Source organism: Medicago sativa, chromosome 4 (assembly GCF_051527215.1).
Source record: "Medicago sativa cultivar Bolivia chromosome 4, Bolivia_mono, whole genome shotgun sequence".
Taxonomy (NCBI): Eukaryota; Viridiplantae; Streptophyta; class Magnoliopsida; order Fabales; family Fabaceae; genus Medicago; species Medicago sativa.
The window spans coordinates 48,243,287-48,315,165 of NC_140752.1; the positions used below are offsets into that span (position 1 = coordinate 48,243,287).

Sequence of the window (71,879 nt, forward strand, 5' to 3'; positions counted from 1 at the left end):
AGGTGTTTCAACGTGCAACTCATTTACTTGAAGAATGGAGAGCAGCCCACGACATTAGGTCTCGCAGCAGCAACCAAACCACCATACCACAGGTGCGGCCTATAAGACAAGAAGAAGATCATTGGAAGAAGCTGGCACCTGGCAGGTATAAATGCAACATTGATGCATCCTTTTCCACTTCTCTTAACAGGGTTGCATCGGGTATGTGCCTTAGGGATGATGATGGTGCATTTGTTCTTGCAAGAACGGAATGGTTTGCTCCTCTTTGTGATATAGATGTGGGGGAGGCTGTTGGATTGCATACCGTTTGGATTGGATCTCTAATCAACAGTTTGATAATGTCTATTTTGTCCTTGATTGTAAAAGAGTTGTTGATTGTGTCAATTCTAGCTTAGATGATAGCAGCGAATTTGGGTGTATTATTACTGCTTGTAAACAGCTGCTAGAGGATAGATTTCAGAACTCACATGTTGAGTTCAATAGGAGACAAGCAAATAGGGTAGCTCATGAGTTAGCTCAGGCCGCCCTGTCTAGTCGTAGCCCCCATTTTATTGATGATGTACCTACATGTATTTGGCATATTTTAGCTAATGAAATGCAATGAATTTATTCCTTAAAAAAATTGTTTTTTTGACGAAATTAAGGATAATGTGTAAATAAAAAAGCTTGTAAAGCTAATGCTGATAATTTTGCAAGGTTATTACATTCTTTTAATTGTTTACAAACTTTTTTTAATTTTTCTTAAATAATCCTTTAATATTAAATGGGGAATAACCTTGACTTATAGAGTTCGTAGTACTTATCACTTATGCATTCAAGAATTGCTTGATACTTCTCATTTCAAGGTTCAAGGATCTTTGAATCTAACTTGGAAGCTTAAGGTTCCCCAAAGGTAAAATTTTTTATGTGGAGAGTTTGTAGGGGTACATATCGGTGAAAGTCTTGGATTGATATCATATTTAGAATGGATTCATATCACTTGCATTTGAGATATATTGATTTTGAGCTTGATGCCAAAAAAGCCGTGGATAGTTTCTTATCTGGTCATCATGATGCTACAGAGTATGTAATGATAATTTATAATTGTAAAACTATCTTCTACTAATATTATGTAAACTCTACTGTTGAGTTTGTGGACATACAAGCAAATGAGGCAGTTCATTGCTAGATTAGCTAAAGCGACTACATCCTTAACTAGTTTTCAGGTCTTGCTAGATATACCGGATTATATTGAACACATTTTAAGTAATAAATTGTTATAAGCTATTTTCCTTTGAATACATTTAGGAATATGGGTAGCATATATATACATAAGAAATATCACCAAAGAAAACAACACACACATAAAAAGGTATAAAAGAGAGATTGAAAAGGCTGTTACCAGCCATGCATCCACCTAGAAGTGAAGCTATAAACCGACAAAATTCATGTCAAAGAAAGAAACCACGTTCCCCACACGTACTATGCTCCTTTCCCTAATCCTTAGGAGGCACCATCATTCACGTTTATGCAATACAATAGAAGAATATACTATTTGAACGGTTATGCAATACAATAGAAGATCCTTCAAAAAAAAAAATAGATAGAAGAATATACTATTTGAGCTTAAATACTAATGTATGGATAATGTTTACTTTTTTACACCTAGTTTTAATTATATTTCAACTTATTATTTTCCTTCTAACACTCCTTCAATCATTAAGTGAAATCAACATGGATCCTACCATTTTATATGTGATCCACATCAATTGATAAATATGGTTTATAATAATATTTTAGATGCATCAATTATTCAAGGAACTTAAAAAATAATATTTCTTTATAATACTAAGATGATAAGTAGTTATTTCTAAAGTAAAAAAATGGGAGTATTTTTTTTTGTGGTGGTCTGGATTCGAACCTCAGACCTTGCATATTTTATGCATTGTCCCTACCAACTGAGCTAAGCTCAGAACGAAAAAAAAGGGAGCATACTTAAACATTTGAAAGCATGGAATATAGGGATACTAGTTGAAAAAAAAAGTTTAACATTTGAATTAGAGTTGATTTAAAAGATGACATGTAAACCCATCATCAATTGACATGTTACAATAACTGCGTGTTTTCTTCACTTATAAAAGCACCTCTCATTTTGTGAAATCCTAAGAGTTATCATCATTACTACTAAGAAAAGGAAAGAGTTTGATTAAAGATACAAACCAAAACCAAGGCCTCATTTTCTTCCTTTCAAAACAATCACACAAAAAGCTTTAACCTTAATTGAAATTCTATAGTCTTACTTTCCATTCATCTTCATTCATGGAATCCTCAAATTGGGTTCTCAAACATGTATTCATTTTACTCTTTTTCTTCCTTATTAGCCCTTCAATGTCTACAACTTTCCCTTCCTCAACTTTGGACCTTACGGTTAAACACACTAAATCCTTACACCAAAATTTTACTGCATTATCAGATTTTAGGTTGATAAATAGAAGAATTTTGAATGATTGTTCTCATTTAAGTCCTTATCTTAAACTGAATATCAGCTCAAATTCTAAATTGTTGGATGAGGAGTTTGTCACGGTTACCGTCACCGGCGTTTCGAAACCGAGAGATGGAGATTGGGTGGCTATGATCTCACCTTCAAATTCCAAGTAAGAATATTACATTGGTGATGAAAATGAATGTTAATTAATTATTTTAATTTATTCTTTTAATTGAATACATGCAGTGTTAAAGCTTGTCTTCTCAATGAGTTCTATTATCTACAAACTGGTGATACTGCAAAACTTCCTCTGCTTTGCCATTACCCTGTCAAGGTATGTCATGCACACAATACATACTTTGAAATTTTTTTATTTTTTTATTTATTCTTTCTTTTTCTCTTTGAGATTAATGATATGGGTTCTTTATTTCTAAAAAGTACATTAATTTATTAAGTAAGACATGTTTGCATAATATCCACAGCTTATGATGTCTTTCAAATTATTATTTTTTTTGGTGAAAATTCTCTTTCAAATTCTTGAACAAAATAAGTAAATAAACGGGGGGAAAATTAATAAAAAGGGAGCAACGAGGATTCATGATATTGATGGTTTCTAACAATAGCATGGCTCATAAGTATATTACTTCTAGCTTGTTTGGCAAATTATTAATTGGTTTGCAATCCATTTTCAACCACCTTATCTTCGAGGTTAATTCCCACCACAACCTTTGGATATTTATTGATATTTTTATATTATAATTCCAAGAAAATAAATGGAAAGTTATTTCCATCATTTTGTATTGTCAAGGGTTTATGCTAGTTTATATTCTCACAACTTAGCAAGCTATAGTTGAGATCAATATTGGAAAACCCCAAAATATTAATTAAATTTCCTTAATTAGAAACTCTTTTACTATTTAGAAAAAAACTATTGATTTTTTTTTTTAATATTTTATTGGTGATTAGGTTGATATCACACATCAAGTTATCAACCAAGTTGTCACCTTCAATATACATAAATATTATGAAAACAATAGTTGTGTTGGCATTAATGAGAACCTTAACATTCTTATATTTAGTAAAAAATTAAACTCGAGGAGGCTTCATTTAGAGGTTGATCATATTATCAACATTTATTAATAATTGCTCTTGTCAATATTAAAAACCTATTTAATTAAATGCTGAAATTATCTATGCAAAAGTCAACTACCCATAATTCATTCATACTACTAAATTAGCATTTAATTGGTCGTTGGTGCCACATAGCCTTTCCTCCAAGTATATCTTCATACACGCTTGCTCTTTGTTCATGCGCACCTTGTGATTGAGAGTATTGCTTTTTTTTTTTTTGAGCAAGAGAGTATTGCTTATCATCAAAGGATTTAAACGTGGACCATTCAAAAATAGTATGAGTCTAAATTCACCGTATTGAAACCAAGTTTTCATCGTCATATAACAGGGACTAATCACCGTCCAGAAAACCAAACATGTGGGGGGCACATATGATGCCTTCTTAGTTCTCCCAATCAAATTGTTTTTATACACATGAGCTAGAAATTAAACTTCTGACAGTATGTTTAAGAGGCTCTAATTCCTTATTCATCTAAACATGGCCGTTTTTACGAATCCAGAGGCTCGGTTCTGTAAGTGAAAAGAGACTCGTCAAAATAAAAATGCATTTTTTTTTTAAAAGAACAATGTTCAATTTAAATTTTTTAAACGATAAATACAAGGTGTCGTATATATGTTATACATTTAAAGGTGAAAATCACTACCGTATACATGAGGAACCTCAAACCACCATCCAAAAAAACATCCACCTAACACCAAAATCAAAAGGCCCCAATTCTAATAGGCCTAAAACAAGACAACAGAAATGAAAAGTGGAAACCTGGGGAGTAGTGGGGTAGTACTTAGTGGTACTATTGGGCTATAATTTTTTTTTTTTTAGACCGATACCTTGGGGAGGTCCAGTTTCATTGAGTGGTTTGCACACCCCAAGGTCCGGCCCTCCATCTGAACCAATCCATTGTCAGTTATATTTAACATTTTTAAATGTCTATGTTATTAGATTAGAAGCACCGTATCATTAGCTACATAACTTGCACGCACACCTTTTGAAGTTTAAACTCTATCAACCGATTAAGATTCACACGGACGGTATATGCATGGATTATTTATTAATTTAGTTGGTTCAATTTTAAATTAACGATCAATATATTATTTAAAAATAATTTGATGAAAATATACTATCAGTTGGCCAATCTCAAATCCATAGAGCAGTTTAAGTCGACGAAGATGTGTAACTACATGATGTCTTTATCAATGCAGTGGGGGACTCTGGATCCCTCAATATCCACACATCTGGTTCAAATAATTGCCTCTTATTGCATAAACAAAAGATACTTACATATGGTTTAGAATCAACATTATTAACATATGCATTCATCCCAACACGTCAAAATCATACATAAATGCATATTACGTGTTCTCTTTTAATTCCTCATGTGACGACATTACGATCTCAATAGCACAACCATTTAAGCCTTAATTTTTTTTATCATATTTTTCGAATATAGATCTATTAAATATTTAATACTATTTTTCTGCAAAGGAAAATATTATATTTTTTTCAGTATCTAATTTTATATCTTTGATAATACTTAAACATTTATTTTACATCATCGTATATTTATTTTCAAGTGTAAACACAAAGAATGAGATAGTACCTGTCATAGGAGGGACATGGACATTAAAGCCAAAAAAATATGCTCTCTTGACGTAATTGTCAAAGTTTACGTTCACGCAATAATTTATCCAAATTGAGATCAAAACAATGTTTCGTGGCATTCCTATAAGATGTTTTGGTTAAGGTAGAATAAAGGTATATTCCTATTTGCCTGTGGAATATAAATTTATTAAATGTTTAATTTATGTATAAAAAGATTTTATACTATTAAATTTAACAAAAGATTTTACACCATCAATCAATTGCAACCGTGAGATAATTTAAAATGTTTGAGTATACCATAACTATTTCTAAAATCACATTTACAATTGGTTGTTATGTGTTGAGACTTGAGAGTATAAAACATTTTATGCCGACACTACATAAAAAATAAACTTATTTTTGAATAGAAAATGGGCTCTAATATTTCATCTTCGTGAAAATGAAAAAATGCTCTCAATTCTCTGTCATGATATTCTCAATACATCTTTTTATTTGATTTTAAAAGATATTAGTATAGATTAAACTCTCTCCCATTGCATAAGGGGTGCCACAAAGAGATAAAAAAAGAGTACCCAATACAAGCGTCCCTAAAAATCCATAGTAGAATGAAACAAAATATTACCAAGTAGTATAATCAAGACAAACCAAAGGGTTGGACCACTACACATGAGAGTTATCTCCCTTATTTATGAATTTAATAACATTATATTTCTTAATAAGTCCTTAAATTGAATACGAAGCTAAAAGGTAAGTAAACTGGGACATGATCATGAAGAAAATTGCGACTTCTGATTTTTTTATCTTTAAGTGAAAGTGTTTATCACAAAATAACTAATTATGTGTCATGAAATTAAGATTATATTAAAAGAATTGACATATATTAAGAATAGTAATAATTTGAAAAATAAAATTATATTAGTGGTCTAGGAGATTAATTATTTGGCTAGTCGGTTTGATAATTGGTTAAGTTCTAAATACGCTATATAAATACTGCAATTTGGGCTTTGCCCTCTTTTTGTACCAAAAAAAAAAAAAATACTGCAATTTGTCTAGAAGTCATAGCTCAACTGCTAAATGCCGAAATTACAAGGCAGGACGTCATGACCCGAGTTTGAACCCGGGACCTCACAGTTGTATGTGAGTTTATTTTCAGTGGATTACCACTTCATCTAAGACCAAAAAAAATAAAAAATACTGCAATTTATCCTTTAATATAAATTCTGCAATTGCAGTCTTTAATATATTACTTGAAATAATAATAATGTTTGTGTGTGTATTCTGATTAATAACTAAAATGCAGGCACAATACTTGAAAAACGATCCAGATTACATGAGCTGCAAAAAGAAAGAATGCAAGAAAGAACAGAATGGGAAATGCAGTGTGACAACTTGTAGTGGTTCAATAAAATTTCATGTTATCAACATTAGAAGTGACATAGAGTTTGTGTTCTTCAGTGGTGGCTTTCTCAGCCCCTGCCTTGTTGGAAGGTCCAGTCCTCTGAGTTTTGCTAATCCTAAGAAGCCACTTCATGGACATATCTCAAGTATAGATTCAACTGCAACATCGGTAAGTACCATTACTAGTGTTATGCTTCAAATCATCTTTGTTCATTTATTTCGAAATGCATGGTTTTAAATAAAGGTTCTCGGTTGCAAACTTGGGCCGCAATATAATGGTTTTGATCTGTCCGGTGAGGATGGATGAGAGGCAATGGTGGTGGAAAGTGCTCTGGTACGGTGGTGATGAGTCTTCGCAATGGAACCACGTTAGCACTCCAACGCTTAAGTCAGTAATGGAACTGAGAAAGAGTGTGTAGAAAGTGTTGTGAAAAATGAATCATACCTTGAGGGTGAAGCAATGTCACCCTTATATAGGCGCGCGTTGAGAATAACTGTCCCCGGGTTTTGCGGAGTGTGATTAGGGAGCGGTTAGATGACACGTGTAGGATGATCCTCTTCGCGGGGGCGTGCTTGGCTGCAGTGCGGCGCATTAAAGTTGATGTGTTCCTTCAGGCGTGGGGCTTTAAGGCGGTGCAAGTTTAAGCCACGTTATCGTGGGATTGGTCTTCTGACCAGTCCAGAACAGTTTTTGATTTTGCCAAAACTGTGACGCACTTGCAAATGAGGTTGCATCGCCCACATTTGACCGCAATTCTCTGCAGTTTAAAGAATTGCAACACAACTTCAACTGTTACCGTGACCTCTATTTAGAACCATACTCTTATATTAGGCCGACCAACGGAAAAAATATTAGTTAATCTTTTATTATGTCCAAAATCCAACCGAACATGAAAGAGTTTAATTTTGATACATTTTTAATTTAAAAAGTTTCCACTTTCTCGAAATCACAAATCAATAACATGTGTGACTTTATAAGTAGTAATGATTCTATTCAAATATTTTTAACGATATGACGATTATGATTGACTGAAAGTGTAAAAAATCTTTACACTAACAACGTATATGAATTAAGAATGCCAGAGATACCGACAAAATGGCCACTCATACACCAGAATCTAATAATTATAAAATGATTGGTGTTGCAGATGAGATTGACGTGGGTTAGTGGGGACAAGGAACCTCAGCAAATCCAATATGCAAATGGAAAAACAGTAACTTCTGCAGTCACTACTTTTTCACAAGAAGATATGTGCAGTGAGTGATAACTTTACTTGTCCATGCTCATTTAAGTATTTGTTTCATAGAGAAATTCTTAGGTGGTCCAGGACCAAGAAATTTTCTTTGGTCACAACCAAAGAAAGAAGAGAGAGAAGAGAGAAGAGAGAGAAAATGGAAAGTATTTGTTTATTTGTGAAGAGAGAGAAGGCAAAAACTCTATGTGTGACCAAACCAAATTTCTGGGTTCTGGTTCACACAAGAGTTTCTCTGTTTCATATATGATTCTATATATAGCTTTAAAATAGCTTTATCTAAGATTAATTTTTTCCATCTTGAATTGATAGGTTCAGTAGTGCCTAGTCCTGCCAAGGATTTTGGATGGCATGATCCAGGATTCATCCATTCAGCACTTATGACTGGACTTAAGCCATCAAGTGCCTACTCCTACAGATATGGAAGGTATGAAGTTTCCATGTTAGATGTGTTCATAACTTAAATTAGTATGAAAAATGTTGTGGTTGCGATTGCAGTTATACCGAAAACTTTGATATTGTGGTAAAATGTGATCACAATTGCCAGTTATAGACCGCAATTTAGAACCGTTGGCAGACTATTTAATGGAATACTAGTTGTACACTTGATTTGCAAATATTTATATTTGTGAACAAATTATGACAAGAAGTTATGATTTTGCTCATAAAGTAATTTGATTTTGTTCCGATGATGGTCTAGTAACTCGGCTGATTGGAGTGAACAAACCAAATTTTCAACTCCACCAGCTGGAGGATCAGATGAGCTGAAATTCATTTCCTTTGGTGACATGGGAAAAACCCCTCTTGATGCTTCAGAAGAACACTACATTCAGGTAAATTTCTATTTCAAATTAAATAAGCTTTGGAATTTTAATGCATACACGCATTAAGAAATGACTAGTGGTGAACTATGAAGCATTGGCATAGACACCGAACACACAAATTTAAGTAAATGAAAATAATGGAATGTAATCACATGTGTCAGTGTTGTGTCTGACATCGACACATGTCATATATAATTGAACACATCTTCAATTTGAAGTGTCGGTGCTACATCTTCGATTTGACCATCTTGATTGAATTTGAACAGCCTGGAGCACTATCGGTTATCAAAGCTATAGCTAATGAAGTGAACTCCAACAATGTAAACTCGGTGTTTCACATTGGAGACATAAGTTATGCAACTGGTTTTCTAGCAGAATGGGATTTCTTCTTGAACCTTATTAGTCCAGTAGCTTCAAGAGTTTCATACATGACAGCAATTGGGAATCATGAGAGGTATTGCAATGACTTTATACAAATTATGTATTAAGAAAATGAATGCGAGTGTGCAATGACTTATGAGTTATGACATATCATTACTGAACTTGTTCTTATTTATATTCAGAGATTATGTCGATTCTGGTTCAGTTTATGTTACTCCTGACTCTGGTGGTGAATGCGGTGTACCATATGAAACATACTTTCCAATGCCAACTGCAGCAAAGGATAAGCCTTGGTACTCTATTGAACAAGGAAGTGTTCATTTCACAGTAATATCAACTGAACATGGCTGGTCTGAAAATTCTGAGCAGGTAAAATAATAAAGAAATTCATTATTTTTAATTTCAAATATTCTAGTTTAATCAAATAGCTGAGACATTTATATGTGATTTTTGTTTTGCAGTATAACTGGATGAAAAAGGACATGGCATCTGTTAATAGACAACATACTCCTTGGCTGATTTTCATGGGGTAAGTGATCGTTGTGTAATTTTTCCGAACCATTGTTTTAAAAACTGAACTAGACAACAAACTCGTGAGACCTACGGATCATGGTTCAACCACCTTTAGCCGCTTGAACCGAAACCAAACAGCTACCAAACCGCCAAAATAACTGAATTGTAGTAAAGGCAGATTCAAGATTCAAACAGTTAAACCATCTGGTTTGGTTCAGTATTTAAAATATTGTTATCAACTTCATAACATCTATTAAACATAAAATTCTAATATACAGACATAGACCAATGTACACTTCCAACAACGGATTGTCATCTAAAGATCAGAAATTTATTAAAGCTGTGGAGCCATTGCTGTTACAGAATAAGGCAAGAACATCAAACTTTCTTGGAATTTGGTTATTTATAGTTCCTTGTATAAGAAGCTAACTTATGTACATTGTGAACATGAAACAGGTTGACTTGGTTCTTTTTGGCCATGTGCATAATTATGAGAGAACTTGTTCTGTCTATCAGAATAAGTGCAAAGCCATTCCTATAAAAGATCAAAAGGGAGTAGACACATATGATAACAGAAATTATACTGCACCTGTACATGCTGTCATTGGCATGGCTGGTTTCGCCTTAGACAAATTCTCAAACAATGTAACTAATTTTCCTTTCGTCACACTCTTTTATAATGATTGTTCTAAATTGAGGTTATAGCGCAGTGGCAGTTATGCTGCTAACTTTGATATTTCAGCAAAATACTGCCGACCTATGAAGCATAGATACGGACACGGACACTAGACACGACACTGACACTGATACGTTGACACCGCTAATAATTTGAAAAAAATCACATAATTCAGTGTAATTATATGTGTCGGTGTCGGACACGACACATGTCCGACACCGGGACACGCCTAATCCGAGGTCCGTGCTTCATCGCTGCCGACAAAGACGTAATTATGATTACAAAGCCGTTGCAGAGACATCTCAAACCTTTATATTGCGGCCACTATTGCAAATGCATACCGCAATTTAGATTTATGTCTATACTTAATCCTTCACTCTTTTTATACTTTCTATTCTTTCAAGAAAGTTACTTAACATGCAATTATGCTTATGATTTTTTTACTAGGCAATTAAACTGTATGTGTTGCATTGGCAGGCTGAGAGCTGGAGCTTGAAAAGGATTTCTGAGTTTGGTTATTTAAGAGCACATGCTACTAGAAATGATTTAAACTTAGAGGTTAGTATCAAAATACTTATATTCCAACCTCATAAAATTATCATTCCTTGCTTTGTAATTTATCATATTATATTTAAGTTTGTGATTTTGTGCACTAAGAATTACTTCAACCTTCATTGCAGTTTGTGACATCAGATACAAGAGAAGTTAAGGACAGTTTTCGCATAACAAAGTGAAAGCTTACTCAAAGAATAAGAGAGAAACAAATGTAGAATTGTAGGTCTGATAAAGACAAAGAAAGACAAATAAATACACACATATAGATATATTAAAAGGCAAAGGAGATCTATAAACACAGATAAAAATCATTTCGATTGATTCTTTGTACTCTATATACATGATTGTTAATTTTGTAACAAAGAATTACCTATAATCAATAAAATCTTGTTATTGTAATGTAGCCGGCCTTAATTTCTTGTCATAATCAGGATAAAAATATATACTAATGTTTCATATTATACCCCTACCTAGGGTGGGAATAGTCCGGGCCGTCCAACAAGGACCTATGGTCTAGCTTATTTAAAGCCTAGCTCGGTCCAACTCGTTTAATAAAAATGTTATGCTCAAACTTTTTATAAAGCCTATATTTAATTAAATAGGTCAGACTAATGCTTACAAAAAAGCATATTAAGCCCGTTAAACCGGCCTATTAAACTTTATGTATAATATATCTTCCATTATTGATATTATTGAAGTTTTTTTTCTTCTTCATAAACTCAAGCTTTCATATGATTTGTTTATTTAGTAGTAGATATATTGGTGTGAATATACTTTCATAAGATTTCATTATTTAGTAGTAGACATATTTCAGTGATTTAAGCTTTCGTAAGTTTTGGTCTTTTTTTTTTTGGTAGTGGCTGGGGTTTCAACCCCGAACCTTTGCATATTTTATGCATTGTCCCAACCAACTGAGTTAAGCTCACGAAGACAAGTTTTGGTCTATTTAGTAGTAGATTTATTGGTGTTGCTAGGACTTAATATAAACAAACTTTTAAATAGACTTTCAGACTTTATCAGACATTTAAAAGGGGAATATCTTACCACATACCCGTGCTCTTATACCTTTACCCCAACAATTCATATAAAAAACCAATTTTACCCTTTTTATCATTTCACTCTTTTTTGGTAGTGATGTATTTTTTTTTGGTAGTGATTTCACTTTACACCGGGTAGCACTTTGGTGCCATTAATGGCACCGTGCCATTAAATCTGGGCCATTAATGGCACCAAGGTAGATGTGTTGTGTGGCCCAAATGCAATGACAATGTGTTTGTGTGGCCCAGATTTAATGGCACGGTGCCATTAATGGCACCAAAGTGCTACCCCTTTACACCCTACAATTTGTTTTCTGTACCAAAAAGTTTCCAAGTATTGAATAACCCTCTTGAAAACTTGAGTGTTCCGGTAGTCAAATACAACAAGATTTCATAACAAAAACATATCGGAAAGCTTTAGTTAAGTTGTCCGAAAATTTTGCCGGTGTTGATAACTTGCAGATTTTGTGTATTCTGCAACGCCCATCCGGGTTTCCACATCCCAATTATTTCCTGTCAGTGCAGATTCACAACTTTGATAATTAAACAAAATGGTATTACTTGCACATAAAAACAATAATTTGATGAAACCAAACGCAAATTTTTATTGAAATAAAAGAATTTGAAAAGAGCGTTGTAACAAAAAGAGGAATTATAGATCAATTTAAGGAGATATTTATTTTGTTAACTATGATTCTTTCCCCGTTTTATAATGTAAAAACAGGCATAGATACAAAATTTAAGGAGAAGAAAAATTGAAATGGGGAAAGAGAAGGAAGAGAGAGATGAAATCAGGTGTTGTGTTGCAATGAAGTTGGAACAGGAAGAGAAGAGTCGTAAATCACCAATCCTTTACGGGGGATTAAGTGAAATAAAGGCTGACAAAAATCACAAATTCAGCATGTTTACAATTCCATGAAACCCAACTGAGGTGTTTCCCAATTTACAAATTTGACTATTTGGAAATTATTCAATTCTAAAAAACTTCTGGGCACCGGAAACATTTTGTGGAGTGAAATCCAATGAAAAAAAAAAAGTAAAATTGAGATTTTTTATGATTTGTACGCGTGTCTTAACAAATTCATAGGCCCGGTTTTAATTTTATAAGGAATGCAAAAAAAAATTAAATTCCGGGCCCCAAAAAAAATAAATAAGCCATTTTAAAAAAAAATTATAAATCACACTTTGGTGGGTCTTGAACACATGACCTCACACTCAACAAAAAGTGACCACACCACTAAAGCAAGCTGTACAAACTGAAATAATATGCTTTTAATATATATATAACCATTATTTTCGTGTCTTACATATTAAAAAAAATATTTTGGGCCCCAAAAAATTGGAGGCCCGGTGTCGTCGCCCAGCCTCGACGGGCTATGGGCCGGCCTTGGTGAAGGTATAAGTGTAGGGCTATATGGTAAAACTTTCAGATTTCTGCTCTTCCCCCAGCACATTTCGCTCCCACCCAGCTGAAAATACTATTATGTCCCTGCGTTAGTTAAGTCACGTTGCGTGACTTAGCAAACGCACTTTGTAATTTTTGCGTGACTTAAGTAGCGCGGCGTGAGTTAACTCACACAGCGTTACTTAAGTCATTTAACAGCAACACAGTAACTCAAACCTTCATTTTTCCAACTTCTCAAAATACGAATTTTTCCCCTCCAAGTGCGATTTTCACCATTCTTGTGCCATTCAAAGCCAATTTCTCCCACAATATTAAGTAAGTGATGATTATCCTACTTGATTGCATTTTTTTGGTTGAAATTTTTGAATTTTTGAAGAAATTTAGCATTTTTAGGTTTATATAAATTTTGCTTGCATGTTAGTTTTTATGATTGTTAGTGATGAATTAACTTAGGAATTGTTGTTTAGAGTAACATGTGGTAGTTTAGGTGTTAGAAATTGTTAGATTACTTAGTAGTTTGAAAATTGCACTCTATGTGTTTAGTAAAATGTCTCAATGATAATTTTTTGGTTTTTTTGGATTGTGAATGATCAAATTAGTTAGAATATGGTTTGTTAATGTTGATTATAATATGTTTGACTGCAATATGGTAGTATACGGATTGAAATGACACTGTCGAAATATTAGTGTTGTTGTTGAATTGTTAGAAATGACACAATGTCCGTGTGAAAATGTGTCATTGATTTTTTGCTTTTTTAAATGTTGTGCAGATATGTCTCGAAGGAAAACATCTCAGAGGCCGCCTGAGGTGACGAATGACAGACTTAGGTTAGGGAGAGTGCAGAATTCTACTAGTAGTGCACGGAGGGAGAAGCAGGCACTACACCCTCCTATGGCTGATCGAGGGAGAGGTGGGGGCACGAGACTTGCTAGAGTTGATGCTGCGGAGGGATCATCGTCCCAGACAGGTCTATCCCAGATGGTGGACCCGACGCAGTATCAGCAGGATTATCAGGTGTATCAGCAGGCGCAGGATCAGGCGTATCATTTTGAGCAGCCTTAGCCTCACCATTATCAGTTTGATGCGTATCAGCAGCATCACTATGATGATCATCATGAGCAGCCTGCTATTGAGCAAAAGCATCCTGATATTGAGGAGCCTCATCAACATGATGGTGGGGGTCATGCTTAGGAGGTGCTGAGGGTAGAGTATGAGGCCGGACCGGACGGCTATGGATGGGGGCCTTATGACCTCATGTTTTTACCCGCTTTAGTGGACATGTGGCATGCAGAATATGGGTCGATGCCGATGTAAGTATATTTTAATGTTTATTTTACTTCTTTTACTATTTATACAACTTATTCTAATTAATATTTTACTTATTTAATGTTAGAATGAAAATTTATGTTAGAATGTATTTAATGTTTATTTTACTTATTATTTATATAACAGTGTTGTTTGTTGTTTTTTGTTTTTGTATTTCAGTTTCGAAAAAAACATAGGGTGAAAGGTATCTCGCACGGGAAGAGTTTGAGCCTTAAAAAGTTGACATTGCCTCAGCCGGGTGCACAAAATGATTGGTTTTGGTCAGAAGTGAATATTTTCGGTCTTACTCCCCTCCTGACTAGTGGGTACGAGAACATCTCTCACGGGTTCGTTTGTGCGATGTTAGAGAGATGGCATGAGGAGACCAGCGGCTTCCATCTACCTGTTGGGGAGATGACCATCACACTAGATGATGTGGCGTGTCTCTTAGGCATCGCCATCACTGGGAGGCTCCTTCCTGATAAAGAGTTAACCCGTGAGGAGGGGATAGAAATGATGTCGGCGGACCTACTTTTTACAGCAGAGGCTGCCGCTAAGGAGGTGTAAAGACAGGGTGCTGCTCACATCAGTTTCGGCATACTGAAGCAGCGCTACGAGGAGCTCTTGAATAGGTGTAATCAGCTGCTTGAGCCTAACACACAAGAGGAGCAAAATGAGCAAACTGAAGTTAGGATGGCCTGCATTAAGGCGTTTTTTTTGCTCTTGCTTGGCTGGACCATTTTTGCCAGCAAGAACAACAGAAGCATTAATATGTTGTGGCTGCTTGCGCTGCAAGATATGGACGAATTGGACAGCTGGTCATAGGGTGGGATGGGACTTTCTTTCCTATATGACCAGCTATCTCTTACATCCGACTCATCTGTGGCCTCCTGTGGTGGTTACATGACCTTACTTGTGGTAATATTTTTTTTTCTTCTTTTTTATTTATTGGATCATAAATGTTTAGTTGTTTGTATAATACTTGTGCTGAAATAAATATTGGGTGGGATGAGACTTGCTTTCTTATATGACCAGCTATATCTTACATCCGACTCATCTGTGGCCTCCTGTGGTGGTTACATGACCTTGCTTGTGGTAACATTTGTTTTTCTTCTTTTTTACTTATTAGATCGCAAATGTTTAGTTGTTTGTATAATACTTGTGTTGAAATAAATATTTGTTTCTTTGTGTTTGCAGGGATGGACTTTGGCACACTTCATGAACATCATTCCAAGGATTGATGATGATGACTACGACCCTACTATTTCCCCGCTTGTGAGTCAATGGAGACCTCCCAGGGGCTTTTCTAATCCTGGACACTACAGAGATGCCATTGATTCGATGGACCATTCTCATGTCATCTGGAGTCCGTACGAGAGAAGACGACACATCACGCCCTTTCAGGACATATGCTGGTACTCCGGATGGATCATGGCCGGCAGAGACAGGATGGTCCGTCACTTGCCAGAGCGGGTTCTTAGGCAGTATGAGTTTGTCCAGACACGGCCCAGGCCTTCAACAGACATTGAGCTTCTTGCGGCAGACGACGTGGCCCAGGCCTTCACGGTGTTTGCTATACATGTTCTCAGCCATCAGTAGAGGGTCATCCGATTCCGGATAACGAGTTGTGGGCTCATTCTAGGGGGTACATGAGATGGTTCCTTAGATTATCACATCCTATACTGACCCCCCCCCCCTGGGGTCATTCCTGACTACGCAGCTGATGCCCATCCTCGCCCTGGCCCTCCTTACGAGGAGGTTCTTGTTGAGCAGCAGTGGGCCAGACATCCTCCCGACCCATACCAGATCATCAACAACATCAGAGCCAGAGTGGACGGTGCAATAGGGCATCCTGATGTGTTTTGTAATCCAGAGGAGGTTATTCGCTTGATGCAGAGCATACAGACTGAGTGGAGCATGCTGCAGCAGACGCCAACTCCGCGGAGGAGGAGTAGGAATCCGCGGGATGGAGCATTATGACTTTTGTAGTTTTTTTATGACATTTTGTTGGATTTGGTTGTAATCCTGTTACATTTGCGCTTTTTGGCGTTTTTATGACATTTTTCGTTGTTTTATTTCGTTCATTTTCGTAACTTAATTATGATGCAATTGAATGAATGAATGAATGAATGCTTGAATAAATGATGAAAAATGCATGCAATTGAATGAATGAATGAATGTATGAAAGAAGGACTGAAAAAATTAGGGAAAATAGAGGTTTCTGCCTCTAATGGTTTTCTGCACAGACTGGGCGTGAGTTAACTCACGCATGTGTTAACACTTTGCGTGAGTTAACTCACGCAGCGTTTTAGTCATGCGCATCTTAAGTGTCACAGCGTTAGGTAACTAACGCATAGTTTTACACTTGCGTTAGTTAACTAACGCAGGGCATTTTAGGCATGGTTGCAAGGCACGAGTGTTTTGCGCAGGGGGAAGAGCCAAATTCTAACTTTCGAAGGGTCAGGTCAGACCTTAAAAATGAGCTTGTGATAACTAATAGACCATGCCCATGCCTATAGTTTTTTAAGTAGGCTAGGTTTTGGCCTATAATTTTTCACCCCTACTACCTGTTAATTTGGTCTTTAACTTTTTTAGTTTCAGCAAACACATATTAGTATGCCATTTTATTTATAATTAAAAAAATTAAAATATAGTACTAAGGTCAAATTTAGCGGTAGTTGCTTAGCGTAAAGATATGCAACTTTACTTTTTTTCTTTCTTTTCTATACCATAGATATATAGTTTTTTTTTAAGGACATAGATATATAGATGGGTTGCTTAAAATTAAGAAGCACTCTTTGGCATCCCATTTGTTTCTCCATTGCGAAGTGTTCGGGTCGTTATGGCATCATATCAGGTCTTGGATTGGTGTGTCTGGTGTAGACCCTCTCAATATAAATGAGCATTTCTTTCAATTTACTCATTATACAGGTCATTCAAAGGCATGCCTATCGTTTCTCCAATTACTTTGGCTTCTTTGTGTGTGGCTGCTCTGGGGTAAAGTTAAATTCCATTCTTTTTGGTGGCTAAAAGCTAAAAATGTTACGTTTGTGTATGGCTCTCAGAGATGGTGGTCGGACCCTTTACTGTGTTTGGGTCTCGACTGACTTTTATTCTTGTATATACTTTGTATGACAGTTTGTTGATTGGGGTATTTTCTTTGGTACATCTTGTACTGAGGAGCTTTCACCGCCATTGTTAATATATTTCATTTTGATTTCTTAAAAAAATAATTTTTCCTGTTATTAAAGAAAATTATGTACAATTCTCATCTAAAATGAACAAAAAGAATTGTATGAATGGCAGATGGTTATAGAACTTTATTTTTAGGTAAATTACATTAATCACACTCCTATAAGGTTTTCTTAAACACCCTATAAAAAGCTTATTATATAGTTTTCCCATTTTAAATAAAATAGCTAAAAATAAAGGAAACAATTCAAAACACTTTATTTTTACATGAATATCAAAACAAATCAAGGATTCCGACTGCAATTAGAAAAGCATGCATGCGGCAGCGATAACAAGCGTCAGCGATTCCAAACTTTGCGATTCCTTCTGATGTGCAGTGCAATTCCAAACTTTGCTATCTGCGATTTTTTTTATGTGCAGGTTCCTTATGATATCGCAAGTTCCATGTGCAGTGCGATTTGCGATTCCAAACTTTGGGACTGTGATTCCCTCTGATGTCATCTAAAACAATATTTTTCACGAGCTTTGCTTAAAACGCTATCTGCGATTCTGAAAATATTATCAACTTCAAAAGCCTGTTTGCAATTCTACGTTTCTGAGTTCCATCATGAGTTGCGATTCTACTATTCAAATCTAAATCCTTTTCAAAACGTTATTCTGCGATTCTGATTTATAGAGCGATTCTGATTTATTGAGCAATTCTGCGATTCCAATTTTTGCAATACAGTAAAAGTGATTCTTCAAAATGCTTGCTGAAGGTTTTCTCTCCAACTTTGTGAGAGCTTTTGTGTTTCTCTTCGTGTAAGAGTTTGTGTTGTTGGTTTTCTTTCAAGTGTGGGTACGATGAAAGAGGTAAATTTGGAAGACTTATCACTGAGTGATGACGAGTGACACACATTTCCAAAGCGCGTTCGAAATTCAAATCGAATGGATATGACTTGTTAGTTTATTGCAGTTATAGGTTTGAATTCAAATCTAGGTAGTTATTTTTATTTGTATAAATAGTAGTTTTTCTCAAGGAAAAGTGGTCACAATTCAATCATACAAAAAACTTACACTCAAATTATCCGTATGGAAGCGAGAAACGAGTCACAAGTTGCAATGTATGAATCTGTGTACCAATTTACATTCAATCAATGCAATTTAATCTTATTTTCTTAAATGTCTTTACATTTTACTTGTTTCTTTTGAGCAATTCATCTTACTTTTACTTAATAAATTTCGATTGAGTTCAACTAGGTTGAATTCGATTGTTTTATTTATTTCTGTTAATTTAGTTCTTCAAAGAACAATAACAATTTTCTTGGGAACAATAAAAGCACAATATGTCCTTAAGATTTACTGGTTGATCTTGCAAGTAACTATTTTTTAAACCAGCGGTTGTTTACCAAAAATCAGTGTAAATACCTGTTCGACTAAAGGAGAAAAAAATACGGATGTCTGAGGTGTGGCGACCGGTGAAGGGGGTTGCGGCGAAAGAAATGCAACCAGGGCTATTCTTGTTCCAATTCTTTCACAAACTGGATATGGAGGAGGTTCTGAAGAGTGGTCCGTGGACATATGACAATCACTTGTTGGTTTTGGATAAGCTGCAAATAGGGGTGCCATTGAAGGATATACAGTTGAACTATATAAATATATGGGTTCAGGTTTACAATTCGCCAACTGGTATGATGAAGGACAAAGTAGGAATGGGGTTAGGGAACTATATTGGAGAGTTTATGGAATATGATGGAAATAACAATTCTAGCTTCTGGCGTGAGTATATGAGATTGAAGGTGAGATTTGATATCAGACAACCATTAAAGATAAGGGAAGAAGACAAAGGTGAATGGGGGAGACTGGTGTGTGGTGAATTTCAAGTATGAGAAGTTAGGAACCTTCTATTTTGTGACCGGGGTGTTAGGACATAGCGAGAACAAGTGTGAGGTTAGGTTCTCTCATCTAGATGTTGCGATTCCAAAACGGTGGTCAAATGTGATTAGGGCAGATCCATGGAAGTCGGGTGGGAGGGCGTCATCACAGTGGCTGCGTAAGGATGGAAGTTCTAAGGCTGATGTTGATAAGGAGGGAAGGAAAAGGGCCGAAATAGATGGCAGTCTGAGCCTAGTAGGCAACAGGCATCTCCGACTACTGTGGCGAGGGTGACCATGAGTCAGGTACTGGTGGGCCAGCAGATTGGTTCTACGATTGTGTCAGGTGGGGCCAACAATGGTATGAAGGAGTTAAGGCATGCAAATGCTCCTTTACTGACTTTTACCGAAGATTTGAGATCGGGCACATCTTACTCAACCATTTCCTCGACTAATGATAACCACAACCAGGTGCACAATACAAGTGAGAATGAATATAATGAAGATATGGATTTCCAGTTTCAGAGAAAACGTATGCGAGAGGAAAAACAACTTGTCGAGGATTCCACAAATCAGACTAACAAGCATTTTTTATCGGCACGTCCTGGCGGCCAGGACTGCCGAAACCAATGATTATCTTGAGTTGGAACTGTCGGGGATTGGGCAGCCCGAGTGCAATTCGTAATCTTCGAAACCTGGCTCGGGGACACAAACTAGACATTCTTTTCCTATCTGAAACATTGACTAATAATCGAAGCATGGAAAATATCCACTTCATGTTGGGATATGATTCATGCTTAGCAGTTGATGTAGAAGGCAAGAGCGATGGACTGGCAGTGTTTTGGAAGAATGTTTCTAATTGTCGTGTGTTAAATTACTCTCGCAATTTCATTAATCTGATCGTGGTGGATAGAGAAGCTGGTGATTGGAGATTAACTTGTTATTTTGGCTTTCATGAACGTGCCCGTCGTCGTGATGCTTGGGATTTACTTTGGGAGTTGTGGGATATTTCATCTCTTCCGTGGTGTATCATTGGGGGCTTTAATGATTTATCGTCTCAACAAGACAATGCTGGTATTCATCCTCATCCAAATTGGTTGTGTATGGGCTTCCGTGAAGCAGTTGATGATTCTACCTTATCTGATATTAAATTGCATGGGCATCCATTTATGTGGATCAAGAGTCCGGGTACCAATCGAGTGCTAGAAGAAAGATTGGATATGACTATGGGAAAATTCGAATGGCTGCAACGTTTTCCAGAAGTCAAACTTACAAACTTGCTTACTTCTCACTCAGATCACTCTCCAATATTGCTTGAAACTATACCTACGGTTCATCAGAGGTATAATTATTCTTTTAAATTTGAAAATAGTTGGCTCTTAAAGGACAATATTGATGAGGTGGTGGTGAATGATTGGGGTGGTAATATGGGGTTGGAGCTCGGTGATAGAGTTGTGAATTGCTCTACGAAGTTGCAATGTTGGGGTAGAAGGAAGAGAGTTTGGTTTAAGGAAGAAATTAATCAATGTACCCTTCTTTTAGAGGAACTACGTGCCCAGCCGAATGGTATGATGCTTGCGCATTATGTAGCAACCCGAGCGAAGCATGCTCGACTTCTTGTACAAGAGAAGTCCTTTTGGAAGTAGAGAGCGAAAATGCACTGGTTGAAGGAATGGGACATGAATACAAAGTTCTTTCATACATCCGCGGTAGCCTGCAACATAATGAAGAAGGTTAGTAAGCTCCGCACGGATGAAGGGGCTCTTGCAACAACTCAATATGAAGAAAATTCTCAAGGACTGCTAATTTGAATAAGACTATGAAGATAAACCAGATCTTCCGACAAAGTTGCTGAACAAATTTTATTTTACTTTCTTCGTGTCATATATGTCTGTCTTTATGAAGGGGAGACATAAATGTGTTATGCACTCTTTTTCCCTTAACCATGATTTTATCCCATTGGATTTTAATGAGGTAGATTATCACACACAAAACGGATATGGTACTCTTTTTCCTTCACTAGATTTTTTCCCACTGGATTTTTCTCTAGTAAGGTTTTAATGAGGCATATTTTCGATGGACATCCAAGGGGAAGTGTTATAAATATTAATAGTGGATGTCCATATAACAAATGAGTTAATAAGCCATACTACTAGATTTTTAGGCTTAGTCCATAAGATATACTATTTTCCTATAAATACAGCTCATTTATAACATTATCAAGTACACACCAAATTTTTCTTTTTTCTTTTTTTATAAAGAAATGTCACATAAAATAAAGGATGAGATTATAGTTACTATAGTAAGTGTCCTCTTTTCTAATTTGTTTTCGTCAAATTATTTGTCGCTTTTATAATATCAATACAATATTTATTACTTTTTTTCACCAACATACCAATCATAAATAATTATTACACTAGCCATAACCATATTTAATAAATGTGTTTTACTAAATGATACTCCCTCTGTCCCATATTATAAGCAAAAAAGATAATAAAAATCACACTTATTAAGAAAACCAAAACATAGTAGTTTGTAACATAGTTTTTTGTGTTATCTTTGAAATAAGTTTTATAGGAAGATGTAAAAACAATTTTCATTGGTAGTTGATTATAGAGAAAATGAAAAAGAGAGCAAATTGAATGCAATTTGCATTTAATTTTCCTATGGAAAAGATAATTTTTTGAAAAAACATAATTAAATATGATAAAAGTTTGTCTTTTTTGCTTATAATTTGAGACAAAGAAAATGAGTTTTTTTGCTTATAATTTAGGACAGAGGGAGTACATCCTCCGGTCTTTACTACAAACAAAAATTAACATTTTAGATTCATTCATTTAATAATGTATGTAGTTATAATAAAGACTACATACATAATTAAATGAAGGGTTAATTAGTAAGGCTAGTTCTTTAGAGGTGGAAGAGGTGGGGAAACCGAGCCCTAGTGATGGGGGAGGGGCTGTTTCTGTTTGTGGCAATATTGTTTCAGAGGAGGTTCGCGAGTATGTACCGGTTCTTGCGGATGTCGATTGGGCACATAAATGTATTGTGGCTAAAATCTTTAATGGTTTGTGCTTCTCTGGTATTCAACAATCTTTTTCAGATGCTGGATTTTTGGACTTTAATTTAATTCCTATGGGTGGGGATAATGTTTTATTATATCCTTGTGTGGATGGTGATGCTATGGAACTTTTTAATTCGGCGGCAGATTTTATGGGCAAGTTTCTATATGATTGTCGGCCGTGGTCTAAGGATGCTAGTATTGATTATGTGAGGGGTGCTTGGATTAGGTGTTATGGGGTGCCGTTACATGCTTGGAATGATATTTTTTTCTTGGAATTGGCTTCTATTCGTGGTAGGCTTCTCAAGATTGATGATGCTACAGTGAATAAAGAGAGATTGGATTATGCTCGTATATTAATTGCTACTTCTGATTTGAAAGAAATTAATCATGTTGTTCGTTTCACAATTGATGGGAGGGTGTACCCTATTCGTTTTATTGAAGATTTGGAATTTGATTTTGCTGTTGATGCTTGTCTTAATGCTTCGGAAGATGATTGTAATTCAGATAATTTAAGTCCTGTATGTATGCATGAAGAAGAACCTGTAGTAGATGCTCTTGTTAATCAAATGCAAGATGACTGGACAAATCATGCTTCTGAAGCTAATGGTAAGGTTGCGGCTGATTTGGTTATTGAGAAGGAAGGGACCGAAGTGGACAATGTGAAGAACAGTGCTCGTGTTATAAAAAAACACAAGGTGGTTCCATCTTTGATTGGTATGAAAAAAATTGCAAGATTGTCAGAAGTCGATAGAAATGCTTTGATTCGATCTTTGAAAAAATCCAAGAGAAGGTTGGTCAAAGGTAAATCTTCTAAATCATCTTCAAAAACTTCTTCTTGTAAGAACAATGGTTTTTCTTTGTCGGTGGGTTCAGGTCCTTCAGCAAATTCAAAAGATTGGAAGAATTGGGCGGCTCTTCATGGAAACGCTAAAGAAGTGGAAGAGGACATCGTTGATGTGGGTGAATCTATTGGTATTCAGTGTAAGAATAGTTTCCAGGTTCTCTCTAGAGGAGGTCTGAGAGGTAGGGCAGCTGGAGGTGGGGAGGAGAGGGAGAAGGAGGTGAGGAAGGTGAGGGTGGCTTAGGGGTTGAGGGAGGTGTGGAGTGGTTGGGGAGTGAGGGTGGTTGTTATGAAGATCATTTCTTTTAATATTAGGGGTCTTGGGGCGGCTGAGAAGAAGAAGGAGGTTAGGAGGTTGGTTTCTGAAAGGAAGCCGTCTGTTTTGTGTATACAAGAGTCTAAGTTGGAAGTAGTAGATGATTTTTTGTGTCGTTCGTTGTGGGGATCAGATCCGATGGCTTTCTCCTTTAAACCTTCTGTTGGTGCGTCGGGTGGTATTATTACTGTTTGGGATCCGAGTGTGGTGGATGTTTGGATGTCCATAAATATTGATAATTGTTTGATTATTAAAGGGAACATTGTAAAGAATAATGAAGTGTTTTGTTTGGCAAACGTTTATGCACCTTGTGAGAGTAGGGGGCGACAGGTTCTTTGGAATGCGTTGTCTAATTTGTTTATGTTGCACAATGAATCTGCTTGGTGTGTTCTTGGTGACTTCAATGCTGTTCGATCTAGTGATGAAAGAAGAGGTCGGGTAGATAATTCTTCTGGTGATTTTGTTTCTTTTAACCAGTTCATTGATGGTAATTATCTTGTGGATTTACCTTTATGTGGTCGTAATTTTACCTGGTATCGTGGAGATGGCGTCTCGATGAGCCGTCTTGACCGTTTTCTTCTTTCAGAGTCATGGCTGGATTTGTTTCCCAATTGTATTCAACTCGCACTTCCAAGAGGATTATCTGATCATTGTCCTATTGTGTTAACCATTGATGAGGATAATTGGGGTCCTAAACCTTTTCGTATGCTTAAATGTTGGGCGGACATACCAGGTTATGGTGATTTTGTTAAAGAAAAATGGCAATCGTTTCAGGTTCAAGGTTGGAGTGGTTTTATTTTGAAAGAAAAGTTGAAGATGATTAAAGTTCATTTGCGGAGTTGGCATTCAAATCACACTCTTAATATTGATAGTAAAATTAAGGATGCAAAGGACCGCTTGGCTGTCTTGGATGAGTTAGGAGAAATTAATTCTTTGAACGAGCAGGAGGTGGCCGAAATGCATTTGATTTCAGCAGACATCTTGGCATTTTCAAAAATTCAGGCTAGTATGCAGTGGCAAAAGTCTAGAGTAAACTGATTGAAGGAAGGTGACGCGAACTCTAAATTTTTTCATGGTATCATGTCGGCCAGGAGTAGGTCAAACTCTATTGTTTCTCTGTCAGTTGATGGTGCCATTATTGAAGGGGTTGATCCTGTGCGTGATACGGTTTTTCAACATTTTTCTAACCATTTCAAAAGCAATTTACAGGCTCGGCCAAGCATAGAGGGGCTGATGTTCAAAGTGTTATCGGCAACAGACGGGGCTGAATTAATTAAACCTTTTCTTATGGAGGAAATTAAAGCAGCTGTGTGGGAGTGTGATAGTTTCAAATGCCCTGGCCCTGATGGGATTAATTTGGGCTTTTTCAAAGATTTTTGGGATGTGTTGAAGGTTGACTTGCTGAATTTTTTTTCGGAATTTTATCATAACGGTAAGTTAACAAAAGGCCTTAATTCCACTTTTATAGCTTTGATCCCAAAGGTTGATAATCCACAACGGGTGGCTGATTTTCGTCCAATATCTTTAGTGAGTAGCGTTTATAAAATTCTTTCTAAAGTTTTGGCAAATCGGTTGAGAGTAGTGGTTGGAAAAGTTGTATCATCTTCTCAATCGGCGTTCATTCAGGGAAGACAGATTCTGGATGGTATTTTGATAGCCAATGAAATTGTTGATGACGCGAAGAGGTATAAGAAAGAGCTACTTATGTTTAAGGTGGATTTTGAGAAAGCGTATGATTCAGTAGATTGGGGTTACCTAGATGAGGTCATGGCCAAGATGAATTTTCCGAGTTTGTGGCGGTCGTGGATTATGGAGTGTGTCTCAACGGCAACGGCTTCAGTGTTAGTTAATGGCTGCCCTACAGATGAATTTATTTTTGAGAGGGGACTTCGTCAGGGGGACCCTCTGTCTCCGTTCCTTTTCTTACTGGCTGCGGAAGGTCTTAATGTTATGATGTCAGCGGTGGTGTCAAATGGGTTGTTCACTCCTTACAGTGTTGGTGCGCATATGCCAGTTCTTCTGTCACATCTTCAGTTTGCTGATGATACTTTGTTGGTCGGCGTTAAGTCTTGGGCTAATGTTTGAGCCATGAAGGCGGTTCTTTTGTTGTTTGAAGCTGTATCAGGTTTGAAAGTTAATTTTCATAAAAGTATGTTATTTGGTGTGAATGTCAATGATACATGGCTCCATGAGGCAGCGGTGGTAATGAGGTGTAAACATGGTCGGATCCCCTTTTTGTATTTAGGATTGCCCATTGGGGGTGATCCTCGGAAGCTTCAGTTTTGGTATCCTTTGGTCGAGAGGATTAGAAGTCGGTTATCTGGTTGGAAGTGTAAAAATCTTTCTTTGGGTGGTCGGTTGATTTTGCTTAAGTCCGTTCTGTCGTCCATTCCGGTCTACTTCCTTTCTTTCTTCAAAGCTCCCTCAGGTATCCTTTCTATCCTTGACTCTATTTTTATTAATTTTTTTTGGGGTGGGAGTGAGGAATGTAGGAAAATTTCTTGGATTAAATGGGATTCTATTTGTTTGAATAAGGAGAATGGAGGGTTGGGTGTGAAAAGGTTGAAGGAGTTCAATATTTCTTTGTTGGGGAAGTGGGTGTGGAGGGTGTTGGAGGAGAAGGATAGTTTGTGGAACTTAGTGCTTCGAGCGAAGTATGGTGAGATTGGTGGTAGGGTGCGGTTTGGTGTTGATGTGGGTTCTATTTGGTGGCGCCAAATAAACCAAATCCGAGCCGGTGTTGGGTTGTTAGATGAGAGATGGATGGTTGACAACATTGTTAGGAAGGTCGGTGATGGCTGTACTACTTTGTTTTGGGAGGATAGTTGGTTACTTGATGTTCCGTTGGCGGTGGCTTATCCTAGGCTATTCAATTTAGCTGTCAATAAAGTAGTCTCAGTGAGGGAGATGTGTCAATTAGGTTGGGGGATAGGTGGAGGCGCGTGGCAGTGGAGGCGGAGGTTATTTGCTTGGGAGGATGGGTTGTTGGGGGAGTGTGTGGAGCGTCTTTCTAACTTTGTTTTGCAGGTAGACATATCTGATAGATGGGAGTGGAAGCTCCATTCGTCACTTAGTTATACGGTGCAATCAGCGTATTCTTATCTAACAACTGTTGATGTCAATATTACTGAAGCTTTTAATCAGTTCTTATGGATTAAAGCGGTTCCGTTAAAGGTGAATATCTTTGTTTGGCGTCTCTTTTTGAATCGACTTGCTACAAAGGACAATTTACACAAAAGAAATATTCTTGATGATACCAATTTGAATTGTGTGCCCTTGTGTGGTAAGGAGGAGGAAAGAGAACATTTGTTTTTTCAATGTCCCCATTACAGTAGCTTGTGGCCTTTGCTTTTGTCTTGGCTTGGCTTTGTTACGGCGTTACCGGATGGTTTATATTCTCATGCTAATCAGTTTTGTGCTCTTGGAGGTTTTTCAAAAAATTCTAAGACGGCTTTTACTACTATCTGGATTTCCGCCGTACATGTCATTTGGAAAGATCGCAATAGAAGAGTATTCCAAAACAAATTTGATCATGTTGTAGCTCTTCTTGAAAGGGTTAAACTCCAAACGTTTTGGTGGTTGAAAGCAAACTACATCTTGTTTAATTTTGACTACCTTATTTGGAGACAAAATCCCTTAGGATGTTTACAGGTTATTATGTAAGGTTGGTGATGTTGTTATTTTATTTTGGATGTTGTAGCCTTGTTGGCTTGTAAGAACCTTTAGTCAGCCCCCTTCGGCACACCTTGTGCTTGAGGGTCTGATTGTTTTTTAATATAATTATCTTAGTTTCTTCAAAAAAAAGTTTTTGGTCCTTATAAATATCTGCAGTTTTGTTATTAGTCCCTATAAAAATAAATCACACTTTTTAGTCCCTACAAAATTTTCCCGTTAGTGTTTTTAGTCCTTATAAAATTTTCCGTCAGTACTTTTAGTCCCTATAAAAAATTTCCATCAACATTTTTGATCCCTAAAATGCTTAAGGAAAATGTCACAGGGACTAAAAAGTGTGATTTTATTTTGTAGGGACTAAAAACAAAGCTGTGAATATTTATAGGGACTAAAAACTTAATTAACCCTTAAATGAATCTAAATTGTTGTTTTTTTTTCTTTATAGTTGTTATAGAGATGTGTACATATTTACAATTGAAATTATAATTTTTTTTTTACGAAAGAAATTATAATTGTTAATTATTTTTTGAGGTATTCTTCTATGGTCATAAGACCAAATCAATAGTGTTTGGACACACACATAAAAAGATGGTCCTTAAAATATTCGATCATTTTTTTATCAATTTCCTCTTTACTATTAAAAAAATATTTTTTTATGTGTGTGACCAAACACTTTTTATTTGGTCATGTGAATATTAGAATTTCTCTAATTTCCTTAATAACATTGTAAAACTCAAACAAGACACATGAGATTGAGGTGTACTTGAGATGCATGGTAAAAATTCCCAATCAGTGAATGAATGAAACTACAACACGGAAAGTGCCACGTAATACATATTTCCAATGCTGTTCTGCCACCTTTATCCCCCTTCTCGATCTTTCTATGGTTTGAGATACGATAACAGCTGCTCCCTCACTATCTGCCCATTTTCTTTACTTTCTCTTGTGTCACTCTCACTCATCAACATTTAAGCAATATAACAGAAATCAACTTAGAGAAGACATTACTAACACAAAGTGCAACCATGGGTAGCAACAAGGAGAAGGAGAGAGACATTGAGTTTATGTTTAACGATGATGTGGAGGAACATGAAAAGATAGAGACCGAGAGTAGCAGTGATAATAATGATGATGATAATACTGTTCAGCTTCAGTCTTTCACTTCTCAGCAATGGCCTCAAAGCTACAAGTATAATTAATCAATTAATTACTTACTACTACTTCTATTCTTTACTTTGTATTTTCACTTTTGGTTTTGCCCATTTTTGTTACTCTTCAGTTTAACCAGAAGATTGTTGTTTACGCTAAAAGATTTGTTATCACACATCTGAAAATGACCAAAAGTACCCCCAACAGTAGTTAACTACAGTTCGCTGCAAAGGAGAAAATTAAGCAGTAAACTACAGTTGCGGGTATTGAATGTCATTACCAGATGTGTGATAGCAGTCTTTTAAGTCTAAAAAGCAATCTTTGTATAAACCTGACTGAGCTGAGCTGAGATGGTGTTGCATAGCTTAGTAAGCTTTGGTAGAATTGAGTTAGATGGATTTTTATTGTATTATATCCCTTTTCCCACTAATGATACTAGATTGAAGAACTTGTGCAAATTATATGGGGTCTCAAATAAGGAATGGTTTAGAGAATATGATGACCCCTTCTTTTTCTATCCTATTGATTTCTCTCATGCCCTATGCAGTTTGGATTATATAATCCGAACAACGTAAACATCCCATATAAATCTCCTTAACACGTTAAAACATTTAGGATTTTAGAATCCAAACAGGGCGCGCGAGAAACTTATAGGGTGGGAAATTATGAAGCACGACACTCCTCGAATTAGGCGTGTCCCGGTGTCGGGTGTCGTGTCCGACACCAACACGACACCGACACTTGTAATTACACTGAATTATGTGATTTTTTCAAATTATTAGCTCTATCGGTTTGTCAGTGTCCGTGTCCGTATCCATGCGTCATAGGTGGGAAACCAACCAAGACCCAAATTAGAGAACTATATGGGGCCTTAAGCTTGCTTAAGGACTTCCATATAAGAGATTGCTTTGTAGGCCCCTAGAAATTGTTCACAAACACCTCAAACTACCGATGAAAATACCCCCATTGGTAGTTAACTACCGTTCACATCACTTTTTAAATTAGTTAACTACTGTTCGGGGTGTTTTTTTTTGAGGTGTTTGTGAGCAATTACTATGTTGCTAAAGAGAAATCTCCATACAAATATGCAAACTATTTCCATTCCATTAGAATATATTCCCTACTTTTGCTATTTCTCAATCTTTTGGGTAAACATGTGAATGAGATTTGAGATTTCTTATTTTTTTCAACTTCCTTTTAACAGAGAGACTACAGATTCTTACACAATTGCTACAGCTCCAAATGTTGGGTCAATTCTACGAGGACCAAGTTTTATTTATTCAAGTTTTAGCAATCGTTCAAAGAGTAACTTAGACATAGATGGAAAGACTCCTTTTCTATCAGGTCCTGAAGGTACTACTCAATCCACGTGGTGGGAGAAAGTTTCGACGCAAAATCTTGTTGGAGAAATGCCTGTTGGTTATGGTTGCAGCTTGACTCAAACAATTTTCAATGGTATGTATGATAATTTTATTTGACATGTGCATGTTCGCTATGAACATTGTATGTTCAGTTGCTCGCAAATAAAATGTGTATTTCTTATAAAGTTATTGTATACCGAGTTTGGACATTCTAATCGTATGAAAGCCTTATTATGTATTTGCAAGAAGCTCATTCCATACCTTATATTGCTTGTAATTTATTTTCTTTTATTTTGGGGTAAGGGTGAAGGGTAAGAGAATGTTTTGAACTCTGTTGTCAATGCGGAAATGCGGCGCGGCAAACCCAATAATTGGCACGGTGCGGGAGCGGGGAGCGTAGCAGGAGCTATTTCGGTGGTGCGGCCACTAATAAATTTAATACTAAATGCCATACTATTCAAAAAGAAATACTAAAATACCTTAAACATTACTCAAAATTTCATCAAGTATTCATTTACTATTACAAAAAGGATAGCAAAATCGAAAATGGCTTATACCAATTATATACAACTAGTACAAGTTATTTTTTTACTATTTATAGGTCCGCTTTGGCCGCTTTCCACTTCTGACACGTGCCGACGCGGTCTACACTCGCGGACACGGACTGGTGGGGTGGTCCTGATTTTTCCACTCCGCTCCACTATAGCGGTCGGCGCGGCCGCTTTTGACAACAGAGATTTTGGACTACTGTTTGTTTAAAAAGCTGATATGAGGAGATTTGTTCTGTATGCAAATATCTATCCATACTTGATTTCAATTTTGACACGGATTATGAGGTGATGATATGACTTTGCAGGGATTAATGTGATGGCTGGAGTGGGCCTTCTGTCTACACCTTATACAGTGAAACAAGCTGGTTGGATGGGATTGGTCCTGATGCTTATTTTTGCATCTGTTTGTTGTTATACAGCCACCCTTATGAGACACTGCTTTGAAAGCAGAGAAGGACTCACTAGCTATCCAGATATAGGAGAAGCTGCATTTGGTAGATATGGCCGTATTTTTGTATCTGTGAGTTTTTCTATTTCCTTATTGAAATCTTGTGTTTATGGTTGTTAAGTGGTTTCTTTTATGTATTAGGTTTTATTTTTATGTATTAGGTGGTTTCTTTGTTGAAATTTCTTTCTCTTCTAGATTTAGGATTTGACAATGTGTGGACCTCAAAGTCTAATTTGCTCTTGCTAGATGATTTTTTCAATTCTGTTCTTTACCAATGCTAGAGTTGACAATGTGCATATTGTATCTTTGTTCTTTTATATCTTAAGGCCCTGAGAAAACATATCATAAGATGAGACATAATGCTTTTTTTTTTTTTTCCAACAAACAAATTAGTGGTTTTATTAATCATTGCTTACTATTGATATTTGTTGCAGATCATTTTGTACACTGAATTATATGTAAGTGCTGCAACCATTTTATACATTTCCTTTGGAACCGCTTTTTATATTTTTGTGACTTCACCTATGTTTAAGAATCTTTTCATGAGTGCAGTCATATTGTGTGGAATTCATCACCTTGGAAGGAGATAACCTCACTAGTCTGTTTCCTGGAACGTCCTTAGATATAGGCGGTCTCCATTTAGATTCCATGCACTTGTTTGGAGTTCTGACTGCATTAGTTATTCTACCTACTGTTTGGTTGAAGGATCTCCGAATAATCTCGTATCTATCAGGTTCTCTAAATTCTAAAAGTGAATATTTCTGTTTTTAAATTTTACAACTTGTCATTTCCTCATTAGAACTTCAATTGTAATCTTCAGTTGGAGGGATCGCAGCAACATTATTGATTATTATATGTGTGTTCTCTGTTGGGACGACTGTTGGATTCCATCATACTGGTCAAGTGGTGAATTGGAGTGGCATTCCATTTGCTATCGGTGTTTATGGGTTTTGCTTTGCAGGACATTCAGTCTTTCCAAATATATACCAGTCTATGGCTGACAAAAAACAGTATACCAAAGCATTGATAACATGGTTTGATACCTAACTTTTAATGTCACTGTAACAAGATATCGATTTGTTCTTTGTGAATCTCTGATTCCTCAACGTATTTCTTTGCATGCAGTTTTGTTTTGTGTTTTTTGATATATGGAAGCGTTGCAGTCATGGGATTTCTCTCCTTTGGCGATGGCACTTTGTCTCAGATAACATTGAATATGCCAGCAGGTGCATTTGCTTCCAAAGTTGCATTGTGGACAACAGTAAGTTTGAAACTTTTTTGGTCTCTTGATGCTATTTTAATAGGTTCATTCTAGAGAGAAAACTATTTATCACTGATGTTGTCTTGGTCTTTTTTCAGGTAATTAACCCATTGACTAAATATCCTTTTTGCATATATTGAATGTTTATGATAGCTATACAATTAGAGATAGTTTAATCCAACTTAAGAAAAAGCTCAGGTTGACTTTTCCTTAATAATTAACAAATATGCTTTGTTGATGAATCCACTGGCGAGGAGTCTAGAGGAGTTGCTGCCAGAGAGAGTTTCAAGTACTTATTGGTGTTTTATTCTTCTTAGAACAACACTTGTTGCATCTACAGTTTGTGCTGCTTTTCTGATTCCGTTTTTTGGTAAGTTTTGGAGCATTTTCAATAGTTACTTTTTAAGGAACTCGTTTTGGTTTTCATACATTATTATCAAGTGTACCCCATAAGGTCGTGTCATACATATGCAACTCATGCTCTAGAATGTTTAGTATGATCTTTTATATATAATTACTTAAGGACTAGATATAGATGATGTTTTTCCCTACTGTGCTGCAAATATAGGATTACTTAACTGTATATACACAAGGCACGTTAATATTTGAAGTTTAGTAAAAAAAAAAATGCCATATCGGGAGGACTTGGAATAGGATTTGGATGCTTCGCACACAAGTATTTCTACTGCATCATTTTAAATCCCTTAGTCCCCTGTTCCCTTTACTTTTCATTTAAGGAACCTTTCATGAAATTGATTTTTGAAACATACCATTCCCAATGCTAAAGTTGTTGTCATGTGACTGTAAGGTCACGGGTTCAAGTCCTGGAAACAGCCTCTTGTGTAAAAACAGGGTAAGGCTGCGTACAATACACCAAATGGTGGGACCCCTTCCCGGACCCTGCGTATGCGGGAGCTTCAGTGCACCAGGTTGCCCTTTTACCATTCCCAATGCTGATTTTTTAACCTTCACTGTTTAAGCTGATTTTTGAAAACAACGGCAAATCTCTACCATCTTACCATGAACATTTTTAAATTTATCATAAACATTTTTAATATATTAAACAAATCAGTGTTTCAAATCATAATTTGGCTCATAAGACAACTTTGGAAACAACAAAATAAAATAAAAGACTAGAGGAAAAAGTTGTGTCCTTCTCTGTTGTTGCTGCAAAGTGGCTTTTTGATCTGTCATGGATCTAGCACTGAGTAGGTACTACAGCCAGTCTCTTTGTTTTGGCATATTGTCTGCGACAATTGATTTTTATGTTGAAAAGATGAGGGGTAAAAATATGTTGAAACTTGATTTTTATGTTTTCTTAATCAACGCATGAGAACGATATTGTTGAAGAGCAAAAATGGTGTTTTCATTATGGTCTTACAGAATGACAATTGCTTAAATATGTTCATATCGCTGGAAAAGCAAACGGTTTAATTTAACTTACTACAGTTACTTGAAATGTGTTGGATAACATACTTTATTGATTGGGCATGGCTTCAACTATTCCTCTAGCCTGTCAATTAGTTTACCACAAACATGTTAAGTGCGAGTGAGCAAATTATGTGTAAATGATTTTACATAAAAAAACGTGAAGGAATGTGAAGTAAGCATGTGCACGAAAAAGATGAAATAATATGGGTGGAATGGTTTTTCAATGTTTTATTTTTTATTTTTTTTAATTTTGTTGTTATTTAATATTTCAATTGTTGGATCATTCCAATGGTTTATAATGATGCCATAGAGAATGCAGTCGGTATGGGCCGTTGATTATCCTGATCCCTTGGAAATTGAAATGCCGTATCAATACACGGTTTTTATTAAATATTAGCCATTTTTGTTAATTCCTACCTCATTTGTAACTTTTGAAAATATAGTGTACATGATTAAAAGCAGGAATATAAAAACTATCATCAAATGTATTATTTGTTATTATATTTTCATTTGCAATACTTTGTTTATAGTATGTACAGTACATCAAACAATTTTTATAACAAAATTCTATGTTAAAATATATAAGCTGATAACATGTCATATATGAAACGAATGACTAATGCAGTTTTGTTATAATTACAGGACTTGTGATGGCTTTGATCGGTTCACTCTTCAGTATGCTTGTGGTAAGCAATGAAATTACAATTTTGTTGTGTATGTCCTACTTTTTCTATAAAATTATCGACATATGTTCACCAAGTAGCCCATGCATTAATAGGTTAGCTGGTTTACGACAAGGTATTAGAGTTTCTGGTGTTGAGTTTGGCGTAAAATATCAGATAAAAGGTTCAATTTCAGTAGTCAATGTCTATGATGTCATTTATCTACTTTTTATACAACACTAGAATTAGCTAGATTAGCTCAAGTATATAACAGAAAAACTGTCGAACAACTAACCGCCATAACAGAAAAAACCAACTCTATTTAATCAGTTACTTGCGCCACAAGCAAGGTAACCATTGACTAATTTTGAATTAGCTCACAACACACCGCCTTAATTCATTTTAGTCAATGCTTCAATTTCCATTAAATCTCTTGGTTTCGTAAACACTTCAATCTTAACACCTTTGGTTAGAACATCTGCAATCTGATTCTCACTTTTGGAATGTTCCAACTTCAGTTTTCCTTTGCTTACTTGCTCTCTCAAGTAATGAAACCTCATTTCTATGTGCATACTTCTCTCATGTGCAATGGGATTTTTAGCTAAGTTGATAGCATAAATGTTGTCGATCTTCAATTGGTATGTGCTTGGTATACCCTATACGATCTTTTTTTCTATCCATGTCACCACACCAATTTGAATCTTTGCAGCCAATTAGCTTGCATTTCTTCCTCGTCTCACTAATGAAAACTAAATTCCACAGTCAATTGTACCTCAATAACCTCTTTGTAGCTGCTAGGTGAAATGAGTCTGGTCTGGCCATAAATCTACTCACAATGCCTACACTATATGCAATATCAAGCCTTGCGTAGCCCAGATATCTCAGTGATCCAATAAGTCTTCCGTATTGGGTTGGATCAACATCACTCTCATCATTGTTCTAAGACAATTCAAATCTTGTCTCAGCAGGAGTCACTGCATGATCGCGGTATTCAATATCAAATTTCTTAAGATTTTCAGTAGCATATCTTCTTTGGTGCATTAGCAGATCCCTACTGCTTCTATGAAACTCAATTCCTAGAAAGTATGAGATGTGACTGTTTCAATCCATAGAGAGCTTTCCACAATCTACACACCTTTGATTCATGATCTTTCACTTCAAAGCTTGGAGGTTGTGCTAAAGAAACTCTTCTTTCCTCGTTTGACCTGCACCCGCTAACCGACAACTGAGTTTAGCCAGCTCAACAGTAATATGAATCCCCTTTAACAGAATCGTTAGGGTGTTAAACACAATCATTCGAAAGTGCCGAAAAGATCGAATTGACTCAGATCCACTTACCCTTCGACTTCATTTAATGAGAGAATGAGGTTTTGCAGGTAGAACCCTGTTGAGCTCAACCATCATCCTCTATCGCTCTAAATCAACTCTGGTTGTTGATCTTAATCCACATTAGATTAGATTTTATATTTTTTAGGTTAGAAATATTTATTGATTGTGAAATTAAAAGTGTTTATTTTGTAATGTATTCTTCATATTTAGTTTAATACTTGTTTGGAATGACGTATGCATAATCACTTCTTGATTCTTTTGCAGTATATCTATAGTATTGCTATAATTTGTTTCTTGAAATTGACTAGAATTTTCTATACCCTGTTGTGATTTCCTTTATTGCAATTACTCCGGTTTCATTCTGGGAATTCTTATAAATCTCATCTAATTTGGGGAATGCACAAATTTTCAGTCGGTGGTAATGCCCAGTTTATGCTTTTTAAAAATTGTGGGGAAGAAGGCTACAAGGTCACAGGTAATAATACTACTAAATATTGAATTTAACTTTTAGTCCATCAAGGGTTAAATATGTTTTTAGTCCCTATAAAGTTAAATATGTTGTTAGTCCTTACAAGGTTACAGTTAAAAATTCATATTAAAATCATGTTTTGTTAAAAAATTCTAATTTTTTTTGGGAGAGATTCTTATGATATTATGAATCTTTCTGCAAAATTTTATTCAAAAATATGAATTTTACATATGAGATTTTATTCAAAAATATGAATTTTACATATGAGTTTACTTTAAAGAAGGGACCAAAAGTGAAGATGGAAAATTTTTGAGGAACTAAAAGTTGAAGAAATTTTTTAGAGGGACTAAAATGAGAAGTTGACATATTTATAGGGACTAAAAATATGAATTCTATCATAATCAATTGATACTACGGTGTCAAATTTAACAATATGACTTCGACAATAATATTTTACATTAATCGAAAATCATTTGATACGTCATTAAGACACATCAAAATTAACTTGTTTTTTTAAATCGACCGTTTGGTTAGCCATTTTGGACTATAGTAACAACGGCTCACAGTTTTAGGCACCAAAATGCATGAATGTGTTTAATGTTATTCCATCAGAGTTTTCACATACTGCATAACTAACCTCCTTAAATCTGTATTATTTATTACGTACGTTTTACATTTAAATTTAGATCCATGTATTCTCCTTAATCTTTAGTTTTTTTTTTTTTGTGGTGGCCGGGGTTTGAATCCAGGACCTTGCATATATTATGCATTGTCCATACCAACTGATCTAAGCTCATGGGGACTCCTTAATCTTTAGTTTATGAGAGAATTTTTACTAATTTTTATGTCCAACTAATTTTCCTATTCCTTCAATTTTACTCAATATTGTCTGTTTTTTTTGTTCTTCTCTGACACTACCAGGTTATCGTGAGCGTTATAATTGCTGCAGCCGGAATCGTTTGTGGACTACTTGGAACATATTCCTCTGTGTTGGATATTGTCAACAGTTACTAAAACAATTACTACCCTAACTCTTTATGGTGGAGAGTTTATGCTGAGTTTTTTTTTTAAATTACAGCATACCAGAGATTTGTTTTATTTTGAACTCTATCAAATTTATATTTTGCACCTGAACTGCCAATCAATTTATATTATAAATAGAGTTAAAATAGTTAAGTATATCATCCATATTGATCCTTAACTAACTATCCCTATCATTTGGTACATGATGCAATATCTCCCACAAATTGGAGGTTGGTAAATGTACACCATACCCAACTACTTAGATAGTAAAGTGTTAAATGGATGAGTTGGTGGAAAAGTTTGCCACTTGACCTTTAAGGAAACTGAAAGAAGCTTCAAAACTTTTCCTTGCAATTTCTCTCTAACTATGTGATAGTCAATTTCAAAGTGCTAATCTTCTCGAATCAATGCAACATGCCCAATCAGTATCTGATAATCTCAGGATTTGAATAGATGAATCTCTGGGGAAGAAAAGACCACGACCTAGAGAACTTTTGAAGTATTTGAAGACTCAACGATCAATATGATGAGCATGTGTTGGTTTGGTTAAATTTGACTTAGTTGCTTAGTAATAAAAGTGATATATGGTCTTGTGGTATTAAGATACAAAATTCTAACAATCAATCTTCTATATGATGGAATATCTTTAGAAGTAGGCAGTGGCGGATCTTCATGGAAGCCCATGGTAGCCATGGCCACCCTAGTTTTCTAATAAATACTAGATTAGGCATAATATTGTATATGTTTTGCATGCATCGTAGCGGATAGTGGAGGCATTTTGTATCATGAGGGCGTGGGTTCGTGTTCCTTTGTCTGTATTTATAATGCATTTTAAATTTTATTCACAAAAAGTGTCTGCCAAGATTCGAACCAGTGATCCTCTCTAGCAGAAATCAAGCACAACAACCATCTGCACCCGATTACAATTTGTATCTACACATGAACACACACACACACACACACACACACACACACACACACACACACACACACACACACACATATATATATATATATATATATATATATATATATATATATATATATGTAGGTTATGAATATTTGGCTCCCCATAGAAAATTACTCAAGATCCGCCACTGGAAGTAGGAAGGATCTGATGGAGTGGAAATTGGCTTAGAATCAATAAGTCTAGAATCATAAACGAAGTCTAAACAATACTTTCTATGACAAAGAGAAAATCTAGACTTAGAATGTGCCACTTCAAGACCTAGGACGTATTTAAGGTGGCCTAAATCCTTAATCTAGATAAGGAGTTGCGCACAATAATCACATCATCAACATGTAAAAGGAAGAAGGCAAAAGCAGAAGATGATGTTTTGATGAAAATAGAATGATCATACGTTGCATGTGCGTAACCATGATGAATAAGCAAAGATGTTAGCTTTGCATACCACTTTCTACAAGCTTGCTTAAGACCGTAAATAGATTGATGAGTTTGCAAACATGATTTGGCTTAGTGATTCTAGGAGGAACGGGCATGTAAACATAATCTTAAACTTCACCATGCAAAATATCATTGCTCACATTAAGATGATGAATGAACCAATGATTGATACAAGCTAAAGCAAGAACTAATTTGACAGTAGAAACCTTAGCAACAAAGGAGTATGTGTCAAAATAATCAAGACCCTTTATCTGATTATATCTCTTTACTACTAATATAGCTTTATCAACATGTTCTGGTTCTTGCAAGATCAGTAAGAAAAACGGGGGTTGCCTAATTCTAGCATTCAAACTTACTTGCCTCAACATATGATTTGGGTTCAATGTTTGTGGAAATAGACTGAGCAAAATGACAATGGGGGGTTAGACCAATTATGAAAAGACATATATTGTCATTCAAAGAAGAATTATGTGTATTTTTAGATGGATCAGAAGATGCATGACAAACATAATTTTTCAAATATTATGGTTCATGCCTAGCTCTAGAAGATTCCGTAGTGGGGAGCTGGCTAGAATTTGAAGAGCTGACATGCAAGTTCGAAGTCATGACCTGCGAGTGAGGAAAGAGAGAGAGATTTGAGATTGATATATTCAAATTTTTAATTTTGAAAATTAAAGAAGAGATGGGAAGAAGCAGAAGGTTTGGTAAGAAGCCACTAACCTGCGAGTGTCGAAGTGACCTCCCAGATTGAAAAATTCATATTCATAAACTCCAAAATCAACAAACCAAACCTACAACAATCATATGAACAACAATTACCTTGATTTTGAAAGAAATCAAGAAAGCTATTTCAATATATTTTGAACAACAAAGGAATTGAAAGGGAAGAAAGTTATGTGGTTAACCTTGGTCACAAAGAATGGGAAATCGCTCAACCACCTTTTGAATCAAACAGCCGCTAATTCCTGTTCTCAATCAAACCCGTTGATTTCTCTCGCCCATCGAACATCCACCTTGATTTTGAAAGAAATGATCCTCCCAAATTGAAAATTCATATTCATAAACTCCAAAATCAACAAACCAAACCTATAACAATCATATGAACAACAATTACGTTGATTTTAAAAGAAAGGCTTAATTAATGATTTGGTTATTTGTTGGTTACATTTTGGTCCCATAAGTTATTAACGTTACAATTTGGTCCCTTAACTTATTTTTTGGTTTCGTTTTGGTACCTTAACTCTTCCTCCGTCAACCACTCTGGTCCTTTATGTTATTAGAGTTAAGGGATCAAAACGAAAACAAAAAATAAGTTAAGGGACCAAAACGAAACCAAAAAGTAAGTTAAGGGACCAAATTGTAACGTTAATAACTTATGGGACCAAAATGTAACCAACAAATAACTTAAGGGACCAAATTGTAACGTTAATAACTTATGGGACCAAAATGTAACCAACAAATAACTTAAGGGACCAAATCATTAATTAAGCCTAAAAGAAATCTAAAAAGTTATTGCAATCTATTCTGAACAACAAAGGAATTGAAAGGGAATAAAGATATGTGGTTAACCTTGGTCACAAAGAAGAGGAAATCATCAACCACCTTATGATATAAACAACAACTGATTTCTCTTCTACTGATTTCTCATCTTTATCAAACATCCACCTTATGCCACTGTCTTCGATCCCTCTGAATCAGTGTTCAAGAAATCTATCCGATGACGTACTTTGCAGTTAGCAGAGATAGGGAGAAAGTATGTGTTTGTGAAGAGAATATTGAAAATGGTTTTAGAGAAAAGGAAGAATAAGCTCTGGTTATGAGAGTGAGAGGAAATCTAGTTATGAGAAGAGAAAAGAGAGAGAAGAAATTATGTTATGAGAGAGAAGAAGTTCCATGTGATTATCTTGGCCCCGTCTCCCGTAGGCGAGCGTGATAGGTCGCGTACCATAGGCAAGTTCATTTTTTTTTTGAAGGATACACAAGTTCATTTATTGATGGATATCGAGGCTCCATGGTTTCTTATTATGCACCATACACACTTGAACTTTCTCCAATTTACTATCCCTTTCTCTCCTTGCAACTCATTCGTTTATCTCTATGAACACTACACCCAGATCTAACACAACCCAGTAAGCAACTAAAAATCAAACCCAAATCCCCATTGATATGTTGAAACATGGCAAAGGCTAGCAACCGAAATCACCACCACTCTCTTCTCAATTCACCTACTAGTGCATGTTACTCATCAACGATTGTCGCAAAATCGAACCCATTAAACAGTTTTTTGGTCGGGTAGACGCCATAATCAGAGTCCATGGAAGATGGAAAATTCCACTTTAATTTTTCTAGCCACCGAAAACTTCATCGGCAAAACTGTGTCGGTGTTTTCCAGGTTAAGGTTTTGTTCCTTTGGGTTGTTTTTCTTTTAAATTAAGATTGAATATGAGTTATGGTGGTGGCCATGGCGGTGACGGCGGTGCAGGTTTGTCATTCAGGGAGGGTAATTAAACAGATTCAACTTAAAACAAAATTGCATATCCACCACTGCAAGTTTGACTTTTATTCTGTTTTTTCAACAAACCCATAACTGCAACAACCTACATCTTAAAAAGGGAGAGCTTTTCTGCCTTCAATATAACACATAAAAGAAGCCTCAAATGCTCAAACAAATGCATGGTTCATACTTTGAAAGGTTAACACTATTAGGATATTTTGAAAAATGAAAAGAAATAAAAATATTCTAGTCTCCATATTGATTCACTGAGCTGAACCTCTTTCTTAAAAAAATGATTTTTAATTTTATCTTCGGGTTAATTATATCCTGTGAGGTGAATCTTTGAATTACAGACTTGTCAAAATACAATTCTGGATTTGTGAATGTAGCAATTGGTTTCGATTTTGGTTTGTGAAAGCAATGTACAATGAACAATTGAGTTTAATTTTTATTTTCCAGTTTCGCATAGAAACAATTAAATTATCAGGTTTTGGAGTTTTTTCAAGCAACTCTTCACCGTTATTCTAGTGTGATTATCCGATATCCACCGAAGAGAAAGAAAGAGGGATCAGTGGCGTGGCAGAGAACAAAAACAGTTGAAATCAATTGGGTGTTGGAGGTGTATAGTAAACATTTTGATCCAAAGGTTGGTTAACCTTCATCCAATGGTTTATATTCATTTTGAAAAGAAAAAAAAAACCATGTCTCCTGCGGTAGGTGACCTATTCAGGTCTCCCACCGTAGACGGAGCTGATTATCTTATCTTAATATATACATTTTGGTTGAAGAGTTACGAATTACAAGGTTTGGGCGCGTTGGGAAACAATTTAGGAGAAGAGTCTAAGAAAAAGTAACCACCTTAACAAAAATTATTTATGAGAAAACTATAAATATATGAACAAAGAAGTATGTACCATTGTCCAATGGCTTGATAGTTGGATCATAGAAGTCGTTCCAAAAGTATATTTTCCTTCCACCTTTTGCCAATTGATTGCTGAACATATCTTTTAGCCAAATCTTGATGTACCTCTGAACAAAATCGAGCCTTCCAATAACAAATTTTTTACATATGCCTTCCATAGTTCATTGAAGTAACATTGTGTTGCGTCAAAAACAAAAAAATAATTAACATTGGGTTGAGTCAAAAAATAAAATGAAGTAACATTGTGACATGTCTTACCAGTTTTATAAACTTAGATGAAAGAGAGTATTTGGTGCTACTAGTAGAAGAAATTCCAACAACAAAACCAGTGGCCAATAGGAGAGAAAATAATTAACAGTCAAACGATTTTTTTTTTTTAATTGTATCACAGTCTTCATCTATAAGAGATAAATGTATGATACAAAAATCAATCATATTGGTATATACCTTGTGCATCTAGGAACTAATAATGTCTAGATACTCGTCCAGCTCTACCTTGAGAGTGTGGTCTATTATGAATAGAAAGAATTGAATGAAAAGTAATGATTCTCTCATTTAGGGTGTAACAGTTCGGTTTGGATCGGTTTTCAGTCAAAAAAATGTCTGAACCGATGAATTCTTCGTTGGTTCGGTTTGGTTTGGATTTCACTCTTTTTCAAAAAAGGAACCAAATCAAACAAATCGGTTTGGATCGGTTCGGTTGATCGGTTTATTTGAAAATAGAATTATAAAATTCATATTTTCACAAATTTGTATTTCATATTTTGTTTTTTCATGTTCTTTATTTTTCAAAAACCTTTTTATTCTTCGAGTCTGACTGAGCTACTCTAGTGCAAGCTCTATCGCCTCTGGGCCATGGTGATTTGGAATTCTATGTTATTGTTTCTTGTATTATTTACCAGTTATCTTTACATTTCAACTTCGAGGTGTAGTTTGTTAGTAGACAAGCGAACATGGTTGCTCATGCTTAAGCTAGGGCGGTCTGTTCTTGGGCTAGTCACCGTATTTTTTATTCTTATCCTTCTTGTATTAAACACTGGTTGATTAATGATAATAATTAACTTTGCTTTGGTAAAAAAAAACATTTTATAACCAATAGATGGTCGATCTCTATGGTGGTGAGGAACGATGAGTTAGGTGCGATTGACGGCTAAGGTTTCTTTTTTAGAAGAAATGAAATAGAGTCTGAATGATGAGATGAGATGGGAGAAAATAAATGGATTAAGGAGTACTTCATGTTGGGATTTAATTTTGGGCCTAATCATAAGTGTGTGATGAGGGATAATATTAGTAAAATGGGGAGTGAGATTACCATCAGTGATCGGTTCATCGGTTCCCTGGATCTCAAAAGGAAAATCGAGAACCGATGCAAACAAGGTCGGTTTAGATTGGTTCGGTTCGGTATTAATCCGAACAATACGAGGTTGGATACCTTTTCAGTTTGGTTCGATTTGGACTTTTGGTTTTGTCAGTTTTATCCGAACCACTTACTCCCTTATTCTCATTGATTACTGAAGCTATTACAAGAGATATATGTACAAAAGTTGTTCTCTATGTTAGCTTATCATGTACAACATGTATTGGATAGCTAAATCCAACTTCCTTAGCAGATTACTTGCTACGCAAGTAATTGACTTCCTTTCTAACAAACTAAGTGTTCAGTTCATGGTGCAATACCGTCGACCCATTGTTGTACAGGTTGCAACAAGGTTAAATAATTGAGATGATATGTTATCGGTAACTAATTTAGAAGACATAACATTCGACGAAATATAGTGGAGAGTGAATTGTGTCATTAGGTATAGATGAATGAAGCATGTGAGGCGATCATTATATAATTTAAGCAAAATCCTAATCCACCATGTCCTTTTTTTGCTTTATTCATCAATTAATATTACTTGCTAATACAAATACAATATTATGAAATTCATTTCAATGAATTTCTACAGTTTCTCATCATTGTACATTTCTTGGTTCCCAGCATGATTGCTAGTTTCTACATAACCTAATCTCTAATAGCTGATTGGAGGGACAATGAAAGCCGCAATATGTTTGCTTATGGAATTTTCAAGTCTTATTTTCCTATGAGGTTTGAAGGAGGTATTGGAGAGAAATACTTTTTCTATATCAAAAAGTTGCAACCTCTTCCAAATATAGTTTGCTAGATCGAAATACTGGGAAACCTGTTCCAAATATCATTTGCTAGAACGTAATATATACTAGGTATGGTTAAGGGTGGGAGTATGAACAGGTTCTATGTTGGTACCGCTCCCGTTTCCAAGAGTCTAGATGGGGACATGAAAGAGGAAGGCAGCCGATATTGTTATAGAAATCATGCCTTCGGTTAAGCTTGACACTATGTGATTTGTAGAGCATTGACGTGGCGAAAGACTGACATTGTTTTGAGGCCACATCCCATGGATGTTAAACCTGCTTGGTTTATGAACACAATAATTTATTTTGCCTGCAGTAAGAAAGTGGCCACTGCATTACCATGAAGAAATAATCATATTGAGCAGCAGAACTTAATGACAAGGATAAAAAACTAAAAACATAAAACAAAATTGTCCTTAAAAAAACGATGTTTCAAATAGTTATTTAGATAAAAATTTGATCCTCATAGTTAATATAAGTTAAATATGATATTATATTAAGAGATTAAATGCAAAATATTATTTAAACTAATTTTTAGATGCTATAAATATACCATTTTTTATTTGTCCTTATAGCCGATGAAAAGTATGCATTAATCAATATATGAAATCACTTGGTCATAACTTGTGTCTTGCGTTAATATACGTTCGCACAATTTTACCTTTTATTGATTAATCATAAAATTAATTTATTAATCAATCATTAGTTATATTATTGTACAACATATCTCATAATTAAGTCAAACAAGATGGAAAGATAATAATTTAGTAGAGCATAAAATGCTCCTTTTCAGAAAACATGAAAAACAAATGACTGTCCCAATGCGGGTAGCACTTTGGAGACATTGGGGTGTCAATGTCATGTGACATTGTGGTTGGCCAATGTCACATGACATTGGCACCCCAATGTCACCAAAGTGCTACCCATCCCAATGCTTCTTAAGTATGTGGTACCTAATATATTAAAAGTTTTAATGCGTCATACCTGAGCATCAACCTTATTCCCTTTTGAAGGTACTTCAGCTGGTGGGTTAGAGCTGCCTGGACCATCTTGTTGTTTACCCTTCATATGAAGAAAATAATTCATTATGATTAAAAATGCTAAAAATTAAACAACTCTTTCTTTGGTAATTCACAAGGTATGAACTCATTCCTAGGCATTTGGTTCATTTTGTATTTGTCACTGCCATTTGAATGAATGTCGAGGACATATAAGGTCACAAGACAAAGGGAAAAAAAAAATAGAAACATGACAAGTAGGAAAAAAAGATAGGAAGACATAAACTAAACTAATTGTTTTGTATTATGTCAATTATTTAATTATTTAATTAGATCATTATAACATTTAATAATTTATTCAACTTAAAATAAGGACTTGAAAAAACTTTTTGGGGGCTAAAAGATGAGATCCAGAATGGTAATGAAACAGCCAATTCTTCTTACATTTTTAATCATATTAAACCATTGTGAAATTCATAAACATTTCAATATATTTTGTAATTACGAGGATAAATATTGATAACAGAATCAAGCATCATTGATTTGTTTAAAATAGGGGCTAACAAAATAAAGAATAACAACGGTTAGCAGAAATCTTACCGCTGAAGAGTTGGTTTGTTTAGTTTCTATTTTTTTGTTGTTCATAATTAATATGAGTTTTGAATTCTTCTTCATTGTCTAAACCGGCTCTTCTTCCTGCGTTAAAATTAGTGTTGTTTAGCAAAATGACCATCAAAAGAAATACATCTCAGTTAGCATTTCAAAATAGAATAATTTTTAGTTAGACACAAAAATTACTTTTTAGGCAACCTTAAAAGTAAGGTCTGTGGAGGAGTTCCACCATTTAATGTTTTGTACACAACCTTAACCTATTTTTAGGCAAGGTGTTATTTCTTTTTTTTTTTTGGCTTTCGTACCCGTTTTCGACCCACCAAAGGTGGACGACTAATCCGGGTCATGCGTAGAGGCATGTGCACTGACCAAACATTGTTCCCCCTAGGAATCGAACCCGGTATTCCCCGGATACGTCCTTGGAAGGAGCTCCTTGGCAAGGTGTTATTTCTAGGACTTAAACTCTAACTTTCAGTTAGGTGATAATAATTTTACCATTTTGTAACGCTCCCTCTCATGAAATTAAAATAAGTAATAACTAATAAGTAATTAGCTTCCAATGATTGTCTTTTTTATAACAAATTCTAAAGAAACTAATAAGTAATTATTGAAAAGTTTTCACTCTAAAACATTTTCCGAATAATGTATTAATATTTTTAGGTTTCAAACTCACACCCTTCTAAGGTGATTTTTGTTCAATCTTACAAAAATCAAGTGAGAATATAGGGACCTTATTACCTGATTAATCAAGGAAATTACACTCGTTGTAATAAAAAAAGATCTATGATGGAGGAGAAAACATAACACATAGTAGACAACGAAGAAGTATCATATCAGATCTTGAACATTTACGATGAAACTGCATAAATTGGAAATTGAAGATCAAGATTAGGCAGTGATTATAGTATCACATAAGAATGAAGAAGTGAAAATGCATACCTCTGAAAGTGTAAAAAAAAAAAAAAACAAAGTAAAAGGAATAGTTAGGGTTGTGCAGAGCTTTAGTCTGTGCTGGGATATATATAATAAAATTCACACTTGTTTTTTTTTTTTCCTTCTTTTTTTCTAGAAATAACGTCGGTGTCTAAGAATAGGAAAGAAATTAATCCAATTTATTACCCAAATATCCTAGAATTACTAAACGGAATAAATAAATAAATAAATAAATAAATAAATAAATAAATAAGGAATAAAGAATATTTTTCAAAGGAGTGATTTATGGTGTTTATAATGAAGGAAATTATAAAAATAAGTAACGAGAGAAATAATAGGGATTAGGAGATAAGTGGAGATACGGACATTATTACGGGACTTCTACGGTACACTTGTAAATTGAGGTGTACCGGTACTCTTGCTTCCTAAATCTATAAATTAACGATAATATAAATTAACGATTATTTTTACGAAATAAAGAGTTCTTTATCGGCATTTATATTTTAGAAAATATAATTTCATAAGAAAAAACATCATTTCATTGTTTATAAGAATCATAGGCTGTGTTTGTTTCAAGTTTACCAAATTTATTCCTAGGAATAACATTCCTTGGAATATAAAGATGAGAATTTTATTCCAAGGTATTTAGGAAAAATATGTTTGGTTAACTTTATAATATTCCTAGGAACCATAAAAATAGAGATTATAATAGGTAACTATTTATAAATTTATTCCCATCTCCATGGGAACTTCATTCCCACCCTTTTCCTTGGGAAATTTTTTCTATTCCCAGGAACGTTTTATACCCGGGAATAAAATTTAGTAAACTTGTAACAAACATAGGCATATATATTCCTATCCTTTTATTCCCGGGAATCAACAAATATAACTTGAAACAAACACACCCATAGTAAATTCTTTACATATTATCGTAAAATATAATCAATGTTCTTTATTATGAGTGATAAAAATTCAAAATAAAAAATCAATTTAAGGATTTGGTAAATAAGAATAGTTATTATAATTATAAATGATAAAAAAATTATATTTTTCTTAAAAAAAAACAACTAATTTAACCATTAATTGAAGGATTTGGTGTACCGGTGCACTCAAATATATTGGGTGTACCGTAGAATTTGCCCATTATTACTGGCTTGTTTTGCAAGAAATTATTTGTTACCATAATTATGTTGTGGGGATATTTATTTTGGAAAAAACTATGTATAGCGAAAAAATATCTCACGACGGCATCCCGACATGTATTGTGGCCAAGTTTGACTTTTATTCACACACCCATGTATCAATCTAACCATCCATGTATTGTATGAAAATAGAGATCCAAGACTGTTAATCATTCGCTTGCAATTCGTGAATTTGTGTTCGCTTTATATAGCAAAGCTCATTTATTTTTAGGACATAAAAGAACTAATATGGACAATTGGATTGAATGCAGAATAAGATTCTTATCATGGGGTACCACACATCAAATTTCTCTCTGGCCTCTCTTATGTTCAAATTCTTGAAACCTAAAGGGTTAATAGTGTTTTTTACCTCTGTAATATAGGTCATTTCCGGTTTTCGCCCTTGTAAAATTTTCGGTTTGATTTGCACCCTCGTAAAAAAAAATTCCGGAAAACACCCCTCCCCCCTCCAACTCAGCAGATTCGCTTATGTGGCGCTGAGTTGGCTTTTTTTTCCATTTTTTATTTTTTTTAAATTGGCCACATCAGATTTTATTACTAAAATATTTGATATTTAATTTTTAAAAATAAAAAAATCCAAAAAAAATTTAAATTCATTTATATTAATTTAAAAATAAAACAATATTTAAAAAAATTGAAAATTAATTTTTGAAAATAAAAAATTGTAAAAATTAGAAAAAAATTCAGGAATTTTTTTTAACGGATTTTTTAAAAAAAAAAATCTGGAAATGTTTTTTATTACCAAATTTTTTTTTGTATAAATAAAACCAACTTTTTTCAATATTTTATAAAAATTATGGAATAAAATTTACGAAAAAAAATTTGAATTTATCCTAAATTTTCTGCAGAAATTTATTTTCGAAAAAAATTTGAATTTAAAAAATTATAAAAAAACTATTATGATTTTTTTCGAAATTTAAAAAATTAGTAAAAAATCAGAAAATATAACCAGATTTTTCTAAAATTAAAAAGATTTAAAAAATTCTGGAATTTAATTTTCAAAATACAAAAAAAGTAAATTTTCAAATTAAAAAAAGTCTAATTTTTTTAAAAAAATTCTGGAAAAAAATTTAATATTTGAGAATCTGGATACAAATTTAGAGGGTTTTATAAAAGTCTTGGAAATTCCATTTTTCCTAGAATTCAGCACTTCCTTAGAGGAGCTTGAAATCATAAATCTTATAAAAAATCTGAATTTTTTCTATATTTGTATACAGATTTTTAAAAAAAATTCAGATTTTTTTTTTCAAAAAATCTGACCTCTTTTGTAATTTCGAAAATTAAATTCCAGAATTTTATAAAATCTTATTAATTTTAAAAAAAATCTGATTATATTTTCTGATTTTTGAAAAAAAAATCTAATTTTTTTTTATTTTTAAATTTTTTGGAAACAAATATGATTATTTTTCAATTTTTTTATATTTCAGAATCTGAATTTTTTTAAAATTATTTTTCGATTTTTTAAATTTTTGGAAAAAATCTGAATATTTTTATGATTTTTTTTTTGGTTTTTTTTTAAAATTTATTTTCAAATATTTTAAAAATAAAAATCTGATGTGGAATTTTTTTTGACACATGGCCATTTAAAAAAAATAAAAAATGAAAAAAAGCCAAGTCAGCGCCACGTAAGCGAATCTGCTGAGTTGGAGGGGGAGGGGTGTTTTCCGGAATTTTTTTTTTACGAGGGTGCAAATCAAACCGAAAATTTTACAAGGGCGAAAACCGGAAATGACCTATATTACAGGGTGAAAAACACTATTAACCCAAACCTAAATGATGAATAACAAAAACACTATTAACCCAAACCTAAATGACGAATAACAGTGGAACCGGTAAGAAAATAAAGTTAGTGGTGTGCTGTGTCGGTTCAAATGAATGAATTTGCTGGCATTTAATTCTTAGGTCATGTTAACTTGTGCCCCAAGGGCACATGTTAAGGAACCCAAAAAAAAAACTTTTGCATTGAAAAACATGATATTTTAATTTTTTAGAAGTTGACTACACGACTTTTGAAGCGTATATTTCTATAAAGAGCTCCTTAACATGTGCCCTAGAGGGCACAAGTTAACATTTGACTTGATTCTTTTATTTTTGATGAATCCAGAGTAAGAAAAGACATCAAGGAGAAGCTTGACTTATCAACTAAACTTATAAACATTTAAAGAAATGAATTATTTCATAAAGGAAATCTTGGTTTAGCTTATTGAAAAGAGAAATTGCTGCAGAAAATAAATTTAGCGCTTCTTTTTGGTCATTAGCACATTATAAAACATAACAATACATTATAACTGTGTTACATGAATTACACCCGAAAAGTAAATACTCTTATTTATCCTTCCAGAAAGGGGATAAATAAAAATCTAAAAAACACAACCATTGATTACATATCAAGGAATTACGACTGTGCATTATGGCTATATATAATCTACAATAGAATCAATTGGCAAGAAACAACAGATCCATAATAATAACCTCCTTTTCAAATCCACTGCAACATTCATAACGGGGATTGAAAACCAATTTGGTGGCATATTCAGTGGTGGTGTGGACTGTAGGCATGCCTATTAAATAAAAATTAAGGTTAAACACACGGTGTAAAAGCATTTTAAACTCTTTTATATCAATGAATAAACACAATGTAGAACGTATACCTTTCCACATCTGAACTCTTGCGAACAGTATGCTAACAAAGGAGTTTAACATGGTGACAACCTTTCCGTCAACTACAACATCTTTCTCATCATCTAATGTATCAAGCATACCTATGGCGCCTGAAATTATCGCGATATAAAAGAAAAGATTAAAATGTATGCATACGACATTCACCTAGAAAAAAATAACCAAGGCACAATAGTGTATTCAATTGATCATTGTTAAGTTCAATTACCAACTCACCAATCATAAACTCAGATTGATGAGAAAGGCCGAGAAATTCAGTGGGCTCATTGAACACGTACACATCAATGGGGACAACAGCGTAGTCAACCGGTCTAATCTTGGTACCTTCAACAGGTCTAATCCTGGTACCTTCAACAAATTCTATTAAAATGAGTGTTAGTTTAATGACCATCAAAAGAAATACATCTGGGTTAGCATTTCAAAATAGAATGATTTTTAGTTAGAGACAAAAATTCGAATGATTTCTAGTGAGACACAAAAATTACTTTTCACATTATGAAATGAAAATAGGTAAAAAGGGCAGACCGGTGCACTAAAACTTTCGCATACGTAAAGTCCATGAAGGAGGAGTTCCACCATTTAACGTTTTGTACACAACCTTACCCTATTTTTAGGCAAGATGTTATTTCTAGGACTTAAACCCTAACTTTCAGTCAGGTGATAACAATTTTTCCATTTCGTAATGCTCCCTCACATGAAATTAAAATAAGTAATAACTAATAAGTAATTAGTTTCCATTTCGTAATGCTCCCTCACATGAAAAGCTTTGACTCTAAAACATTTTCCGAATTAATATTTTTAAGGTTCTAACACACACCCTTCAAGGTTTTGGTGATTTTTTTGTTGAAAAAAAAAAAAGGTTTTGGGGATTTTTGTTCACACTTATAAAAATCAAGTGAAAATATAGAGACATTACCTGATTAATCAAGGAAATTACACTCGTTGTATTTAAAAAAGATCTACGATGGAGGAGCAAACACAACACATAGTAGACAATGAAGAAGTATTAGATCAGATCTTGAACATTTACAATGAAACTGCATAAGTTGGAAATAGCAGATCAAGATTAGGCAGTAATTATAGTATCACGTAAGAATGAAATTAAAATGCATAGTTAGTGAAATCAAATAGAACAATGAAGAAGTTAAAATGCATACCTCTGAAAGTGCCGAAATAACAAAAGTAAAAGGAATAGTAGGGTTGTGCAGAGCTTTAGACTGTGATGGGATATATATAATAAAATTCACACTTTTTTTTTTTTTTTTTTTTCCAGAAATAACGTCGGTGTCTAAGAATAGGAAAGAAATTAATCCAATTTATTACCCAAATATCCTAGAATTACTAAACGGAATAAATAAATAAATAAGGAATAAAGAATCTTTTTCAAAGGAGTGATTTCAGGTGTTTATATTGAAGGATTTTTTTTTTGATGGATTATAATGAAGGAAATTATAACAATAATTAACGAGAGAAATAATAGGGATTAGGAGATAAATGGAGATATGGACATGATTACTGGCTTGTTTTGCAAGAAATGATTTGTTACCATAATTATGTTGTGTGGATATTTATTTTTAGGACATAAAAGAACTAATATGGAACATTGGATCGAATGCAGAATAAGATTCTTATCATAGGGTACTATCACACACCAAACTTCTCGGTGAGGCCTACGTTACCCTCTCATGATTCGGGGGTATTTACCCCCTCATGACCAATCAAATTGTGTGAAGCCTATATTATCATTTACATATTTTTTTTTGTTATTTGCATCTTTACCCCATATTCAATTAATGTGTTTTTATCTTTCCAATAAAAAATTAAAGAAAATATTTTATTTCCACATTTCATTTTTTTAGACAAATTTTATTCTTCTTTTTTCTTTATTGTTTTTTGTTTCAATTTTTTATTTTTCTAAAATTTTTTGACGTTACAAATTTTTTTACAACCATATCTTGTGTCTGTCTCCCGAGAAGTCACTTGGCTGCAAGGTTTGCCCTACAACCTAGAGGTACTCGGTTCGAGACCCGGCACCAAGACAACCATATCTTGTTTTTATTTAAGCTTTGGGTCCATAAAAAAAATTTCAAATTGTTATTTTTTTTTCAAATATCAATTAGATTTTTATTTATTAATTAGAGTATTATATATTATAATATGCTTGTATATATCTATCGATATTAGTCTCAACGTTATTTTATTTTATTTTGATGACTAAATGCTATTAACCCAAACGACTGTTTTTTTTGACAAGTTAAAAAAAAACCAAGACTCGTTTTAGTTCTTGAGAAAAATTGTAACACCAAATTTAGTCTGAAAAATATATACTTCACTTTTATTTCCCAATAAATATAAACAGAGGCAACTTGGTCACTACTTTCTTTACATTTTTTTTTATTGATGAAAGAAAGATAAAGGAAAGAAAATAAGATACTAGCAATTTTTTTAAAAGATACTAGCAATTATTTAGTAGTATAGTATAAGAGAAAATTAAATAAAATCATGGTAGGAAAGACATGTGTATTTATAAAATGGAATAGGCTTAATTCATACTTTGGTCCCTTAACTTATTTTTGGTTTTCATTTTGGTCCCTTAACTATAAAATATCTCAATTTGGTCCCATAAATCTTATGTCATTACCTGCTTTGGTCATCTACGCTAGTTTTTTAATGTCTAACATCTCAGATATGATTTCAACCATATGACTGTAGGTCCATCATATACAATAGTGAACCAACACCACATAATTTTTTCCCTCTCTTCATCTTCTTCTTTCCACCACTTCTTCATATTCATACAAAATTCATCATATCTTCAATCACCTTCATCTATCTTAAAACCCAGAGATTAAACGGTTTCATTTTTGACAAAAACATCAAATGGTTGTTAGATTTAGAAAGATTTATGAGGTCTATGGTGGACCACCTATAAAGTTGGTTCATTTTAGACATTTATTGTTAAAAACTAACAGATAAGACCAAAAGAGGTAACGACAAAAGATTTATGGGACCAAATTGAGATACTTTATATTTAAGGGACCAAAATGAAAACCAAAAATAAGTTAAGGGACCAAAAATGTATTAAGCCAATGGAATAAATATACTTAAACAAAAAGTAGATATGATTAAAATAAAAATTATTTCATTACAATAAATACAAAATATATTCCTTAACATTTTTTAAAATATATCATCGAATTCAGGAGAAGTCGAACCTTTTTCGGTTAATGTGATAACCACAATTTGACTGATATTTATTTAAGTCTCATTGTAGCTCATACAATCAAGCATAAATTTCAAACCATTGTCAAAAAAGGAACAAGTCACATTTCGACTAATCAAAGGTTAAGTCTCGTTATAGTTCATCTGATATACAAGTAAGGTCAAACCATTGACAAAAAATAACTAACAACTGTTCGATTAATAACAAGTTAAGTCGCGCAATAGTTAATTCGATTCAGAAGAAAGCTCAAACATTTGTCAGAAAATATTCTGGACCGTCTATAAAGCTAATCCAACGTTGACATGGGGAAAAGGAGTTCGTCGAATCAACACACGTCACTTGGGCGTACAGCGTAATCCTGGTGCACGTCACCACACCTAAGCAAGCCCCCATGCATCAGACACCGTATATGTGTCCTTCAATGACCTCCTAATGACGCGTCGTACTTCACTGAGACAGTTATTCTCATACACGCCTATATAAGGGTGACATTTCTTCACCCTCAACGTACGATTCACTTTTCTCACACTTTTTACACACTCTTTCTCAAGGTACGTGCATGCATGCACCTTTCGTCCCACCGTGAAGACTCACTGTAACAGCCCGATTTTCGCTAGTTTTATTTTATTATTTATTTATGTGGGTTGTGTGTGTTATTATGTGATTATTTGCATCTGTGTGTATTTTTGGTTGGGAATTGTAGAATTCGGTGCAGAAGGGTATTTTAGTCATTTTGGACTTAGGGGCATTTTGGTCATTTTGAGAGTGGGGGGTAATTTTGTAATTTTAGATGAGAATTATTTTTAGTGCTTAGTAAGAGTATTATTTTACCAAGTTACTAGAGAGGGGGTAGTAATTATTTTATTTACCGATAAGTGACCGTTAGTGTTGTAATTTACCTTTAAGTGAGTAGTGACATTTTGGGGTGTTAGAATAGAAATGGGTTAGGCCCATTAAGGTTGAGAGATAAGCCCAATTGAATAGAGCACATATATAAACTCTAGTTGTTGGTGAAAATTAGGTTTCACAACATTTCACATTTCATTTCATTTGGGAAGAGAAGAGATAGAAGCTAGAGAGTAGAACAAGATCAAGGGCTAGAGCTAGAGGAGGGGATTCATCATCTAGGAGCTAAATTGAGGCTTGAATTAGAGATTCTTGGTGTTAGAGGTAAGGGGGTTAGTTTTTGATCATAATTTCATCATTTTTCATTTAAACCCATTTTTATGAAATTGATAAATTGAATCTAATTGCTCTGAATTCGTGCATAATTGTTGTTATGATTGAGAACATGAATTGTATGATAATTGCATGTTAGTATGTGAATTAACATTTTGAAATGTGCATTTGTGGGTATATTGTGTTCTTGAGCAATTTTGATGAAAAATGAGGTTGTGATGTTGAATTGTGCATGAATTTGTGTTCATTAGTTGTTGTTGATGATTGTTGAACTGTTGGAATCAAAATTGTGTAACTGGAATCGTTGTTTATGGATTCATGAGGAGATTTGTGGTTATGTTGGTGTTTTGAAAGAATTTCGTGAATTTGATGAAATGAGCTATGTTGTTGTTCTTAATGCTTGAATCATGTTTGTTTAAGTGTATTGAACCTGTTTTGACCCATAAACACTTTCTGGAAGTTGATTTGGGAGTTGGGGGTTTGAAAATTGGGATTTTGGGCAAAAATGGTGTAAAAACCCGAAACTTCTGAGAAATTTTGCAAGAACGGCGCTAATAGCGAAACTGTCTGGACAAGTTTCGCTAATAGCGAAAATTTCGCTAATAGCGAAATTGTCTGGGAATTTCGCTAATAGCGCAGATTTTGCTAATAGCGAAATTGCCCAGAAACAATTTTCTGTTTTGATTGTTTTGAGCTTTGGGGGACCAATCCAATACTTCTAAAATGTTTCTTTGGACTTAATTAACACCTGTTTACACCTTTAATCCTACTGGAACAAGATTTGAGTTGGTTTGGACTTGAATTTATGAAAATCGTCTAACTTTTGTAAAAACGGTCTGAACGTCATTTTTTTCCAAAAACTCGTTTTCTCCGGAGATTGAAGTGGGATTAGAGTTGTATATTGTTTATATGATTTTTAAAAATGGATGTGATTGGTTCTATCAAGTTTGAACTTGTTTTGCTTTGAAAATGGAAAATTTTGTAAAGAGTGGAAAAGTGAGACGAACTTTGAGTTTTTTTTATGAATTCGTCATTTTTGGCCGATGAAATGCTTATGTATCCTCTACTGCACCTATAAGTGACTTGTGAGGATACATGGCATAGGCAATTGAGCTTGTAGAGTTGGTTTTGATTCATAACTTCTAATATTTTTAAAACGGTGATTTTTGGAGACGAACTTAGTAGAAATGAATCTTGATGAACTAAAGTCTTATGAATCTTTTGTGAATGATCTCATATGACTAAATGATTGTATTTGAATGATTGTGGAGGGATGAACATGATGTTTATCATAACTTGTTGTGTTATTCCGTTTTACTTGGTTTATGTGATGTAAATGGAAATGAATTGCGAGCCGATGTTGATTTATGTTGATAATTAAGATGAGGATGATGTTGTTGGTTGTTGATGAATATGATGATGATTATGTTGATGATGTTGATGAATCTTATGTGAGTTGTGATTGTTGAATGTATGGGCATGATTCTTGATAATGCAATGTTGTTGAGTTGTTGAAATGTAAAAGGAGGTGTACTTTTACATTGTTTTGATAGTTGTTATGTTGGAGTTGTGCATTATCGAGTCATTGCTATATGTCCATGCATCATATCATGTTGTTGTTGTTGTTGAAATGTAAATTTACATAGTAAGAGGAGGTGTACTCTTACTTGGATGTTTTTGTTGCATCCATTGTTGTTGATCCGGTACCACATGCATATATGTGTCGAGTATAGGCGCATTGCATATTGAAATGTTATCTTGTTGTTGCATGTGAATGGTGAGTGTTGATGATAAGTGTGTTTGATGAATACATACTTGTGATATTTGGAATTGAATGGTTGATGAGTTGTGACATAATTGAATATGTGACTTGATGATTTTGTGTATTGGTGAAATTTGGTGAATGTTGTAATTATGTGGATTAGTGTATATGTATATTGGTGGATTTTGTTGATGGTTGTGAAATAAATGCTCTAATTGCATGTCTTACTTGTTGTGCGTATACACTTGGTGAATCTATTTGATGATAATTGGTTGGATGATAATGATGAGGTGAGAATTGTATATGTATATACATAAGATGTGGTGATTTCTTTGATGATGATGATTGATTGCTTGTAACTTGAAATGATGAATTGTACTTGTTGAATTAAGCATGCTAAATGAGTAATGAGGTAAGTGATGTGATCATTGATTGATGTTGACAAATGATGAGCTTTTATTGATGACTTGATTAGAGGTTGATTATGCATGTTATGCTATGATAATAATGTGATAGCTTGAGATGCAAGTAATGGGGGATGTTAATCATATGATGCTAGTATTCTAGGAGGGGTGGTTATGTATATGTGATATGTATAAATTCTTGAATACCATGTTTTTATATGTGGATTATGATTAATGTAATGCTTACCCCCAGTGGTTTCGACCGCCTACCTGTCTGTATGGATGGGTAGACGTTGTGCAGGATTAGACGCTTGGTGAGTTGCTTGTTGGATGTTTGGATGACGGGAGCTTTCTCCGTTGTCGTGTCAGTGTCGTAGTATCTAAGCTCTGATTAGGCGTAGCGTCTGTTGTTGTTTTGGATTCTGTTGCTATGTTGTTGCTATTGTCCACTTGTCGGACTTTGAGTATTTTCATATGAGGATTTATTTGACCATGACATGTATATGTTGAAGTTTATGATTTGAATTCCGCTGTGACCGTTGAAATGTTATATATATGCATTATATCTTTTGGTTTGTTTTGAGACGTAGCATTTATTTCTAGAATATTTCTGATGTATTCGCGCGTTTTACCGCTTAATAGAAATAGGGTGTTACAAGTTGGTATCAGAGCCGTGGTCGGTCTTGTCCAGACCAAAACCCGTTGAATTCCCTGTTGTATGCGACATGTACAGAAGTATTGTCGGTACTTGTTGTGTTGTTTTGTTCTTTTAGGTGGGTTTGAGCGTAGTGGGGGAGTAGCAGGTTGTTTCAGGTTTGTTGGGTCTGGCAAGGGAAGGTATCTTTGGCTGCGGAGGCTCAGTTGGTTGTGGTTTGTGTTAAGGTTCCTGTTAATTTTGAGTTGGATTTTGTGTGTCTTCCGTTGAAGCATATGGACGTTATTTTTGGTATGGATTGGATGTTGACTTTTGGTGTTAACATTAATTGTTTGACCAAGAGTGTAACGTTTTCTAAGCCGGTAGTTGAGGAAGGTAGAAGGTTCTTGACCGCGGAGCAAGTGAAGAAGTCCTTGGATGGTGAAGCTTGTGTGTTCATGATGTTTGCTTCCTTGAAGGAGAGTAGTGAGAAAGGAGTTGGTGATTTGCCGATAGTGCAAGAGTTTCCAGAAGTTTTTCCGGACGACATTACCGAGTTACCGCTGGAGAGGGAAGTTGAGTTTGCAATTGATTTGGTGCATGGAACGAGTCCTATTTCGATTGCGCCGTATCGGATGTCTGCATTAGAGTTGGGTGAGTTGAAGAAGCAGTTGGAAGAGTTGCTTGAGAAGCAGTTTATCAGGCCAAGTGTTTCGCCGTGGGGAGCTCCTGTGTTGTTGGTTAAGAAGAAGGATGGAAGCATGAGATTGTGTGTGGATTATCGGCAGTTGAACAAGTTAATAATCAAGAATCGGTATCCGCTTCCGAGGATTGACGATTTAATGGATCAGTTGGTTGGTGCAGAAGTGTTCAGTAAGATTGATTTGAGGTCAGGATATCATCAGATTAGAGTAAAGGCGGAAGATATATCCAAAACTGCGTTCAGAACGAGGTATGGACACTATGAGTATTCTGTGATGCCATTTGGAGTATCTAATGCGCCAGGTGTCTTCATGGAGTACATGAATAGAATATTTCATCCTTTTCTGGATCGTTTTGTGGTGGTGTTTATAGATGATATTTTGATGTATTCTAAGTCTGAAGAGGAGCATGCCGAGCATTTGAGGATTATGTTGGGAGTTTTGAAAGAGAAGAAGTTGTTTGCTAAGTTGTCCAAGTGTGAGTTTTGGTTGCGGGAAGTGAGTTTCCTTGGTCATGTGATTTCTAAAGGTGGCATTGCGGTGGATCCGTCGAAGGTTGATGCAATGTTGCAATGGGAATCACCTAAGTCTGTTTTTGAAGTTAGAAGCTTTCTTAGATTGGCAGGTTATTATCGGAGGTTCATTGAAGGATTCTCTAAGTTGGCGTTGCCATTGACGCAGTTGACTCGGAAAGGACAAGCTTATGTTTGGGATGCTAAGTGTGAGAAGAGTTTCCAAGAGTTGAAGAAGAGGTTGACGTCAGCTCCAGTGTTGATTTTGCCGAATCCGAAGGAATCGTTTGTGGTGTATTGTGATGCTTCTAAGATGGGCCTTGGTGGTGTGCTTATGCAGAATCATCAGGTTGTGGCTTATGCTTCGAGGCAGTTGAAAGTGCATGAGAAGAACTATCTGACTCATGATTTGGAATTGGCAGCCGTTGTGTATATGTTGAAGATTTGGAGGCATTATTTGTATGGTTCTAAGTTTGAGGTATTCAGTGATCATAAGAGTTTGAAATATTTGTTTGACCAGAAGGAGTTGAATATGAGGCAGAGGAGATGGTTGGAATATCTTAAGAATTTTGATTTCCAGTTGAGTTATCATCCTGGAAAAGCCAATGTTGTTGCTGATGCTTTGAGTAGGAAGACGTTGCATATGTCTGCTTTGATGGTGAAAGAGTTAGAGTTGATTGAGCAGTTTCGAGATTTGAGTTTGGTTAGTGAATTGACACCGACTGGTGTGAGGTTGGGAATGTTGAAGTTGACAAGTAATATTCTGGAGGAGATCAAGAATGGTCAGAAGGAAGATTTGGAACTTGTTGATCGTGTGGTGCTGGTTAACCAAGGTAAAGGTGTGGATTTCAGGTTGGATGAGAACGGTGTTTTGATGTTCCGTGATCGTGTTTGTGTGCCAAGTGTTCTTGAGCTTAAGAGGCAGATTTTGGAAGAAGGTCACATAAGTAGTTTGAGTATTCATCCCGGAGCGACTAAGATGTATCAAGATTTGAAGAGGTTGTTTTAGTGGCCTGGAATGAAGAAGGATGTTGCAGAGTTTGTGTATGCTTGTTTGGTTTGTCAGAAGTCTAAGATTGAACATCAGAAGCCGTCAGGTTTGATGCAACCGTTGTTTGTGCCAGAGTGGAAGTGGGATAGTATATCAATGGACCTTGTTGGAGCTTTGCCGAAGACTGCTAAGGGTTTTGATTCTATTTGGGTGATCGTTGATCGGTTGACGAAGTCGGCACATTTTATTCCTATTAAGACTGATATGTCTGTGGCTAAGTTGGCTGAGATCTACATTGAGCAGATTGTTAGATTGCATGGTGTTCCTTCTAGTATTGTGTCGGATCGGGATCCGAGGTTTACTTCTAAGTTTTGGGAGAGTTTGCAAGATGCTTTGGGAACGAAGTTGAGGTTGAGTTCTGCGTATCATCCCCAGACTGATGGTCAGACGGAGAGGACTATTCAGAGTTTGGAAGATTTGTTGAGAGCTTGTGTGTTGGAGCAAGGTGTCAGTTGGATTGAATGTTTACGTTGATTGAATTTACTTACAACAACAGTTTTCATTCTAGTATCGGGATGGCACCGTTTGAGGCTTTGTATGGTCGGAGGTGTAGAACTCCTTTGTGTTGGTATGAGTCAGGAGAAAGTGCTTTGTTAGGACCGGAAGTCGTGCAAGAGACGACCAAGAAGGTTAAGATGATTCAAGAGAAGATGAGAGCGTCTCAAAGTAGGCAGAAGAGTTATCACAATAAGAGGAGGAAAGACATCGAGTTTCAGGTTGGTGATCATGTGTTTTTGAGAGTGAATCCTGTAACTGGTGTAGGACGTGCTTTGAAGTGTCGGAAGTTGACTCCTCGTTTTGTTGGACCTTTTGAGATTGTTGAGAAGGTTGGGGTGGTAGCGTATCGGATTGCGTTACCGCCATCTTTGTCGAATCTTCATGATGTGTTTCATGTGTCTCAGTTGAGGAAGTATGTGTATGATGTGTCACATGTGATTCAAGTGGATGATTTGGAAGTAAGGGATAATTTGACCGTTGAGACTTGGCCGGTTAGGATTGAGGATCGTGAAGTGAAGCGTCTGCGTGGCAAGGAGGTCGTTTTGGTTAAAGTGATTTGGGTTGGACCAACCGGTGAGAGTGCCACTTGGGAATCGGAGAGTAGGATGAGGGTTGCGTACTCGGAGTTGCTTCCTTCAGGTAATTTTCGAGGGCGAAAATTCTTTTTAGTGGGGGGGAGTTGTAACAGCCCGATTTTCGCTAGTTTTATTTTATTATTTATTTATGTGGGTTGTGTGTGTTATTATGTGATTATTTGCATCTGTGTGTATTTTTGGTTGGGAATTGTAGAATTCGGTGCAGAAGGGTATTTTAGTCATTTTGGACTTAGGGGCATTTTGGTCATTTTGAGAGTGGGGGGTAATTTTGTAATTTTAGATGAGAATTATTTTTAGTGCTTAGTAAGAGTATTATTTTACCAAGTTACTAGAGAGGGGGTAGTAATTATTTTATTTACCGGTAAGTGACCGTTAGTGTTGTAATTTACCTTTAAGTGAGTAGTGACATTTTGGGGTGTTAGAATAGAAATGGGTTAGGCCCATTAAGGTTGAGAGATAAGCCCAATTGAATAGAGCACATATATAAACTCTAGTTGTTGGTGAAAATTAGGTTTCACAACATTTCACATTTCATTTCATTTGGGAAGAGAAGAGATAGAAGTTAGAGAGTAGAACAAGATCAAGGGATAGAGCTAGAGGAGGGGATTCATCATCTAGGAGCTAAATTGAGGCTTGAATTAGAGATTCTTGGTGTTAGAGGTAAGGGGGTTAGTTTTTGATCATAATTTCATCATTTTTCATTTAAACCCATTTTTATGAAATTGATAAATTGAATCTAATTGCTCTGAATTCGTGCATAATTGTTGTTATGATTGAGAACATGAATTGTATGATAATTGCATGTTAGTATGTGAATTAACATTTTGAAATGTGCATTTGTGGGTATATTGTGTTCTTGAGCAATTTTGATGAAAAATGAGGTTGTGATGTTGAATTGTGCATGAATTTGTGTTCATTAGTTGTTGTTGATGATTGTTGAACTGTTGGAATCAAAATTGTGTAACTGGAATCGTTGTTTATGGATTCATGAGGAGATTTGTGGTTATGTTGGTGTTTTGAAAGAATTTCGTGAATTTGATGAAATGAGCTATGTTGTTGTTCTTAATGCTTGAATCATGTTTGTTTAAGTGTATTGAACCTGTTTTGACCCATAAACACTTTCTGGAAGTTGATTTGGGAGTTGGGGGTTTGAAAATTGGGATTTTGGGCAAAAATGGTGTAAAAACCCGAAACTTCTGAGAAATTTTGCAAGAACGGCGCTAATAGCGAAACTGTCTGGACAAGTTTCGCTAATAGCGAAAATTTCGCTAATAGCGAAATTGTCTGGGAATTTCGCTAATAGCGCAGATTTCGCTAATAGCAAAATTGCCCAGAAACAGTTTTCTGTTTTGATTGTTTTGAGCTTTGGGGTACCAATCCAATACTTCTAAAATGTTTCTTTGGACTTAATTAACACCTGTTTACACCTGTAATCCTACTGGAACAAGATTTGAGTTGGTTTGGACTTGAATTTATGAAAATTGTCTAACTTTTGTAAAAACGGTCCGAACGTCATTTTTTTCCAAAAACTCGTTTTCTCCGGAGATTGAAGTGGGATTAGAGTTGTATATTGTTTATATGATTTTTAAAAATGGATGTGATTGGTTCTATCAAGTTTGAACTTGTTTTGCTTTGAAAATGGAAAATTTTGTAAAGAGTGGAAAAGTGAGACGAACTTTGAGTTTTTTTTATGAATTCGTCATTTTTGGCCGATGAAATGCTTATGTATCCTCTACTGCACCTATAAGTGACTTGTGAGGATACATGGCATAGGCAATTGAGCTTGTAGAGTTGGTTTTGATTCATAACTTCTAATATTTTTAAAACGGTGATTTTTGGAGACGAACTTAGTAGAAATGAATCTTGATGAACTAAAGTCTTATGAATCTTTTGTGAATGATCTCATATGACTAAATGATTGTATTTGAATGATTGTGGAGGGATGAACATGATGTTTATCATAACTTGTTGTGTTATTCCGTTTTACTTGGTTTATGTGATGTAAATGGAAATGAATTGCGAGCCGATGTTGATGTATGTTGATAATTAAGATGAGGATGATGTTGTTGGTTGTTGATGAATATGATGATGATTATGTTGATGATGTTGATGAATCTTATGTGAGTTGTGATTGTTGAATGTATGGGCATGATTCTTGATAATGCAATGTTGTTGAGTTGTTGAAATGTAAAAGGAGGTGTACTTTTACATTGTTTTGATAGTTGTTATGTTGGAGTTGTGCATTATCGAGTCATTGCTATATGTCCATGCATCATATCATGTTGTTGTTGTTGTTGAAATGTAAAAGGAGGTGTACTTTTACATAGTAAGAGGAGGTGTACTCTTACTTGGATGTTTTTGTTGCATCCATTGTTGTTGATCCGGTACCACATGCATATATGTGTCGAGTATAGGCGCATTGCATATTGAAATGTTATCTTGTTGTTGCATGTGAATGGTGAGTGTTGATGATAAGTGTGTTTGATGAATACATACTTGTGATATTTGGAATTGAATGGTTGATGAGTTGTGACATAATTGAATATGTGACTTGATGATTTTGTGTATTGGTGAAATTTGGTGAATGTTGTAATTATGTGGATTAGTGTATATGTATATTGGTGGATTTTGTTGATGGTTGTGAAATAAATGCTCTAATTGCATGTCTTACTTGTTGTGCGTATACACTTGGTGAATCTATTTGATGATAATTGGTTGGATGATAATGATGAGGTGAGAATTGTATATGTATATACATAAGATGTGGTGATTTCTTTGATGATGATGATTGATTGCTTGTAACTTGAAATGATGAATTGTACTTGTTGAATTAAGCATGCTAAATGAGTAATGAGGTAAGTGATGTGATCATTGATTGATGTTGACAAATGATGAGCTTTTATTGATGACTTGATTAGAGGTTGATTATGCATGTTATGCTATGATAATAATGTGATAGCTTGAGATGCAAGTAATGGGGGATGTTAATCATATGATGCTAGTATTCTAGGAGGGGTGGTTATGTATATGTGATATGTATAAATTCTTGAATACCATGTTTTTATATGTGGATTATGATTAATGTAATGCTTACCCCCAGTGGTTTTGACCGCCTACCTGTCTGTATGGATGGGTAGACGTTGTGCAGGATTAGATGCTTGGTGAGTCGCTTGTTGGATGTTTGGACGACGGGAGCTTTCTCCGTTGTCGTGTCAGTGTCGTAGTATCTAGGCTCTGATTAGGCTTAGCGTCTGTTGTTGTTTTGGATTCTGTTGCTATGTTGTTGCTATTGTCCACTTGTCGGACTTTGAGTATTTTCATATGAGGATTTATTTGACCATGGCATGTATATGTTGAAGTTTATGATTTGAATTTCGCTGTGACCGTTGAAATATTATATATATGCATGATATCTTTTGGTTTGTTTTGAGACGTAGCATCTATTTCTAGAATATTTCTGATGTATTCGCGCGTTTTACCGCTTAATAGAAATAGGGTGTTACACTCACCGCCACCGTACCGGAGCACTTTCCGACATTGTTGCCTCCATCAATTCCTCACTGGACAGATCAATTGCAGGTACCTTTCCGATCGTGAAGACTCTTGCAGACGGATAAAATGCATTGGTATTTTATCATATTTAATTAATGGATGCAAACATGAAAGTAATGATATTCGTACTTAGAGTTTATAATAATAATTTAGAGGTCATTTGTTGAGCTATTTACTACATAAAATGATTATTTTAACTCTAAATTGTTGTAGTACATGTGCATAATAAATTAAAAAATAATAATAAAATACTTATTGGCTTGGGACCTTGAAGTGTGCTTTTCTCAAGTTCTGAGGTTTTATTCTCTCCAGTTTCAATTTTGATGGTCTAGTTTAACTTGTTCAAAACATAAAAACCAAAAAATAAAATAAAAAATTAAACTTATTGAATTAAATTATTTTATAGTTTATATTTAAATTCAATTATGATGCTAAAAGATAAGAAGGGATAACTAATTAAACATTATTTTAAAAATTTGGATTCAAAGATAATTTGGTCGTATTTTTATGCTAAATGGAAAATAAATTTTAGAAAATAAAAAACATGGCAAAATAAATTTTATTTTTATGCTAAAATAAAATTAGTAAATGAGGGAAAGGTGAATCTCATATGGTTTTATCAATTGGACAGATCTTCCTTTGTTTATTAAAGAATACTACACTAAGAATAGAATTAGTATGCCTAATTTTAGGTTTACCAACTTCGAGGAGGCTTTGGTTTATGTCATCCTCCATTTATTTCCTCTTTGTTATTTGAATGAATTTTGAGGTTGCAGCACTTTGGTGCACCTTCGCTTTTGCTTAAAAAAAAATAAAAAAATTAACAAGGGAGTCACATGTGTATATAAAAATATATAAATACTCCATATGTAGCCTATCAAGCTTTACTTTATATGTGTTTTATGATGTTCTCTAGTTTAGTTTATCATTTTATTGTTCGCTTTTTGATTAGCATGTTAAAGCACCTAGCATCTATGCGTCTTGAGTTAGGATTCAATTGTGTCCTTATGAAAAAAATGTCAAAATGTCATCTTGTGTCCTCCGAATCGATTCATTATACACTGAATCAACTCACCAAAGTTTTCGACTTCTAATGAATCGATTCATACCCTCTTGAATTGATTCACACTTGAATCGACTCATTTCAGTCTGAATCGTCTCACCAAACTCTCTGACTTACACTGAATCGATACAATCTTCATCATGGGCTCACTTGAATCGATTCACACATACACTGAATCGTTTCATCCTTCATGCAGCTGTGTGTTTTTTTTTGCTATCTGAATCGATTCACTCATTTAGTGAATCGACTCACTGTGTTGTTTTTGTGCGAAAATTCAGTCTTGTCACCCTTCTCTATAAATAGTCTCATCCTCATAACTCCCAATTCATTGAATCATTTGCAACTATTCACTCTAGGTCTCAAAAACTCTTTGTTCATACATTCTTCAAGATTAAACACTTTTTCTTAGAATCACTTTGTACATTGAGTCACATTGATTTGCTAGGGTGCTAGTAGGGATTGTAAGTTGGTTCTCCCAAGAAGATTGATTGGGCTTAATCAAGGCTTCAAAGGAAGTGAATAATCTCATTCCACCTCCAAAGGATTCAGGGGTCTTTCTAACCGTTCTTGAAGTCAAATGGGGTTCATTTACCGGACGTAGCATCGAAGACTCGAGTGAAGAGTTCGAAGGGGTGCACAGGTAATCAAGGATCTGAAGATTCAAGGAGCACCAAATTCAAGGATTACTTGGAGTTTGGGGGTGTGTTTGCATAGGGGTTGAAGAATTAGGTTTAATTTCAAGGAACTCTTATAAACACATTGTATCCAACATTTGTTACTTAGTGGATGACCTTAGTGAAGGCGTACTTCATCAAGAAGAGCAGACATAGCTCTAGCGAGGACGAGAAAGAGCGAATTACTATAAAAATATCGGTCTTATCTCTCTTCCTTATCCTCTTTACTTTTTTACTATTACATGTGGTTAATTGAATAGTTGATAACCTAATAGCCATATAGACCAACACCATATTTTTTTTATTGAAAATATAAATTAATAAAAGCAACTAAAAGTATAACAAAAGTTGTATGTTTAATATAAAGTAAACAAGTTCGATATAAATTTACAATTTAAACTTTTTAATATGAATAAGTTTAACATGTGCAAACTTGTACACGGTAAAAAAATCATATAACAAAAGCGGAGTTCTATGATTTTAGAAATTTAGGTGTTTTGAAATATATATTTTTTTTGACAAAAATGTGTTTTAAATTCATTAATTGAATAACATTTAGACCATTATCTTCTTTATTCTTATTAAAGAAATAATTTTTAGACTAATATATTTATATCTTGGGAAAAAATAATGTGTAGTCATCATGTCAAAAAACTAACGTTTAAACTAGTATTGATATATAAAAACATGAGATTTTTTTTTTTTTGGGTACAAGGAAATATATAATCTAATTGTTGTAAAAGAAAATAATGTTTATACTATTTTTTTTAGATCTTTCTAGGGTAGAAAAATAATGGATTTTGTGAATTTTTGAGAGAATAACCAAGATTGAAAAAACAGCAAGACATGGTTTAAAAAAATTTGCAGAAAAAAAAAGAAGAGATGAAACAAAAAACAGTAAAGAAAAAGGAATAAAATATGTCTAAACAATTGAAATGAGGCAACGAAAGATTTTATTAGATTTTTTTATCTAAAACATAAAGACACATTAATTGAATGTAGGATGAGTATGTAAATAACAAAAATATATTCAAAATATGTAAAATATAATTATATGTTTGACTTTAATTAATGTTGTTCATACTGTTTATTTTAATTGGTCCATATAAGCGGGGGGTAATTACCCACAAATTTGAAATGGGTGATCTAGAAAAAACCAAATTTCTCTTGGTCTCTCTTATGTTCAAATTCTTGAAACCTGAATGATGAAAGGTTAGTGGTGTGCTGTGTCGATTTAAATGAATGAATTTTAAGGCTTTTAATTCTTTTGTTTTTGATGAATCAAGAGACTAAGATAAGCATCAAGGAGAAGATAGACTTATCAACTAGACTTATAAACAAATAAAAGAAATGAATTGTTTTGATTGCTTCTCATTCAGCGCTTCTTTTTGGTCATCAGCTCGATAAAACAGATTGTATCATATTCAACGCGTGTTTTACGTCTCAAGCCCGACGGATATATCTACGTTGTGCCTTTCAACCAGGGGCGGATCTGGCCAAGGCCCACTGTGGCAAGTGCCACACCAGCCAGCCCAGACCCAACTCTTAAAAAAAATTATATAGAAACAGAACACACTTTTGCTCTCTCACAACTACCCTTATTCTATTGCCACCTCCTCCTTTCTTCTCATGCTACTTGCTGTTGGTGTAACATCTTGAATAATTGAGCACACATCTTCCATGGCCGTAAATAACCATATAAACGTACAAGAATGGATTTGGAATAAATTTCTCAAGTACTGTTGTAACTCCTATTTTCTTTACAATTTCACATGGGAGATTTTATTTATAAAGGAAGTGACAAAATCATATGAAACTGATTTTGATTTTTATAAAGGAAGTGAAAACAAACTGTTGTTTTTGGATTTCCAAACTGTTGTATTTGGATTTCCAAATTCTATTATCTACCGAAGTTGTTACTAGGTTGAGACACGACCAGGTCGCTCTCTTTAAGACGTTTCGTGGCACTACCCAAAATTGTGCAAGGTAGACTATCAACCACGCCGCCTCCAGGATAAAACAAGCCCAGCTACAACTGTGCGGTTAACTACTGCACCGTAGAAAACCGTTCGAGAATTACACCTTCAAATATGGTACTAAGACCACTCTTTAATACTGAAACCACTTTAATATGGTATTATTACCATTCTATTATGGTGCTAAGACCACTCAAATATGGTGTTTCCACCATTCTAACCCTTAAGTTCTCCAAACTATCAATATGGTACTATGACCACTCAAATATGGTGTTACCACCATTTCTCCTCAAATAGAAAAATATTGTTATAATATTTATATACCGTTAAGATCATTCTTGATTCCGACGGGACATTATTATTCCAAATAGGGACTATGATCTTAAAAGTACTCTTTATTCCGAAGGGACATATATTACCGAAAGGGACTATGAACTTAAGACCATTCTTAATTCCGAAGGGACATTAAACCGAAAAGGGACTATGGTCTTAAGAACACTCTTAATTCCGAAGGGACAGAAAGGAGTAGAAAAAGGAGAAGGACTTGTCAAACAAGTCGAAGGAGGGAGAAGAGATGAAAGACTCGTCAACACAAGTCAAAAAAGGGAGAAGAGAGAAAGAGTTCCCGACAACTCAATGAAACTCTTTGGTGTGTGGAATGTACTGTGTGAGCTCTCTATTTATAGAAAAAATTCACAACTAATAAGTGAGAAACTTTGGGAACAAGTAATACATTACTTTGTCATTAAGTAATTCACATATTAGATCTAGTACAAAAATATCTCAATTGAGTACCAAAATATATTATATTTAGTACAAAAATATTTTAGCAAAACTTGGGGATTAAGAAAGCACTTTCTAATAATGATTAAATTAATTATTTAATTTATCATTTCCAAATAATAAAATATATATCAATATATATTTTTCTCTAGTGCTTATGTACCCCCATTAATTAGAGGTACACCCCCACTATATAAACACTACTAATGTGTGTGTTCCATCCGATGTGGGACTTCCACTTTTTTCAATTCACACAACACTAGTTCTACCCAACATGGGAATTTGTGTTTATAGTCTTTTTACTCAATTTCCACACATGTTCCAACAATCCCCCACTTGAATTCAAAAAATGGTTTCATAAATAACGTCAAAAACGTCTCCATAAGATTTGCTAGTAAACAAAGGTGTCGCCTACAACTTGAACCTTTGCATAGCGAGTAAAATTCTGATTAACAAGAGTTGCTTACAGCATTGAACTCTATCTCAGACATAGAACCCACACACAAACCTTTTCATAAGGTGTATTCTAAAAGCCCGTGCGTTTATGGCCTTGCACGTGTATCCCGGTTTTAACGAACGCTCTAGGTATTCTGCCCCGAATCCCATAGGAACCGGCCCTTAGTTCCACATTCATATAGGTGAGTCTATCAAGAGTACTCATGTAGCTATGTACTCCACTCCAAATAGAGTATAGATCTCATTAAGAGTTTCTATTATCTCATCCTTCTATCGCTGCAGGAATCATGCTTTCTTACTTTTATCATAGCATGTTTGTGACTTGTTATTACCCATTGAACCTATTTCTTGGGATCTCCAGTCATGTAGGTCGGGTTACCATCACTTGTGACCTTTGGGCATTAGTCCCATCCTATTGGATGTGTTTAGGACTTTCTTTCTAGTAATTCCTTTCGTCAAAGGATTAACTAATTCTTTATCAGTACGTACATGATCTACTTTAACCGTTCCTTTTGAGAGTAGCTACCTCTCTAACCCTTTATGTGTTCATGCCTTAATTACCGTCTCTAACGATTCTCAATTTTTGTAATAGCTGCAGACTATCACAATGAATTAACACTTTTGGACAACGGTTTCACCCATTAAAGGTTCTCAACTAGCAAGCATCTTATCAACTTGCTTCTTCCACTAGTTTTCTCTAGTGTTCTCATCTCAGATTCATTCCATAGTGGACTGAGTCAATATCATTTGTTTCAACAAATAACTCCTCCAATGATGCTCAATATGCAGTCACTGGTCGCTTTAAGACTCATTTGAAGGATGTCAAATAGTTACATTTCCTTAAGATCTTCTCAACTTTGTGAGATTTATCAAAAAAGTTCTCTTTTATGATCTAGTAATCTTGAAACCAAGAATTACTTCAACTTTGTCTAGGTCTTTCTTATCAATGTTGTTGATAAACAATGATTTCACATAATTCATAACATGAATCTTTAAACCAAATATGAGCAAGTCGTCTTCATAGAGACATATGATCGTGCAAATATTATTTGTCACTTTCATTCACATTATACTCATTCGATAGCATTAGAATGCCAAATTTTTCATGTCATTCCTTAAGAGATTATATTAGACCTCACAAAGAATTATCTAACTTACAGACTTTGTTTTCTTGTCCATGAATCGCAAAACGTTCAGGTTGTTTCATATAGATTTCTTCTTCAAATTCACCATAAAAAAGGCAACTTTCACATCCATTTGGAGTACTATCGAGTTATGAACGGCGGCTAAAGGGACTAGTACTCTTATGGATATGATTTTCGTGACTGGTGAATGAATGTCGAAGAAGTCTATATTTTTTCTCTCTGTCTAAAACCTTTGACTACAAGGAGAACCTTGTATTCATCAACCGTTCCATCAGGTTTTAGTTCCTTTTTCCAAAATCCAAATACAACCAATTGATTTTGCAACTATGAGACAAGTCAACCAAGTGTCATGTTTTGTTAGACTCTAGAAGATTCATTTCATCGTTTATTGCTTTTTGCCATAATTCAGCATCCATTGAGGATATAACTTCTTTAAGGCTTAATGAATCTTCTTCCAATGTATAAACCAAGTTCATACTCTTTAGCATTTTTAGCTTTCTTACCTCTTCGAGGTTCTATAACATCTCATACGATGTTCTCATAACTATTTCTGATTACTGGAATGTGATCAGATATAGTGCCCCCACTAGTTCTTAATATACAAGGGGAATTTTGTTTACCCCCACTAGTGCCCCCACTATTCTTTAATTTACAGGGGGTACTTACTTCATAGAAATCAACATCTTTTAATTTTATGATCACTTTAACATTTAGGTCATAAAACCTATATGTTTCGTTATTTTATCGCACACCCGATGAATACACATTCATAGGCTCTACTAGTGAGTTCAACTCTCTTGGGGTCCTGAAGCCAAATATAGTCCGGACAATCCCAAGTTCAAAAATAAGACAAGTTGGATTGTCTTTTCTTCAAAAATTTCTTAATTAGAATTTTTGTTCTTAGACTTGGGTACTCTGTAAATTTCAATTTTCGTTAAAGAAATTGAACATATCAAGCATATCAATTTTATTTTTCAAAAATGTGCAGTCATCAATAAATATGATAAAATATCATATTATCATTTCTAATTTATGTGTCATCAAATTCACACATATCATAATCTATTATGTTTAGAGATTCATATTCTCTAAATTCTGATTTATAT

At 34.7% G+C, this 71,879-nt stretch overlaps 6 protein-coding genes and 2 long non-coding RNA genes across 8 annotated transcripts; 5 read left to right on the forward strand and 3 right to left on the reverse strand.

Moving 5' to 3' along the window:
- Positions 1-2,143: 2,143 nt before the first annotated feature.
- LOC146929458 (putative inactive purple acid phosphatase 27) lies at positions 2,144-11,198 on the forward strand. Its single transcript, XM_085701373.1, has 13 exons — positions 2,144-2,633; positions 2,711-2,798; positions 6,496-6,762; positions 7,742-7,850; positions 8,159-8,273; positions 8,547-8,679; positions 8,937-9,124; positions 9,234-9,420; positions 9,513-9,580; positions 9,843-9,933; positions 10,021-10,209; positions 10,718-10,798; positions 10,921-11,198. Exons 1-13 carry the CDS (start codon positions 2,299-2,301, stop codon positions 10,972-10,974), a joined length of 1,905 nt encoding a protein of 634 aa, XP_085557499.1. The 5' UTR covers positions 2,144-2,298; the 3' UTR covers positions 10,975-11,198.
- A 9,019-nt stretch (positions 11,199-20,217) lies between these two features.
- LOC146929459 (uncharacterized) lies at positions 20,218-21,234 on the forward strand. The gene has a single exon (XM_085707330.1). It carries the CDS (start codon positions 20,218-20,220, stop codon positions 21,232-21,234), a length of 1,017 nt encoding a protein of 338 aa, XP_085563456.1.
- A 26-nt stretch (positions 21,235-21,260) lies between these two features.
- Positions 21,261-23,737, forward strand: LOC146929460 (uncharacterized). Its single transcript, XM_085707331.1, has 2 exons — positions 21,261-21,321; positions 22,476-23,737. The coding sequence occupies exons 1-2, from the start codon at positions 21,261-21,263 to the stop codon at positions 23,735-23,737; spliced, it is 1,323 nt and encodes a 440-aa protein (XP_085563457.1).
- A 45-nt stretch (positions 23,738-23,782) lies between these two features.
- LOC146929461 (uncharacterized) lies at positions 23,783-24,847 on the forward strand. Its single transcript, XM_085707332.1, has one exon. The coding sequence runs from the start codon at positions 23,783-23,785 to the stop codon at positions 24,845-24,847; it is 1,065 nt and encodes a 354-aa protein (XP_085563458.1).
- A 3,643-nt stretch (positions 24,848-28,490) lies between these two features.
- LOC146929462 (amino acid transporter AVT1A-like) lies at positions 28,491-37,272 on the forward strand. Its single transcript, XM_085701374.1, has 12 exons — positions 28,491-28,670; positions 29,835-30,085; positions 30,848-31,062; positions 31,425-31,448; positions 31,543-31,723; positions 31,811-32,024; positions 32,116-32,251; positions 32,350-32,367; positions 32,474-32,621; positions 34,325-34,368; positions 36,086-36,148; positions 37,064-37,272. The coding sequence occupies exons 1-12, from the start codon at positions 28,507-28,509 to the stop codon at positions 37,154-37,156; spliced, it is 1,551 nt and encodes a 516-aa protein (XP_085557500.1). The 5' UTR covers positions 28,491-28,506; the 3' UTR covers positions 37,157-37,272.
- A 1,720-nt stretch (positions 37,273-38,992) lies between these two features.
- On the reverse strand, positions 38,993-41,245 carry LOC146929463 (uncharacterized). The gene is made up of 4 exons (XR_015008268.1): positions 40,140-41,245; positions 39,476-39,656; positions 39,291-39,361; positions 38,993-39,179 (listed from the first exon to the last, which is right to left on the reverse strand). It is a non-coding gene; the product is annotated as an uncharacterized LOC146929463 (long non-coding RNA).
- A 2,593-nt stretch (positions 41,246-43,838) lies between these two features.
- On the reverse strand, positions 43,839-45,368 carry LOC146929464 (uncharacterized). Its single transcript, XR_015008269.1, has 2 exons — positions 45,125-45,368; positions 43,839-44,450 (listed from the first exon to the last, which is right to left on the reverse strand). It is a non-coding gene; the product is annotated as an uncharacterized LOC146929464 (long non-coding RNA).
- A 4,761-nt stretch (positions 45,369-50,129) lies between these two features.
- On the reverse strand, positions 50,130-53,218 carry LOC146929465 (uncharacterized). The gene is made up of 4 exons (XM_085707333.1): positions 53,206-53,218; positions 50,781-50,924; positions 50,537-50,656; positions 50,130-50,446 (listed from the first exon to the last, which is right to left on the reverse strand). Exons 1-4 carry the CDS (start codon positions 53,216-53,218, stop codon positions 50,322-50,324), a joined length of 402 nt encoding a protein of 133 aa, XP_085563459.1. The 3' UTR covers positions 50,130-50,321.
- Between the last annotated feature and the right edge of the window lie 18,661 nt (positions 53,219-71,879).

Excerpts from the sequence above, each read along its gene's own strand:
- LOC146929459 (XM_085707330.1), top strand. The coding sequence starts at position 20,218 with ATGATTATCTTGAGTTGGAACTGTCGGGGATTGGGCAGCCCGAGTGCA.
- LOC146929465 (XM_085707333.1), bottom strand. Across the intron at positions 50,657-50,780 it reads TCAATCTGAGTTTATGATTG|GCGCCATAGGTATGCTTGAT; the intron begins GTGAGTTGGTAA and ends CGATAATTTCAG. Across the intron at positions 50,447-50,536 it reads AAGAGTTCAGATGTGGAAAG|GCATGCCTACAGTCCACACC; the intron begins GTATACGTTCTA and ends TTTATTTAATAG.
- LOC146929461 (XM_085707332.1), top strand. The coding sequence starts at position 23,783 with ATGAAGATCATTTCTTTTAATATTAGGGGTCTTGGGGCGGCTGAGAAG.
- LOC146929458 (XM_085701373.1), top strand. The coding sequence starts at position 2,299 with ATGGAATCCTCAAATTGGGTTCTCAAACATGTATTCATTTTACTCTTT. Across the intron at positions 2,634-2,710 it reads ATCTCACCTTCAAATTCCAA|TGTTAAAGCTTGTCTTCTCA; the intron begins GTAAGAATATTA and ends GAATACATGCAG. Across the intron at positions 8,680-8,936 it reads CAGAAGAACACTACATTCAG|CCTGGAGCACTATCGGTTAT; the intron begins GTAAATTTCTAT and ends GAATTTGAACAG.
- LOC146929460 (XM_085707331.1), top strand. The coding sequence starts at position 21,261 with ATGGGACATGAATACAAAGTTCTTTCATACATCCGCGGTAGCCTGCAA. Across the intron at positions 21,322-22,475 it reads CCTGCAACATAATGAAGAAG|GGTTAATTAGTAAGGCTAGT; the intron begins GTTAGTAAGCTC and ends AATTAAATGAAG.
- LOC146929462 (XM_085701374.1), top strand. The coding sequence starts at position 28,507 with ATGGGTAGCAACAAGGAGAAGGAGAGAGACATTGAGTTTATGTTTAAC. Across the intron at positions 31,724-31,810 it reads AATAATCTCGTATCTATCAG|TTGGAGGGATCGCAGCAACA; the intron begins GTTCTCTAAATT and ends TGTAATCTTCAG. Across the intron at positions 32,025-32,115 it reads ACCAAAGCATTGATAACATG|TTTTGTTTTGTGTTTTTTGA; the intron begins GTTTGATACCTA and ends CTTTGCATGCAG.